This window comes from Vombatus ursinus, unplaced genomic scaffold (assembly GCF_900497805.2).
Source record: "Vombatus ursinus unplaced genomic scaffold, bare-nosed wombat genome assembly UNPS02000580.1, whole genome shotgun sequence".
Classification (NCBI taxonomy): Eukaryota; Metazoa; Chordata; class Mammalia; order Diprotodontia; family Vombatidae; genus Vombatus; species Vombatus ursinus.
In genome coordinates, this window is record NW_020940358.1 from 12,689,950 (window position 1) to 12,762,038 (window position 72,089).

At 39.0% G+C, this 72,089-nt stretch overlaps 1 protein-coding gene across 2 annotated transcripts; it reads right to left on the minus strand.

Annotated features, from left to right (window-relative positions):
* Positions 1 to 17,677: 17,677 nt before the first annotated feature.
* On the minus strand, positions 17,678 to 56,910 carry EDN3 (endothelin 3). Of its 2 annotated transcripts, none has more exons than XM_027850018.1 (5): positions 56,590 to 56,910; positions 55,382 to 55,694; positions 24,968 to 25,144; positions 23,023 to 23,111; positions 17,678 to 19,336 (listed from the first exon to the last, which is right to left on the minus strand). In XM_027850018.1, exons 1-4 carry the CDS (start codon positions 56,639 to 56,641, stop codon positions 23,045 to 23,047), a joined length of 609 nt encoding a protein of 202 aa, XP_027705819.1. In that variant the 5' UTR covers positions 56,642 to 56,910; the 3' UTR covers positions 17,678 to 19,336; positions 23,023 to 23,044. The 2 variants fall into 2 exon arrangements, with proteins under 2 accessions (XP_027705819.1, XP_027705810.1); XM_027850009.1 differs by having other exon boundaries at positions 17,678 to 19,341.
* Between the last annotated feature and the right edge of the window lie 15,179 nt (positions 56,911 to 72,089).

A 72,089-nucleotide genomic window follows, 5' to 3' on the forward strand; every position in this document is an offset into this window, starting at 1 on the left:
AAAATGTGAAAGTTCCTAGAGGAGCTCAGATCCCTAACAGACACACCAGCTAAGATTTAAAAAGTCACCAGATGAAATAATGTTTGGTGAGACCAAAGGGAGACATTCATAACCACCTGCATCCTGTGTAAGACTATACAAGAAAATGGCCAAAGGCATGTAGCCACTCTGAGAAGTGACACAGAAAGTTATATACTAACCAAAACAACTCACCTGAAAAATAGGTTGAGAGATAATTTGTTCAATAGAGAATGAAAGGAAGAAAGAAAGAAGAAAAGAAAAAATAAAATAGCTAAAAGAAAAGCTAGCAAATTATGTTTGGGTTAGAGGAACTATAGATAATGAAATTGTTTCATGCGTGTATGTATGTATACATATATGTGTGTACATACAGATATGCATATATATGTATGTAGGCATGCATGTATATATGTATTGCAAATGGCATGTTATCTAAGTATTTGAAGAAAAAGCTAATCTCATTATAGGGAGAAACCAAAAGTATAATAATTAAGGACCTCAATGTATCCCTTTCAGATCTAGAAAAATCTTATAAGAAGACAAAGAATGGAATTTTAGGAAAGTTAGATGTGACAATTCTCTGTTTATTACTAAGTGGGAATCAAAAGGAGCATACATATTTCTTGGCTTTTTAGAGCACCTTTCCAAAAATTAACTATTTGCTAAATTATTAAAAACTCATAAGTAAATGAATGAAGAAAAATGATATTAACACAGCCTTCTCCTGATTACAATGCATTAAAAATTATAATCAATATTATATGTTATATGTGTACTATATATTATGTATCAATATATAATCAATAAAAGATATTTGAAGAAAGGATTCAAATTTAAATGAAGTCTAAACAATATAATACCAATTAACATAGTAAATGTGTCATTAAGTAAATTAAAAAATTTAAGAAATAACAGATAATTTCAAGCATACCAAAACTTGATGATACAACCAAAGTAGTTAGTAGGGCAAATTTTGTTTTTCTAAATCCATTATCAACAGAAGATAAAGAACAGATCAATGAACTAAACATCAATTTAAAAAATAGTCAGAATTACCATATTCAAAACTGGGGGGATGGTAATTCATAACCGATAAAAGAGAAATTTTCAGAAAATTTTTCCCAAATCATGTGCCAATAAATTGATAAATGAAATAGATGAATATTTATAAAATTATAAATACCTATATTAACAGAGGAAAATAGAGAATTTAAATAATTCAATTTCAAGAAAAAGAATTACACAAACTATAAATAAATTCCCAAAGAGAAAAAAACAACCAAACCCAGAGAGATCTACAAATTAAGTATATCAAAAATTCAAAGAGCAATTAGCTCCAAAATTACATAAACTGTTTTCCAAAAAAAAAAGGAAGGCATTTTACCAAACTCCTTCTATGAAACAGTCCTGAAAACTAAACCAGCTAGAAATAAAGTAGGAAAGGAAAACTATAAACCAACCTCTCCAATAGATGCAAAAATATTAAATAAAACATTAACAAAGATGCTACTACAGTATAGTAAAAAGATTAAACACCACAAATGGTTAGATTTTTATCAGGAATCTATTATGAAAACAATATTATAAAAATTATAAACATATTATTTGTCCTTCATTTTCAAGAGGACCAATGACATCCCAAGGTGACATCTTGACCCATGAATTCGATTTAAGTGAGGCAGAGTTGCACAAAGTCATCAGCCCCACTCTCTCTTCCGGAGTCATCAAAGTCCAGTGGCAGAATAAAAGTCAGAATGACTGCTGATGGCCCAGGATACAGTAGATGACCTTGGCATCTTTGGTGTCTGACCAAGCTCTAAGCACTCCATAGTTCCTGCTTCATGGCCATTGGAATAAAGTGTTCTCATCCGCCCATTCTGCTTGAGGCCAGTCAGTTACCCTCAACTTGATTTAGTCTCTCTGCCAAGATAGTTTTACCAGGGTGTGGCCTCTGCACATGCTGTTTCTTCTTGGAGCCACAGGTGAAAGTTGGGTGAAAGTGGATACCAAAAGTGAAGAGCAGACCTGAAAAGGGCTGGGTAAGCCTTCACACCAGAGGTACTAGTCATCCCTGAACACCCCATACACCCCAATGTTGTTGAGTTATTTCAGTCATGTCTGCTCTTTGTGACCCTACTTGAGATTTTCTTGGCAAAGATACTAGAGTAGTTTTATGTTTTCTTTCTACAGCTCATTTTACAGATGAAGAAACTGAGGCAAACAAGGGTAAATGACTTGCCCCAGGACACACAGAAACCAGATTTGAACCCATTTGAACTCATTCGGGAAGATGAATCTTCCTGATTTCCAGCCCTGTGCTCTATCCACAGTGCCACCTAGCTGCCCACTATAAACATAAGAGACATATCAATGACCAAAAAACAATTAGAATCATATGATATTTTAAACATATGAAGAAAGAGATTTTAACAAAATATAATATCCATTGGTACTTGAAACATTAAAAGCATAGAATTGGTCCTTTCTTTAATATGTTAAATAGGATCTAGTGAGCTATGATTATAAATAAACACTTGTTCTCTAATTATAATTGGCTGAAATTCCCAAGAATCACACCATGGATTTTGGTTTCTTAGAGATCACCTAGTCCAAATTCAATTTCAAAGAAAAAGAAATAAAAGGTCAAAATTTTCTAATCTATAATGTGAACAAATCAGAGGAAATCATCTGCAAGGTCCCTTCCATTTTAAAATTCTGTACTGTATGTTCTAAGGTACTTCGCAATTTGAATGTTCCAAGGCCCCTTTTAGATCTTACAGTCTGTGTCCTACCGTGCCTTCCATTTAGGCACCCAGCCCAACAATGTGCAATCTGTGACTGACACAAAGAACGCACCCTTGACTTTGTCCCCAGATCTTTATTAGCATTGCCCTCTTGTCAACCAAGTCAAATTTATCCCCCCCAAAAAATCTCCAGTTCACTATGATTATGTTTCCCTTAAGATTATAGCCACAATTTCTCTATTCCTATTCCCCTATTCTGACCCTTTGTATGAGAGGTCAGTAAACTTCTCCCAGGACGTTGATTACATCCTGGGTTTGCCATCTATATTTTCCAAGGCCCCCTTCAGACTATTAAGGGCCCCGTGAGGAAGGGTAGACTGCAGAGAGGCAGCCAGGTGACTCACAATAATACTACTTCCTGAAGCACTTTATATGCTACCAATGAGTTATTTGAGCACCAGGAGAGACTAAGCATATTAAAGGAGGTTTGTTTTATTTCTTTACAAACACTCAGGCTATTTTCAAAGATGCCAATTGGAAATTTTACTCTGTCGGAAAGAGGCAAACTTCACCTAGACAAGAAGATAAGGGCTCCAACTGATAAGGGGTTGACAAAGCAAGTGCAGTATACAGGGTCTCCCTTCCCTGACCATGCATGTTGGGAAGTTTTAGGGGATGAATGAACTGGTCCTTTGCAGAACTTTTAAAGCATTAGACAATTTGACCTGCGTATGACCCGTGACTTGATAAAGTGACACATGAAGGTGTTGAAGGCTTGTTTAAACCCTATGAAGTTCACATATTCTCTGTTTGAGGTCGAGCCAGTGAAACAAAATACAGATTAGAAAGGCATGTTAAAGTTTGAGTTTCTGGGTGAACTTTGCCTCCTGCCTGTCTGAGGCACACGCACCCAGCCCAGCAATTGATAAGCTATGTGAATTAGCTTCCACAGAGCTGGGAAGGAGTGAAGCGGGGGAGTGGAGGGCAGGAAATTCTAGACGTTCAAAGGGCATCGAGGAACCCTGAGAACCGATCTCAGCTCCTCCCCCAAAAAAATGCACATTGACCCCAGGCCCTTCTGTCAGGACTGAACCATATCTCCATGAGTCCTATATATGTCAGTCTCAAATAAGACCATGCAGGGTTCTGAAGCTTTTGGTAAAAGTGACCACTCAAAGCATCTGTACCAATTAATTCCTAATTATTCCTAATTAAGAAAACACCTTGCTTTCATTTTGGTAGAGCAAAAAGGAATGTTGCATTTGGAGTCAGGAGACCTGAACAACTTGATTTTTCTGGACCTCAACTTCTTTATCTGAAAAATAAAATAGACCAGATGGACTGTGAGGTCTCCTTCTCTCTGGATCTAGGATCCCTTGATCTTGGCTCTGCTCTCTGTAACTTCTGCGATCTTGGACAGGTCCCTTTCCTTTTCTGGACCTCAGTTTCCTCATCTCCATAGTGATAATTGAACCAAAGGCACTCTAAGGTGCCTTCCAGCTCCAAATCTGTGAACTCTATAGGAGGAAAGTGAAAGTGAATACTCTTAACTCTATGTGACTCTGTATCAACCGCTAGGAAAGTGGTCTCCAAACTTTGATTATGTAACTATGTATTTTTGATAAAAATTTACATATTCAATATAATAATTTATACATTTAATAAATTTTAAAGAAAAAATTTAGCATGATCACAATATAATAATAAATTGGATAACAATAGTAATAGTAAATGGATAACATTTACATAGTGCCTACTATGTGACAGGCACTGTGCTTTACAAATATTCTCTGATTTGACCTTCACAACAACCTGGGAGTTAGGTGCTGTTATTATCCCCATTTTACAGATGAGGAAACTGAGGGAAACAGACATTATGACTTGCTCAGGATCACAAAGCTAGTAATATTTGAGACCAAATTAGAACTCAAGTCTTCCTAAGTCCAGACATGGCACTCTATCCATTGTGTCACTTAGCTGCCCCAATATGTGTCTATTTACCCAATTACATATACATACTACTGTACTAATAATTACGTATGTAGCTGGTATGTTCTGTCCTCACTCTCCCAGAGCCAGGAAGGCTGTCTCTGTCTCTTAGGGTTTACCCTAATAGGTTTGGGAGCATCTTGTCAAATGCCATTGGTTTGAGTCCTTACTATGTTTCTCCCACTGTTTAGTGCCAGTGACTATCACTGCAGTTCCATTTAACCACTTCATGTTCATGAGCCTTTATGAAGGGGTATTTACTTAGAAGACACAACAATAACAAAAATTCAAAAAATTTTTCTCAGTATCTCATAACATATTTCCCTGACTCATTTTGGTCTCCGGGGAGAGTTCATACATAGCTTTGGTCCCATCAAGTTCAAGTCCAAATGTAGCTTCTCAAGGTGACTTAGCTACCATTAAGGGCTGAAGGTCACTCCTTGATCTTCTGAGCACCAGTGCTGAGCCAGCTGCAAAACTTAGACGCAAGGATGCCTAGACACTCGGTGCCTGACCTTTCAAAATTCACACAATCAGAGGCTCCAGTCCTTTCACCCAGAAGTGAAAAAAACAAATGCAGAGGCCAAAGACCAAGCTTTAATTACCAGGCCACATGGTCTCAGGAGAGAAGGCCCCAAAGCATCTCTGCTCAGGATGTTGCCTCTCCTCGGATGCTATCAGCAAGCAGGCAAACTAAGAGCAGATTATCCAAGACCAAAATGACTATGGTCCTTATTACTAGTCCCTTTCGAATTCCTCCCCCACCCAAAAGGCTTCTAATTACATGACTGCTATTGTTAAGTCATTTCATTTATGTCTCATTCTTTGTGACCCCATTTGAGGTTTTCTTGGCAAAAATACTGGAGTGGTTTACCATATCCTTCTTCAGCTCATTTTACAAATGAGGAAACTGAGGCAAAGAGAGTTAAGTGACTTGCCCAAGGTCAGACAGCTAGTGAATGTCTGAGGCCAGATTTGAAATCAGGTCTTTCTGACTCCAGCTCTGGCATTCGATCTACTGTGCCACCTAGCTGCCACATTTACATGATAAGCAGACGAGAAACACTAACAGAATACTATATATGCTCCATTATTTTCTCCAAAGCCTTTTTATTATACATCATCATAATTCTTCTGGGGGCCTGTATTCCAGCCTCTCCCATGTGGAGGAGTCTATATCAGCTGGGCACACTGGGCATGCACCAGTCCCCCATTACATGTACATTATAAAATCTATACAAAAATAATAGGAATGAAGCAGGATGAATTAAAATTAAAATAACGTTTGGTCCTAGAGTCACTAGGGAGTCACTGGAGTTTTGTGAGTAGGGGGTTGATGTGGTCAGACCTGTGTTTTAGGAAAATCACTTTGGCAACTGTGTAGAAAATATATCAGAACTCTTCCTAGATCCTAATTCTGCTACTCTCTTTCCTGTGTTCGTCCCAGAGGGTAAAAATCCCAGTTCACCCACTGCAAGGATTATCATGAACTGAACAGGTGATGGGGGAAGGACTTCCTTTCCTGTTCATTCTCTTCTACCTCGACTCAGAGAAATGGGCCTGAGGGTGTCTGTTTCTGTTCTCTGTTGTTTTTCCTCCTCGGTTTCAAGGTGTCACCATGGGTGTTTGAGCCATGACAACTTTGGAGTCAAGATTACAGGAGGGAGGGTGTAGGAAGCCAATTCAGCATGAAAGCTCTGAGGAGAGAGGGTGGTCAAGCCTTGAGCATGAGGGGATTTTGGACTTGAAAGCGGGAAGGTGGTCTATAGAAAAGATGCTAAACTGCGAACTTAATCCTCTTTCCCTCCTCAGAGCAAAGCAGAGTGGGGGGGGGGGAGACGGGGGACTATGCCTCCCACATTTATATTTGTGATTATATATTTTGAGTAACTATTTCCTTATAAAAGCAAAAAAAAAATGTAAAGGAGATGGGAAGGAGACTTGAAGTTAGAGGCCCAATTAGAAGGCTATTGTAATAGGCCACTTGATGGAGTGATATAGTCCTGAATTAGGGTGTGACTATGTGAGGGGGGGGGGATACATTTGAAGCATAATAAAGGTAGAAATGACCAGATTTGACAGCTGATTGGATTTGTGGGGTGACAGTAAAGAGTCAACATCAAAAACAACATCAAGATTGTGAACCTGAGTAACTAGAAGGATGATGAACAGAAACAGGAAAGTTTAAAAGAGTAGGTTTATGGAGAACAGACAGTAACAAGATCTAAGTTGTAGACCACAACTCATCTATGCCTGCTCCTTCTGTGAGGTTCACTCTGAACCACCCACAACATAAAAAGGAAGAGAGATGGGTCTCTCACTCATCACCTCCCAAGAACACAGCGTCCTACCTGGTGCAGTCACAAAGTGATCTGGAGGACAGGAAGTGGATATGCTGGAAGGAAGAGGAATTTTCCTAACAATATCTGCACAGCTGCTTCTGTGGGTGCCCAGGTAGCAGTCAGGTTTAAATTGCTTGGAAGGATTGATATCAGGATCAGAATGGGGTAGTATGAGAGCATGCACAACAGAGAAAAGAAGGAGGAGTGGAAGACTATGAAGGGAGTAAGAGTAAGATGTGTTGTGTTGGAGAGGAGTTCTGTTACTGGTTGTTAGGGGGAGTGTGAGGTGTGACCTGTCTTCCCACTATGATTAGCTGATCATACCCACTAGCGACTAGGTAGCGCCTTAGTGTACCTGAAGTCAGGAAAACTCATCTTCCTGAGTTCAAATCTGGCTTCAGACACTACCAGGGTGATCCTTGGAAAATCATTTAACCTTGTTTGCCTCTGTTTCCTCATCGGTAAAATGAACTGGAAAAGGAAATGGCAAGCCACTCTGGTATCTTTGCCAAGAAAATCCCAAATGGGGTCATGAAGAGTTGGACATGTTAGAAATACCTGAACAAAAATAACCACATGGACCTCAGAGAGCCCCAGCCCTCACTTTAGAGACCATTGTGATGGAATAGAGGACTACTTTTCCTGAATTGAGGGAAAAGGTATGACCATTATCAAGAAAATAGAGAGAGCATTTATTCAGTGCTTATTGTTTGCCAGGTATTGTGCTAAGTGCTGGTGATGTAAATACAAGCAAGTGAGAGAGTCCCTAGCTTAAAGGAGTTTACCTTCTAACAAAGGAAGACAACACCTAAAGGGAAGCTGGAAAGATTGGAGGAAGGCAGGGCATTCACATTGTGATCCAGTATAGAAATGTCACAGAATTATCCCTGAGGCCAAGTTCTGGGCAAGAGAAGGCAAGAGTATGCCTATCAGAGCCTAGGGTGGTTCCAGGGGTAGATACACAAAAATGACTCAGAAATAAGTTTTGGTTAGAGGTTTTTGACTGAAGCTAACTAGTACCTCCTCTCTGGAAAGTAGCTCTGGAATCTTCAAGAATCAGAATTCCTTTTACACCTAGGAATAGTTATAGCCAATACTACCTAGGCAGTTAGATTCATCTTCATTTAGATATTACAGGAATCTGTTTCCATTCTATACTTAATGGTTCAGAATGCAGCTCCTCCACACCCTGTGCTATTCTTCCCACCAAATTCCATAAATCTTCCCAAAAGTCCTTTGTGGAAGATCTGCTCCATATTCTGGAAACTTTTTTTTATATCTCAGAGGTACTCATGTAATAATAACTAATATTTGTATATGTTTTAAGATATGTTAAGTGTTTTACACATATTGTTTTATTTAATAATCACAACATCCCTTTGAGGTAGGTACTGTCATCCTCAGAAAACTAAGACCAAGAGAAGTTAAGTTACTTGCCCAGGGTAATAAAACTAGTAAATATCTGAAGCAAAATTGAAACTGATGTCATCTAGACTCCAAATCCAGTTTCTCAATCAATGACTTTGATTGATTCAAGAAGGTATACTGGCCCTGTTCACTCTGTTCTGATCATTTGATTTGATCAAAAAGTGTTCTGTCTAATAAAGGCATCAGAGTCAAATGATGTGATTTCATCTCTACCCTCGGACTAGCATTTTCACTACATCAATCAAGAAGCATTTATTAAACACTTATTATTTACCAAGCATCATGCTAAGTGCTGGGAATACAAAGGAAAGGCAAGAACTGACTGCTATCAAGAAGCTTATGTTTTTTAATAATATTTTATTTTTCCCCAATGATATATTAAAACCAATTTCTTCACATTTGGAGTTTTTTAAGTTTTGAATTCCAAATTCTATCCCTTTCTCTCTCCCTCCCTCTTTCCCTCCCTGAGATGGTAAACAATCCTGATATAGGTTATATGTGTACAATCATGTAAAACATTAAGGATGTTCTAATGTGAGAATGTTGTAATGGGCTGGTGCCCGTAGCCTTTTCCATGTGTTTTATGGAATAGCACAGGAACCATTGTTGGTATAGACAACCAGCTTAAGTTCAATGCATTCTCCATAGTCCATAAGGTGACTTTATAATTTAGCTTCATATTTATGAAGAAGTCTCTTCAAGAATAATGAACAAATTAAGTATTAAAATTGCTTTACTGTATTTTTTCATTATCTTCCAAGTCAAATGCTATATTTGTTGCATATGTTTTTCCTTATTTGTACTTACTTTAAGACTTCAAGAAACCTTGTTTTCATTGGTGTGGATACTCCCTCCACCAGTGGAAATCACAACACCTTTATAACTTAATACATGAATAAAAAAAAAGAATTTCTTAAGTACTTTATGAGTTGTTATAACCAAAAGAATTCAAAGGCTGGTGGCCAGCATTCTGATAATGAGCATCTCTGAATCAGCTAGGTTGGTCTTCAGATAACAGATACATGATCTGTTGCCAGCCCTATTTTCAAATCCTTTCCAGCTTAGCAGACCTGCCAAAGCATGCATTCTCCTGGCATAAACTTTGAAAACTCAGGGTTGCTTCCATATCACAATTATCAGACTCCTGCAACCTTTGGCACAGACTTGCTTAAGAAAATAGGTAAGGGCTCCAATGGTGTGGCCAAAGATTAATAGCCCAATTCATAATGTAATGGAAGTCTGACACAAGTGTAGATGGCATATCAGCTTGCTCAGCTGATGCAACTTTTTGCATTGAAAGAGATCAGAATGAACACCACAGGATGAACAGGCATGGATGGGTTGTGGTCTGCATCTCAGATATTATTACTTTCTTTTCCCCCTAAACCCACCCTGGTTTTCTAGTTCTGTCCAGAGTTACTACCCCCTTCATTTAGTCATTCAAATTCACAACCTTGATGTCATTTTGACTCTTCACTCTCACTTAGCCTACATATCTAACTGGCAGCCAAATGAGATATTTCTACCTCCAAGAAAACTGTGAGGATGCATTGCAATAATGAATGTAAAGTATTTTTTTTATTTTAAAGCGATATGTGTGTGAGCTATCATCATCATCATCATCATCATCATCATCAATCATCCTTGTTGTTGTTGTCATCTTTACTACCTCTTAAAAGGAAGTCTTGGGAGTCCTTATTTTTACCAACATTTTTCCTTCCACTGTCTTACCCCAGACTCCTCTCCAGTAAATTTGCTGTGTCTAGGCATGTTGAGTACAGATGTTGTCTTGCTCCAAGGTATATTTCCTCCACACATAAATGAACCCAAAGACCCTATTCATTAACATTCTTCTTAAGATTTCTTTCAGCACAAGGAATTCAATGAACACTGTTCTGAGATATTTAGACTATGACACAATTTAGGCCAAAATTCTTGTTCTACTAACCTTAAAATTCTTCTCCAGCTCTATCTCATATCTTCAGAGACCTTTGGTTAATCTCCAAGATTTTCTTCACTATATTCAATATTGATTCAATACAAGTTGAACTTTGTCATACTTGTTGTATGACTAGAACATGAAAAGAATTTAAAAATTAGATGTCTGTCAATCAGTGTCCTGTGTATGTTTTGAATTTTTTAAAAACCAGTAGATCACAAATTATTTTCAAAATGTAAATGTGCCATTTCTTACACCTTACTCCTGATCACATATTCTTGATTAAGTGACACTGGCTATGCTGTTCTTAAACATGACACTCCATCTTTTGGCTCAAGGAATTTTCTTTAGCTGACCCCAAGCCTGGAGTATGCTCCATCCTCATCTCTGCCTACTAGTTTCCCTGTTTCCCCTTAAGTCTCAACTAAAATCCCATCTTCTTCAGGAAACCTTTTTCAACCTATCTTAATTCTTCCTCAATTATTTCCATTTTCCTCACGTACAGTTTGATTGTATATAGTTGTTTGCTTGGTGTCTACTCCATTAAGTTACAAGCTCCATAGTTGTTTGTTTAATCATTAGGTTTTGAGTTCCATGAGGTAAAGAATTGGCTTTTGCCTTTTTTTGTATCCCCAGCACTAAGCACAATTCCTGGAACATAGTAGGCATTTAATAAATGTTTATGAATGGCCTCCCTCATACTTGGAATTCACTATCTCTTTACTTCCACTTTAAAAATGCTTCCTTTTCTTTTAAGATACAGTACAAATATCATCTTTCTGTTAAACCCCACTGCTAGTGCCATCCCTCCCAAACCACCTTATATTCAGCTACTGGGTGTATATATGTGTGTGTATTATGTATTTATTAACTTTAAATTATATGTACTTATTATTATATTGTTATATGTTATTACATATATTATACAATATATATTATGTATTATAATTATATCATTCTGTTACATTACATGCACTCCCCCATTGCTCACCGTAATTAAGAATTCTTTAACATTCCATACTGGTATTCCCAATGCCTAGTGCAATGCCTGGCACCTAGTGGATACTTAATAAATACTTTTTGATTGGTTGCCATTCAAAAACAGCTAGCATTAATTAAGTTTAACTAGAGGTTAACTCTAGTTAGTAAATAGACTAAATAAGAGAATTTTATATATTAATTTCTTTCAAATATATTTTGTTAAGTAGCAGTGTTTCCAGCTGAAGGGTTTGCTTCAATGAATATGTAGGAATCATCTTTAGCTAGCATATTTGTTTATTTTGTTATGCCATTAGCTACTGTTGACTTGTTTTGAAAGTGGTTGTTCTGCTCTAAGTTAAGCATCCCTCATTCACTATATTTGCATTATTCATATGCTTTTACACAGACCAAAGATAAAATATATACCAACTTCTAGCATAAATTAGAATTAGGCCATTTTAAAATTCTCTGAGTTGGGAGTATATAAAATACATCCTTAGGGGGGAGTTGTAATTGGGAGTATGAGACTCTAGGAGAAAGTTTAAAGCCTATTAGACCCATATTTGCTAAATCCTTTTAACAAATATGCCCTGGTAATTCTTATTTCACTTTCCCCTATAGCATCTTTGAAAGAGAAATTGACTAGCCTTGAAACAAAGTAAGAATTTGGTGAATGGAACAGGTGGGACCACCTGTGGTTGATTCTGCTGCCATTCCCACAGCTGCTTCCCAGCTGCAGGCACCCAAACCCACACTTTTCAGAGAATTTTCCCACCATCTGGACCATGAGTACCACTGCCTAGAGGTTTCTTTATGAGCATCATTTCCATTTCCATTTCCAATGTACCGAATGGAATTCATTTTAAAGTGCCTGCTTTCCTAAGATGTTGTAGGCTATTCCATCTCATCAACTCTTAGGTCCTATCCATCATCTATTGCTGAACTGATCTAAGAAGAGAGACGGCACCAGGTAAGACTTTGTTCATGGCAATGCAGTTTGAAAAGAGCTTAGACCCACTCCTCATATTCAGAAATACTGTCTGTCATCACAGACTTCTCATTTATAGAGGAAAATGAAGCACATCATAATTCTCCATAGAAAGTCTTGTCTACATGTATAATTTTTCCCAGGCCCTTAGCTCATTTTTTAGCTATATAACAACTCTACCAACATACTACATGAGTGAGGGGGGCAGAAAGAAATTTTATATCCTCAAAAGCAGATCACAAGATTCTGGCCAAATTTTCCTGTCCCCATCGCCTCTCAAAAACCTAATTATGCCTTTGCTTTCCATAAAAGTTGTGAGAATTTACCTGCAAAATTGACAATATCTGAACAGCTCAAGTTAGTTGGAGGTAGGACTTCTTTAATTATATACCCATTTAATTTGCTAATTCATATCAATTTGACAACTTTTCAATTACTTTTAAATGAGGCTAACATTCATAACTTACAAAGTGTATGTGATACCCATTCTCTTACATCCAAATTAAAGAGAAAACACTAATACCTCAAAACTCTAGGGAAAGAGATGTAGCAAACCATTCATCAATAGTTACCTGTTATCTGTGATTTCAATGTGGGAGAAATTCCCTCCATCAATGTTCAAATTACAAGCTGGCTTTATTACTCACGGTATTAATTAATTATGGCTCATTCCTTTCCAAGCTGAATTCTGGACTTCCCTATTATATATAACCCCAAACCTCTTGATCTTGAAGCTCATTACAGCCCTGGAACTCATACATTGAAAGTACCCCTTATCCCTGCAGTCTCTCCCTCTGATTGGATAACTCCTTCCAGAGCATCCTTCTAGACCATCCCAGACCAGCTATTTCTTCTTTCTTGTCCAGGCTATGATTCCTGAATTTCACTACTGGACTTCTATGCACAGGCCACCTTCATTCCTCTCCTCACTCTTTCATCTTCCTTTCATGTATTGTGTTCCCCCGTTAGAATGTAAGCTCCTTTAGTACAGGGATTGTTTTTCTTTAGGTTTGTATTTATATTCTCAGTGTTTAACACAATACCTGGCTCATAGTAAGTGCTTAATAAATGCATGTTGGACAACTATTAGAAAGTTGCCTCTGGTTCAAAGGATAAGTGACCTCCTCATGGTCATTTGGTTAAAAGTGGTTCTGTTTCCAGCACTTGCACTATACCATGCAGTCTCTTAGAGTTATGGGCAATATATGGTCAATTTGATACTCAATTTATTATTAATATATTAACCTTAAATAGCAAATGGATTTCATGCTGAGGCAACAAAACAAGCAATTTTACTTTATTGAGTAATAAAGATGATAATGACAATATTTAATAACAACATAGGTTGTATTTACATAGTATTTGCTTGACCCAGGATGGCAAGTAATAAGGCTGAGAAAAATTATTAGATGGTAAACCTCCCAATGCTGGGGGACAAGGTGAGGCCCAGACAGGCTGTACATTTCCCTCAGCAGACAGAGTAATAGAATGAAGATTTGGAATAGACTCAAGCTTGGAAAATCAGGAAAGGCTTTTTGAAGGAGATGGCTGAACCTTCGAGGGGGCTAGGGGTTCCCTTCTTTCAGGAGGCAAAGATGAGGAAAGAGCACATTCTAGGCAAAGGAGTCATCTTGTGCAAAGGCAGGAAAGTGAGAGATCAGATGCCATGTACAAAGTGGTGGTAAAATTAAAACTTGGAAATTTTTTGAGTTCAGGACTGGTGATGTATGGTAGCTATTATTTGAAGATCACCTCAGCTAAATTCAGGCAGGGTCATCACCAGAATGTTGGCCAAGTGATGAATGTTTTGACTACAGCAACTCGTGAAGACGATGTGCTACCATGCAATGGGGTTGTGATAAGTGAAAAGAGTATCCACATTAATAAAATCAGCAAAGTATTTTAATATATAGTATAAGTTATATCCCTACTTAGACAATAAGTTCCACATAGGGCAGGGAATTTTTCTAATACTTTTTCCTTTATCTTCCTTAGGTTAAACACTAGGTTTGACATATGCTTGATTATTAGTTAATTAGTTGATTGTCAGACAAATTAGAAAGCTTTCATCAAAAAGCTTGCTTAATATCACTCTTCCCTAGATTCATAGTTTATAAAACAACCTTCTAGATAGAATTATTTGCTTTTTCCTCCAAATTCTGTGACTAATTGAAAAAAATTCTGGGAAGCTCTGAAGCCTCAAAAATATTTACTTCAATACCATTTTGGATTACTTTATACATATATATATATGCTTTATATTTACTTATCTAAGTATATTTCATATCCTACTCCCACACCCCATAGAATATAAGCTCCTAAAGGGTATAATACAGAGCCAAGCACATGGTTGTGGTTGTTAGTCTATCAGCACTGTTTCACTCTTTGTGACCTCATAGACCATACTGTTCAAGAGGTTTTCTTGGAAAAGATATTAGAGTGGCTTGTTATTTCCTTCTCCAGTCCAGTACATGGTAGGTACTTAATAAATGTCTGTTAAATTGAAAGTTCAGTAGGAATCAATAATGCTACAAATTAGTGTTATGTATTCTATATTTAATTTTTATGGTATATATGTGGAAGCCTCTGCCTTTAAAGGCTTACCTAAGGAGTATAGATTTTTTTTTAAATCTTCAATATAAGAGACACTGCTTTTACCCCTCGTTTGCTTAAAACTCCAATTGTTTTAATCCTACATATATGTTTTACCTTGAAACATTATAGAATTATGAATTATTATTATTGTTCCTATGATGCCCTTTTCCCAATACTTGTTTTCCCCAGGACCTCCAGTTTGAAGAAGAGCCCAGATCAGCTATCCTTTGTTCTCCAGACTTTGCCGCCATGTTCCTTCTCTAGGTACCTTCTTTCACCAACTCCACCCCTTCATCTCTCATTTATATATTGTCTTCCCCGAGTATAATGTAAGCACCTTGAGGGCAATCACTGTCTTTTTGCTCATATTTGCCTCCCCAGTGCTTAGTACAGTACCTGGTACATAGTAACATGATTTTAAAACATATTTGTTAACTTATCTGTTTTTATTCTTAAAAAAAATTTCTTGATTGCATCTGGCCCCAATATTCAGGCACAAAAGGTGTTAATTGTCCTTCTCCTTTTATCCCTAATCCTAACTTTTACAGAAAGGAAGTCCTCTAGAACACTATGGTGAGAACAGAACCCAGAAGAAGGTTTGTGCCCAAACTCTTATCTGTATATTTCCTTCTCCATTTTTAATTTCACATTCACAGTACCTGGGTTTTAAGCTCTCTTTTTAACATTTGGATATCTAATAATGTCTAAAACAGAGAAGTCATAATTGGGCTTTTCCATGCTGTGTCATCATTTAATATAGGAATTAGTTCAACCTGAACATTCACAAGACCAGAGATTAAGATATGAAAGGAACCTTAGCAGTTTTCTAGTCAAACAGTCTCATTCTTGCCAGAGTGCAATGCTCAAGTCAGTAGTAGAGCTGAGATTCAAATCCAGATCCTCTCTCTCAAAAGCCTACTTTCCATCCACTACACCATACAGCCTCCTTTAAAGCTTTTAAAATATAGTTTGTCTTGGGTGATTTTGATCCACCAGCCTCTGGATTATGGGCCTTGCATGTTCTCATTGGACTATCCTTACTAGATTCCCAAAATTCAAGCCTTTCACATTTTCTAAAATGAATCAGTACCCTAATTTATCAATTTTGTAAAATTTTTATTAGAACAAGGGATAGTTTTTTATTATCTTAAATAATAATCAAACCACCTTAGAATGTTAGATTTTCATTTTCTCATCTGATGACTTGATTCTCTACTTGGCATAAATAAGTTGGAGGGGAGGAAATTAAAGAGACTAAATTCCTTCCTGATACACATAGATACTTCACACAAAGTCAGAGAATGGTAGAGTCAAAATGAACCTTGGAACACTGAACACTAGAGCTAGAAAGACCTTTAAAACATAGAATGTCATTAGCTACATAAAATGGCAAAGTCAGGAGGGAACTTAGAACATAGAATGTTGGAGCAAGATGGTACCTTGAAGGTGATGTAGTGCAACCTCTCAATTTCTCAGATAAGGGAACTGAAACTCAAAAAGATAGTGACTTGCCTAAGGTCACACAGCAAGCAAGTAGTTTTAAAAAAATATAAACATTAAAATCCAGCCCCAGACACATAACACTCACTGGTTGTGTGACTCTAGGCAAGTCACTTAATCCCAATTGCCTCACACAAAAAAAAGAAATAACAAATATTATAATTGATGGGAAAGAAAAGTGCCACCTAAAGTTTACTAATTCCAGAGAGCTACGATAGAGCTCCACACTCCACATTTGAAAATGAAGCAGTATAGGGAGAATGTCAATGTATGTAGAAGGAGAGCTCATTCAAAAAGTAAATACAGTTATCCCTTCTACATTGTGCCTTTCCCCATTGCCAATATATTGCAGGTCAGCATAGGAAATTAAGTGGGAATTTGGGGAGAAATTTTGTGGAAGCTTCAGACAACATGCAAAGACTAGCAGATGACACAGAGTTCATGACCAAATACTTAACCCAAATTGTAGAGTAAGATACTGTAAAAACACCCCATTTAAAAAAAGAAAAATTGGGGCAACACTGGCCCTGGAGTCAGGAAGACCTGAGTTCAAATCTAGTCTCAGATCAGACACTTGGCACTTACTAACTGTGTGACCCTGAGAAAGTCACTTAACCCCAATTGCCTCGCAAAAAAAAAAATCAGACTTCTTCTCTGGTATGGAGGGCTAAAAAATTTTATGTGGATTTTCTAGGTCATGGGGGCTTTGTGCTCCTAACCCCTGAGATGTAGAAGGGATAACCAGTATTACAGCAGTTAGAAGAGGCTGCACCTCCTGATATGGTTCTTAAGACATACTATAGGTCTGGACATGATCCCTATGGCTTCTTTTAGCTCTAAATGCTATGATCTAGTTGACTATAATTCTAGAGAAAGATGTTTTGCCTGGTTGTGAAGAACGATATACAACATCACAAGGAAAAGGTCCTCCCTGCAGAATCCCTTCTCAAACTTAACTCATGAATGCCTTAGCTGTTTTAACTCCTTTCCTGTGATGGTCACAACCCTTGACTTCTTCTCCACTATCCAAACAATTCCACATCTTGGTCTGCAATTGGGTCTTGATCAGAAATGTTGCCTTGCCACTTCCTCTCTGCAGTGAAATATATGAATGATTACATGTTAACTTATAATGATCAAAATAGCAAGGTGATGTATGGAGAATTTATTGTGCATTTGATTATGCCCACGTTCCAAGTGTTGATAGTACTAAGGATTTCTTCCAAAGACAGCACATAGCCAAATGGCACATATGCATTTTTAAAATAATTTGTGGTCTACTGGGTTTTTTTTATTCAAAACACATTCTGTTTTAAAAATATATATACAGTGACTTTACTTTAAAAAAATCCACCCAAAGAAATAGTTGAAGTAAATAGTTTTCACAATAAATAATCTGCTTTTCTAAAATGTACAAAATCTGCTATGAAATCAGAAACTTACCATTTACTTGTAATAAAGATATTTACTTTTACAACTACAATAACTTACATAATATTCATATGGAATATAACATTTTAGCCAAGACCTACCCTCCTTTGCTCAATACATTAGCTGTCTCCACTCTAACTACTTCAGCACCAACTCCAAAGTCAGTACTATGTAGTAGGGATTCAATCTCCTCCACAACACATCTTCTCATAGAGTAAAAGTTACATTTTAAGATGCTTGGAGAGAAAGAAGCTTACAGCAAGATCCAGAGGGAACAGAACAGACAAAGCCACAAGTTACAATTCCAAGTTGCTTTTCTTTTCAATTATATAGTTAAATATGAATTTACATAATTTACAAAGAAGGGGTAGGGTAGGGTGGGGAAGTTTATTTTGAAATCATCCCCAGAAGATCCTTTAAAAAAATATTGAACTTGAACACTGTGGGTCAATACCCCTTTCCCCCCCATAGTCAGATTTCTTAAGAACAACTCATGCTGGAAATTTAAATTAATCCTCCAATGGGCCACCTTTGTATTGGGAAAGATGAAAATGGAAAGGCCAGTTAAATATGAATGAGCTACATGTGGAGCTTAGCATAGTTGAAAGATTGCATGTATTAATTTACTTATCTTAATGTCCCCCAAAATGCAATTTCAACTTTGAGATACACTCTTTTGATGAGTAACACTGTTTCCAGATTTCTTTACATTAAGTACTATGAGCTTCAGAACCATAACCACCAAGGTAGATCTGATTTGTGTCTAATGTGGATAACTTACTAAGTGGCTAATTTCATGGAATGCTAGCCTGCTATATTTTCAGATACAAGTTATCAGCTGTGATTTTTCTGCATAGATATTTGGCATTTATTATAGTAAGGGCATTTGTTTACATTTGTAAATAGTTTGCTATCTACTTGTTTAGGATGTGAATCTGTGTATAAATGCAAGTAAGTATTTTTCTGACTTGCCATATTTCTCCAAAAGCAACTTCCTGCATGAAACCAGAGTTGTTGGATGCCATGACCCCCAGAGCACATCTGGGAGTATTTTATCCATTAAAGAAACTTGACTAGTTTTATTTTGCTACTCTTTGGATTGGGGCATGTCATTTTGATGAGGAAACTGGCTAGTTTTCTGAGTAAAACTCATTCCTTTGGCAGAGAAGAATGGAAATTTGAATCCTATGTGTCCCAGTGGTCAGAGCAATTGGAGAACAAGGTGTCACAGAATGCAAAATACTTCAGCAGCTTTCTCTTTTTTGGAATAGCACAAATGCAGGGATACCACATGGTGAGATCTGGTGTCTGCCTGAAGCATTCATTTGTTTCTCTCATTGCAGATACAGTCTTCTTGGTTTTTTTTTCCTGCCTTCAACTAATCTTGGAGACACAAGAAAAAAAAAAGAATACATTATTTTTTAATTGAAAGATTCAATTTAATAAACAATTATTTAGTATATGTGATGCACAAGTTATGTTACAGGAAACTTTTCCTGATCCCTATTAACAACTCTACATTCCCTCTTTTAATCATTTCCTATTTGTACTGCATATATCTTATTTGGACAGAGTTGTTGGCAGGTTGTCTCCCTCTATAGACTGTGAGCTCTTTGAGAGCAAGACAGTATTTTACCTTCCTTTATATTCCCAAGGCTTGGCACAGTGCCTGGCACATAGTAGGTGCTTAATAAGTGTTTATTGACTGAGGGACTGACCATATGTGTATGTGTTTGATCTTCCGCCTTTTCCAATCCAGTCCCAACTGATACATATTACCTCCTCTATGAGATTCACACTCACTCAAAAGGTATCCACCTAAGCAAAATCAAGTGGATAAAGAATGCATATTTTCCAGATGGTTACATGCAGCTGGATGGGCAGACTATCAAGTTAGTCCACTAGGATAAATGTCTGGGACAGGCATCTTCTGATGGGTGACAAGCTGGGCCCAAAATTGTTATAGGAAAACAAGAATGGGCTGGATCATGCTTAGAAAATGCCATAGTGCTTTCAATTATCTTAAGTGGATCCTTGATTAAAAGCCTATCTTTTATGCCAAAATTCTCCTGGCAATGCTATATGGCTACATATAATGGATCATAATGATCACAGAGATATCAAAATTGCAAGAGATACAAAAGTCAATAGAAAGATATGTTGAGTATAAATAATCTACAGCATATCACCAAAGAGGACTTACGTAAAAGAAGTGCCCTCCCCCCAAAAAACAATCAAGGTAATATATGGCTAATCACATAGTAAGAGTAAGAGCTAAATGATAAAAGATCTTGAAGGCTACATTGGTGTCCATGCTTATTTAAAGATTGTATGTCAGGTAGATCCTCTAAAGAGAATTTATGTGAATACATGAATTCAATTAGTCAATAGGCATTTGCTAAGTGCTTATCAAGTGCCAGGACTGCAAGGGGCTGAGTATACAAGAGAAAAGGTTTTTTAAGGAAAAAAAGGCCCTGCCCTCAAGGAACTCAACATTCTAATTGGAGAGACAACATGTAAATAACTAGTACATATAAGATATGTAAAAGTAGATAGTAATCTCAGGGGAAAAGGTAGCTAAGAAGACCAGAACAAGCTTCCTGTAGAAGGCTGGATTTGAGCTAAGTGTTGAAATGAGCCAGGGAAACTAAGATGCAGAGGCGAGGATGGAAAACATTCCTGGCATTGGGGATAGCCAATGCAAAGGCAGAGAGATAGGAGATGGAGTATCAAGTGTGAAGAATGGGCCACTATAGCAGGATCACAGAATGAATTGGGGGGGGAGGTGATGTAAAAAGGAACAAGGTTGTGAAGAGCTTTAAATCCCAAAGAAAGGATTTTATATTTGATCCTGGAAGTAATAGGGAGCCATGGAAATTTATTGAGTAGGGGAGTGCTAAGTGGAAGATGAATTGGAGTTGAGAGAGACTTGAAGCAGGAACACCAACTAAAGACTATTGCAGTAAGCCATGGGAGAAATTATGATGAGTGTTCAAACTAGGGTGGTAACTGTATGAACCAGAACAGTATAGAATGTGAAGGTATAGTTGAATTGCAATGTTTTCTATGGAAGGAATCATCATAGAAATAAAATCACATGCACATGCACATGCATATCTACAGGAACAGTTAACTAAATTTTAGACAATTCAACAAACATTTGGGTACCAGCAAAGGGACGGCTAAGTGGCTCAGTAGATAGAGTACCAGCCCCAGAGTCAGGAAGACTCATCTCCCTGAGTTCAAATCTGTACTCACATACTTAACTATCTATGTGACACTGGGCTAGTCACTTACCCCTGTTTGCTTCAGTTCCCTCAACTGTAAAATGAGCTGGAGAAGGAAATGGTAAACCACTCTATTATCTTTGCCAATAAAACCCCAAATGAGGTCACAAAGAGTAGGACAGCACTGAAATGACTGAACAATAATAATTTTCAAAGCACCATTATTTGTGCAATGAATACATAGACTAAACAGGACACAGTGCCTGCCCTTAAGAACTTACAGTCAAATCAGGGGGTTAAGAACAAATGGTAGGATATAAGTTATAAAATTATTCTTACATAAGAGAGATCCAGAGCGGTTTGAAAGATTCAAGAAGGTGGGGATCACATAGCTAAGGGGATCAAGGAAGGCTTCATAAATGAGGTAGCACATGAGTAATGTCTAGAGGAAAGGGAAGGATTTTAACAAGTAGAAATGGGCAGGGAGGACACCATCACAGCTATGGAGGATCATGTGTGCAAAATAAAGGGGTCTGGACAGGACAAAATGAGACAGGGGAACAGTTAGCATCCTGATTTGGCCAGAATGAAGGGAGGATATACCAAAAAGCTGGATGCTTCATCTCTTGTCTCCATGCCTTGGCACAGACTTCATGCCTACATTCCTCCATTCCTGGAATGTACTCCCTCTTCACTTCTACTTTGTAGAACCACTAGTTCCCTTTTGATCTTCCCTCCAACTAATACCCTCTCTCCCAAAATCTGTATTCATTTTGCATGTATTCAGTAATATGTATTTAAATGTTGTCTCCCCCGTTAGAAAGTAACCTCCTGAAGGGCAAGGGCTATTTTATCTTTATATTCCCAGCTTATCCCAGGGCCTAGCACATAGTGAGTGTTTACTAAGTGCTTATTCATTAATTGACTAGAGCCACATCCTGGTAGACCTGGGAGCCAGGTTAGATAATGCAGATAGCTTCCAAGGGTACAACATAAAAAAAAAGACAGAGATTTTTCATATTATTTTTTGTCATAAATTCACATATTTTACTGGCAGGAAATCCTACTTTCCATGATATGTAGGTATTTATTTTGTGATAAGGCAACTCACAAATTCTACCAAAGGCTCAAAATCTCCAGTAGACAACCCATAAGAGATACAATTTTCAAAGCTGGGCAGGGAGAAGAGAAACAAATACTTTGTAGCAAATATACTTTGGGATTCCAACTTTCTCCATTAAGTCAGCCCCAGCTTTCCAACTTCTACATTTACATTTAACTAATCAATTAATCCCTTTATTTCATTTAATTGACTCGTTTGACTCATCTGAAGTTTCATACAATGAATGAATGAATATGAAAGGAATGAACAGGTGGTGACCAAGTTATGAAAGACTACAAAAAATGAACTTTGAAACTAATGATTCCCAAATGAGTTGGTCTTCTGACACTCTGTCTTGTTTTTGAGGCAATGTGATATAACGGGAAGAAGACTAGACTGAGAGTCAAAGGGAAGAGATTCAAATTCTGGCTCTGCTACTTATGTGACCTTCAGCCATTCACTTTATTTCCTTGAGCCTTCCAATATCAAATGAAGCCATAATCTCTAAGGAAACTTTCACTTATAAATATATGGTCTTGTAACAAAGAAAATCAAAATTATTTATACTGATTCCAAGAATCCAACTGGCAAAAAAAAGTCCCCTCTAATCTTTCTTAGGTTTGTAACTCTGTCTGGGATCAGACTATATCCATTGACTAGAGAGATGTTCAAGACTTCCATTCAAATGTTCCTAGTAGCTATGTAATAAATGATATGCCTAGTCATACAACTCACCTCTGTTCATGCATTTGTGCTGTCAGGGCCACTTTTCTGGAGGCTGTTCCACATCTCTGTCTTGATGTTTTTCTACTGTCCTTGAATTACTATAAAGAGAAGGTTGGTTTCAATAATCAACCCAAATTGTAGCACTCTAAATTTGTCTTCTAGAAAATGCTTAAGATTTTTAGGAATGCAATAATGACTGACTCATCTTTACTCTCATGCATGAAGTCGACATTGGTGCATTCTAGAATGCAAACATACTCAGATCCCTTTCTACTATTTAAATACTTAGTCAAGAAGGATTCTAATATTATACTTCTATACAATATCATGTTTCTGTATGCTAACTATTAGGTCATCTGGGAGAGGAGGGGAAGATATATAGTCAACATTGAATTTTCATAGTCGTACAAAATTTGAAACTGGTTTCCACAAGTAGTTTTCATTCATTATTAATCAATAGAAGAAAAGACTGTGGTTTTGAAGTCACAGGACCTGAATTCTAATCCAGTGCTTAGCTCAGTGTCTGGGATATAGTAAGTGCTTAATAAATTCTGGTTGAGTGACTGATGTATCTCTGCTCTGTTACTAACTAGCTGTGAGATCTTGAGCAAGAATCAACCTGTCTGGACCTCATTATATACCTTAAAGCTCTTTATAAAGATTAGCTATTACTCTCAGTAAAACAAAAGGGTTCGACTAGATTGTCTCTGGGGCACCTTCCAATTCTGATACTCTATGTTCCCACCTTCAGGTTTGCTTACAGAAACTATTCTAAGTAACTATTTCTCAGTTGACAATTCATGTTCTACTTAATTTTATTTTTTAGGTATCAAGAAAGTTCTTATAATTGCTCTTTCAAAGTAGTCTTTTTGTTGGAACACAACCAACGCCAGTTGTCCCTTGGACTTTTTTTTTTAGAAGTACATTCAAGATCAAGAACAAGACCAATGGAACCTGGGGAATACTTGGTAGTCTTCTCAGCCTTCAGCCAGATACCTGGCCCACTAAATTTCCATGGTATGTTAGTAACTCTAAGGGTGGAAAAGCCCAGGGCATACCAAAGGCATTATTGATATGTGACTGGTAAAAGAAGTGGGCCAGTCATGGAATGGAATGGCACATAACCAATGCACAATGGATAACCTAAGCCGGAAATACTAAAAGAACCAGAGGAAGGCCATGAACAAGATGAGTTGATTCTCTATGAAGGATGGATGAATGAATGAATGAAAAAGCAATTATTAAGCACCTTACCAGAAATATGAATAAAGAAGAAAGACAATCCCTGTTCCCAAGACACTAATATTTTAATAGATGAAGACAAATATAGATGGTTTCAGTTGTAAGTCCAATGGAAAGACCCCATGGTGCATAGGATGCAGCAGCAAAGCAGATGGCAATAAATCTTCTTTAATGTCATTTCCATTAATAAAATCCTATCCTTTTATGATGCTGAATTATGTGTGAATTTATGAGAAAATACGGACAAAATTGCACAGGAAGGCCCAGTTGGTTGCCATCTGGACTGGCAGAGGAAGCATCCACATTGATGAAATCACAGACCCATTAGAGGACCACAGTAACCACTTTTGTTTATGTTCTATAACAAGCAGCTAGGTAGTACAATGGATAGAGTGCGAGGCCTGGAGTCAGGAAGACCCAAGTTAAAATCTAGCCTCAGGTACTTACTAGTTGTGTGACCCTGGGCAAGTCACTTAACCTCTGTTTGCCTTAGTTTCCTCATCTGTAAAAGGCAGATAGAAATAGCATCTACCTCCCAGGCTACTTGTGAGGCTCAAATGAGATGTGTAAAGTGCTTGGCACATAGCAGGTGCTATATAAATGTTAACTATTATTATTATATATTACAGTCATTTAGTGTCTTACTGAAGTAGGCTGCTACCAAAGAATCACTTTTCGTTGAATGATTAAAATTTCCTAGAGGGCCATTTACCTTCTGTTGTCCTCAGTTCTGGTGCAAAAATGAATGCAGTCACCATCATCTTGTTCTGTGCAAGAACATCGGTTCCGAGGCCCTTCAAATGGTGGCGAAGTCCTGAGGGTAGGATCTGCAGATCTCTTGTCCCGGAAGCTGCCTCTGTAATTGGAGAGCCCATATGGTACAGTCCGTCTGTAAAGGATTGGGAGACAAATAGAACGTGTGTATCATTTCACTGTGTGTATTAATGACTCAACATACATGAGTGCTACACCAAGGAAAAAAGAAAGAAAAGACAAGAGATGTTGCCTGGTGTATATTTAAGTGGGGGTTGACAACTACCACAAGGGAACTGCTGCCAGGATTTACCCAATAACAAAGAAGTGCCAGGGATGAGCTGATCCGTCTCTACCATCACATCACAAGATAGCATTTTCTGATAACAAAGAGCTCTATATCCATTGTCTCATTTGAGCCTTGTGAAGAAGATGGTATAAAGATTATTATCCCCAATTCTTGGGGTTTTGTTTTTTCAGGTAGGGAAACAAAGGCTCAAAAAAGTAAAACAGCATACCTGAGGCCAAACAGCAAGTAGAAGGTGGTCTCAAACCCATATCTCCTGCCTCCAAATCCAGTACTCTTTCCAAAGCAGTACATTGAAGAATCAGGGGAGTTGGTTTTGAATCTTAGCTCTGTAACTAAAAACCTGTGTGACCTTGGGTCAGGGGTGAAGAACCTGAGGCCTTGGGACCCCATGTGGCCTTCAAGGTCCTTGGGTGCAGCGTTTTGACTGAGTCCCGGTTTCAGAGAACAAATCCTGTTAGTTTGAACTATCTATGAGTCTTCCACATCCATCAGAATATAAATTCCTTGAGGCTAAGGTCTATCATTTTTGTCCTTGTATCCCCCATATGGGAGACTCTTTTCCCCTCTAAGGGGTTTACCCTTTGTGGGCTATCATTCAAGCTAAAAGGGATCAAACAAACCCAATTGCAGTCATTCAAAAATTGGAGTTCCATGAAAAGGGAAAGCATCTCCCCATAGGATGCGCTTAGAATATATTAGGGAGGAAATTGGACGCAAGGGGCCTCTTTTGCAAAGCTGACCCAGAACTGGGATAATCTCTACTCTGAGCAATTCTGACTGAACACTACTGGGTGTGGGCTTCGGCATTCAATATACTTATCTTCAATATTCTTGGCCTAATGGCTTGGCTTCCTGTGCCTGGGACTAGGGAGGAGGTAAGTGCTTCAGCATGCAAAAGGTCTCAACATTCTCACACCATCTGCACCAGGAAACTTCTCTGTTTACATTTCTAATTATTTCAGGCCAGAGTTAAGACAACTATGAGAAAACCTAGATGTGATTCTACTAAGTCTTCCTTCCTTTCCCACCTCCATCCCCAACATCTCAAGTCAATTTTCTCTGCAGACTTCTATTGCTTCCTTCTGTAAGTTTTGCCTGGGGCGTTTCCCTCCTCTCCCCCTGGAAATAGGAGGAGTAATTACCAGTAACTGGAGCTGGCTGTCCAGAGGTTAATATTCCTGAGTTAGTTCAGAGGGAGGGAGTGAGGGGCAGCCCAAAACGTGTCACAAGGACATTTCAATTGACAGGCCTGCTAATCCCAGAAAGGTTACATGCCCCCGAAACGCCTGTGAAATGGCCAAGCTATACAGGCAAAATTCCTTACTAATTCCAGAAGCTGGCAGACATCTGTGGTTTTTGCCATATGGGTGACTTTTTTTCCCCTCTAAGGGGTTTACGCTTTGTGGGCTATCATTCAAGCTAAAGGGGATTAAACAAACCCAATTTCAGTCATTAAGAAAAAAAAAAGAATTTGGCCTCCAGGCCAACCTATCTCACACTAGAATTCATCAGATCTTGCTTTATCTTTATTTTTGAGGTTATTGACTGGTGGGTGATAGCGCATTGCTCAACGAGGAAATTGGTCTTAAGAAAAGGTTTGTCACCCAAAACCCTGACCTACTTACTGATCCAGCTGATGATACATGTTGGTACATAGATGCTGGTGTTATGAAATGCAGTAAGACAGTTAATGGCAGTTTCTAGCTATTATAGTCTATGCCCAAGCCACAAAAGATTTATACAAGAGAAAAGACTGCCAAATTATTTGGTGGAGAAATATTTAAATCATATGCTGCTTAATTGAAGTTAGCTTTGAAAGGCTGTGACTTGATTTCATGACAAATTGCTAATAATTTGGAGGGCTGTGCAGTCATAAATGGCTCTTCCAAAAATATTTTGGCATTTCTTTACCAGGGATTCCTATCCCTGACTTTGTGACACTCCAGATTATCTCAGATTATCTCAAGGAGTTTCATGAAATTCTCCAAATGTTCTCAAGGTGTTAAGAGATAGGGGACAGGGATTAAACCTATGATTTCATTGCTACAGGAAAGGCCCAGATGAGGGAACTTCCTTTACCAGTGCAGGTTGGCATCTTCTCTACAACTTACACAGTCTTAGAAGCTTGCTTAGGGCACTGGGACATTGTGTCTTGCCCAGAGTCACACAGCCAATATGTGTCAGAAGCATGGCAAATGCTGGTCTTCCTGGCGTTTAGATTGACCTAATACCTGTATTCAACACAAGACACTGCCTCTTAAAATAAAATAAAGTCTGGTGTAGTGAGATACACACCTGTGATTCCTACTACTAGGGGAGGCTGAGGCTGGTGGATTGTTTGAGTTTGAGACTTCTGCACTACAGTAGAGCTAAAGATGATGTCCACATTGAGTCTGGTACCAATATAGTGAGTCCCCAGGGGAACACAGGTCCACCAGACTGCTTAAGGAGAAGCCAACCCTCTCAAGTTGGTAAAACAGATCAGGTTAAAGCTCCATTCTGATCAGGACTGGGATCAGTTCATGAGTAGCTACCAAACTTCCAGCCTGGGCAAGATATGAAAACTCAGTGTTAAAAAGAGAGAGAGAGAGAGAGAGAGAGAGAAAGAAAGAGGAGAAAAAAGTAAAGATTAAACTGAATTCACAGAATCATAGAATCTCAGAGTTGGGAAGGACCTCAGAGTTCATTTTGTTCAACCTGTATCTGGGTAGGAAGCACCTATATCATATTCTTCCACTTTCATTTTATAATAATAGCTCACTTTTATATTATACTTCAAGGTTTACAAAGTATTTTTTCTCATAGCTTTGTGAGGTCGGCCATGCAAGTTTTAATACTCCTGGTTTACAGATGAGAAAACTGAAGTACAAAGAGATGACATGATTTATTTCCCAGGGAAGTGAAGCAAAAGCCCCAGGCAAAGCTTTATAGAAGGAAGTCACAGAGCTAGTGGTTGAAATAGATCTCCAAACCAAGACTTCTAACTCTGATTCCAGTACTTTCTATTCTACTGTGCTGGGGGTGTGTGTACATGTGTGTGTGTGCACATGTGTATCTATGTGTGTGTGTGTGTAGTTTGGGAAATAGATCATCTTTGGTGTCATAAAGATCTGGGTTCAAGTCATGGAATGAAGGCAACTTTACACTTTTTCCCCCTTCCTCCCACTCTATTCATGGAGAGCTAGGGCTATACTGGGTGAACTTCTGACCTAGGCAGCCTCCAGATGTTTAGCATCTTGGGATCATAAAATGGAGACCGAAAGCAGAACATGGGTCCTGTTCAGCCCCAACCTTTGCTAAGAAACTCAACTTTTCCCTATGAAAAGGCTAAGCAGGGTAGGGAAGGATGGAACAATGAAGACATTGTGGTGAGTCAGGGTTTGGCTAAACATATGTTTTCCCAGTAATAGAGTCATATTAAATCTCTAAGTGTTGACATTAAACCTAGTCCCCCCATTTCCACATGAAAATCTCACAAAGGGAATAACAATGCACCCATTTTTTCAATCAGCAGAGAGACCTACAATTTTGAAAACATTAGCCTAGAGCTGATCAACTTGAATAAAACTTTTTCATATGTTTCAAAGGAAAAAACAAGAAATATGCTATTAATTAATATAGACATTTTTTAGCATTTTCTCATTCACACAAATGAACTATATTCAAATGAGTAGCTGGACATAAATCATACTGGAAAAAATCATGACGTGATGGAAAGAGCAATGGGTTTAAAACTGGAGGCCTTATATTTTAATCCCAGCTTGGCTACTATGTAGCCTTGGGAAAATTACTTCTCTCTTGGCTTCCTGGCCTCGGTTTCTCATCTATGAAAGAAAGGAGTTAAACTAAATATTCTCTAATGTGCCTTCTAGCTCCAAAGTCTATAAAAATAATCCCTTTTATTCCTGATAGCTTCAAAAAATAAAACATACACTATTCCTGTGACCTGTTTCATTTATTCACTCAACACACATCTAATATGAAGCACCTACTAGGTGCACAGCACTATTCTAGGCCTAGTTGGGAACTAATAAGAAAAGAGAAGAAAAAATATTGGCCTAAAGAGACAGTCAAGATTACAAGTTTCTCAAGGACAAAGGACGACCATGATGTCTTCAATTCCATCCGTAGCTTCCACAGTACTTACCACAGAACTGAGATTATAATAGGTGGTCAACAGATAATTGTTGGCTGACTGCCAACTCGGAATATTTAAACCAATAAATGGTTTCCTGTGGACTCAAATGCATCTTAGGTGTGCATGAGCTTCTTTTGGATTCAGCTGTCACACTACTATATAGAAACAATGACCAAAGGAAGGATATTACTGGAAATTCCAATTCTGTCATTCTTAGTCCATTGCAACATCTTTAAAAAGTAGCTAGCACTTTGAAGGTGTGAGAATTATACCAATTGTGTATATTATTATCATTATTATTATTATTATTATTAACCAGCGTTTATAGAACACTTTAAGGTCTGCAAAGCACTTTACAAATGATATTTCATTGTAAAACAACTCTATGAAGCCGGTGCTATCAACCCCATTTTAAAATGAGGAAAATGAGGCTGAGAGAGGTTATATGACTTGCCTATGGTCACACAGACAAGAAGTGTCTGAGGTAGGATCTGATTTCTGCTCTTCCTAATTCCACATCTAGCACTCTATCCACTCAACAATTGAATAACAAAAAAAAAGGCTGAGAAAATAGATCAGACACACAATCTGACATATAAATGTCCCTACTCTCCACCACTTTTTCATTTTCCTGATCCCCAAAAGCTACCTTTACTAACTGAACAGCCACAACCACCAATGCCAACACTATTTCCCCTTACCAAGGTGCAATCACCACCTAGTGGTCAAACAGGTAACTGCAAGCATATACCAGCCATTTAAAGAAGCTAGACATTCCCACTTTGGGGACATGGGATTAAATAGAACTAAAGCTGCAAAGCACCTCAGAAGGCATATGGACCAACCCCCTAATTTTACACAAGAGGAAACAGGGACAGAGATTTACTAGACAGTTAGATGATCTTTATGAGTTATTGGTCAGCCCTCTGATGATGAACCGCTCTGACCTTACTGAGTCTGGTCTTTGGATGACAGAAACATGTTCAGGTACTAGGCCTGGAAACACTTGAAGTGTTTGGATATAGCAGAACTAGCATTCTGCTGGTGCAGCCCTTGAGAGCCCAAGGTCACTTTGACACCACAAGAAGGCATCAGAGCAAGATATTAGTGAAGGTGAAAAATATTTGATAATTGACAGTGAAAGATGTCTGTTACTTATAAATACCTACTAGTAATTTACCCAAAGTCACACAGCTAGTAAGTGGCAGAGTAGTAATTTAAACTCCTAATAAATCGTCTTCTTACTACACTATCTGCCATATCATATCAGTCCTAGGAATGTGTACAGATTGAAAAATCTTGGATCATCTGTATCTGTTCAAATATGGGATCACTTGTGTCTGGGATATAACAGCACAAAAAAGAGAAATGAGCAAAAAAAAAAAGGTCAAACAAAAGACCTTTGTGTAAAATAAATGCCTTTCAATAGACAGGGGAGAAGAGACAGAGAGAGAGAGAGAGAGAGAGAGAGAGAGGAGACAGAGATGATATAGATATAGAGACAGAAATGATACAGATATAGCAAGAGAAATAGATATATATATAACTATATGTGTGTATAATGTGTGTGTATATAAGTAATAGATACCTTTCATTGTCAATTAACTGTCTAATAATTATTAGATGTCTTTCACTACTAATATATTGCCCTGAATTTTCCTCATGGTATCAAGGTGATTGTGGGTTCTCAAGGATTATACCAGCAGAACACTAGCTCTGCCACATCCAAACACTTGCCAGACCTAGTAACTGAATACGTTTCTGTCATCCAAAGATCAAGCTCACTATGGTCAGAAGGGTTCATCATCAGAGGGTTGCCTAATAACTCACAAAGATGATCAGACTGTCTAGTAAAGCAGAAGGATTATGAAGGAGGTGCCCAGATGGACAACTCTAGGCCTTCATTTGATATACTAGGTCATAAATTAAGAGTTGAAAGAGACTTTCAAGATCATCTTGTCCAATGCCCTCACTTTAAAGTGGTAACTGAAGCCAAGAGAAATTAAGTAGCTAGCCCAAGGTCTTATAAGCATCAAATAGTAAAGTCAGAATTTATACCTAGATCTTCTGGATTCAAATCCAATGCTTTCCCCCACTACATCATGTTGTCTTTGATCTAATTTATTTAATTCATGAAGATGGTGATATTTCCTATTATTGAATTTTCCTAAAATAGACCACCCAGTCAAACAAAAATATTATTAAACACACATGGTAAATTTTCGTGGCCAAATCACTCAAGTATATTTTTTTTCCTAAGCTAGGGGAGGCATGAATAGACAATAGTTTATCTGAGAAAAGATCTGGAGGTTTTAGTAGGCTACAAGTTCAGCATGTCAATAGTGTGATATGGCTGCCAAGACAGCTAACTGAATCTTAGGCAGCATCAAGAAAAGCACAGGGCCTCAAGACCAGGAAAATGATAGACCCATCAGACTCTGCCCTGGTCAGGCCACATCTGGAGTGTTGTTTTCAATTCTGGGTGCCATATTTTAGGAAGAATATTGATAAAGTAGAGAGGAGCTAGTAGAGGACAGCTGGGATGGTGAAGGGCCTGAAGAGCACGCCGCATAAGGATGTTTGAAAAAAAGTGGAGATGCTTAAACTGTAGAAAAGAAAACTTGAGAATGGGGGAGGTGGCATGCTAGCTGTCTTCAAGAATTTGAAGAGTTGTCATGTGGAAGAGAGATGTAGGTTTGTTCTACTTGGCCCCAGGGAGTGAACTGGTAGTAACAGTTAAATATTGTGAAGAGATAGATTTAGGCTTGATGTAAGGAAAACTTCCTAGCAATTAGAGTTATCTAGACTGGGCTGGACCGCCTCAGGAGACAGAAGCTTCCCTCTTATTAGAAGTCTTGGGGGACAGCTAGGTGGTGCAGTGGATAAAGTACCAGCTCTGGAGTCAGGAGGACCTGTGTTCAAATCCAGCCTCAGACACTTGACACTTACTAGCTTGGGCAAGTCACTTAATCCAATTGCCTTAAAAAAAAAAAAGAGGAAGTCTTGAAGCAAAGGCTGGATGACCATTTCTCAAGTACGTGTTATAGAGGTGAATTCTTTTCCAGACACAAGTTGAACTAAACAATCTCTAAAGTCCCTTCCAACTCTAAGATTTTGTAAATTATTCTTAAAAGTGTATTTTTTTAAATGACTCAATTTTACAGGGTACTTCATTCACAGGAACTTTGTGAAATATAGAATATATTATTATCCTCATTTTATAGATGAAAAAACTGAGGCTCTTAAAAGTGAAGTGGCTTGTGCTTGATCACCCAGCTAGAAAGAGACAGAATCAGGATTTGATTCCAGGTCTTAGGATCCCAAATCTCATATTCTTTCCTCTACACTACAGAATAATATAGAGATCTTTTTCTTTCTTTCTACAAAGAAATTTGTAATCGTGGAGGTTGGGAGAAAGGAAAAGGGCAAACTTTTTTTCTGATCCCCTGCCAGGGTACCTCAGCCTCTGACTGCCTGAGCCTAGTGACCTCTGGCACAGGTGAGTCCTTAGGGGAGGGGAGTGGTTCAGATAATGTCCTTAGGGACTTGTCAATATCTTTTATCACAACCCAGCCCCTAAGAGAAAATGTTCAGGGAATCTAGTGCAGCAAACAGCATGGTGACACAATGCCCTACAGACACATACCTCCACTCCTCTGACTGCCATTCCCCAGGGAGGTGATCAACAGAGCCCAAAAATGCACAGGAGAGTAAAATGTCCAAAGACCTAATCCAAGGAGACCATGTTACTAAGGCACACCCATGAGCCTTACCCAACTCCTGCCTTGGCTCTATAATAAAACACTATCTCTCTGCAAACAGCAGTTTCATATCATCCGCCAGCTTTCTCCAGACACCAGCCCCCTTCATTCTGCTTTCTTTCCTTAAATACTTGTCAGCTGCAGCTTGGTACACAGGCATCCAAACAATCAGCCAGCATCCTCCCACCCACAAGCCCAAGCTGCTTTTTTCAGTTGCCCTGAAGTCAACAGAAACTTCTGAACCATTTCCTACAGACAACAACAACAACCAAGTAGTATCTACATAGCACTTTGAGGTTTGCAAAGCACTTTACAAATATTACCTCATTTTACCCTCCCAAAACACCTGGGAGGTAGATGCTGTTACTATCCCCATTTTACAAATGAGTAAAATGAGGCAAGCAGAGTTTAAGTGACTTGTCCACGGTCACACAGCTAGTAAGCGTCTGAGGCAGAATTTGAACTCAGGTCTTTCTGACTCTAGGTCCAGGAGTCTCTCCACTGCCCCACCTAGCTACCTGGGTAGTGCCAGCCAAGGTATCCCACTGCCATACCCTGCTGAGCGTCCTCCCATGATGTTCACAGGACACAGGAGTAGATCTGGAAAGTCCCACAGTAGGCATGTTATCCAACTTCCTCATTTCACAAATGAGTTAGTGGAGGCCCAAGACAGTTTAATGAGTTCTCCAAGGTCATACAGGCACGAAGCATCAGGGATGAGATCTAAACCCAGGTCCTCTGATCTACATGGTCCCCTGTACCATGGGTGGGGAACCTGTGGCCTCAAGGCCACATGTGGCCTTCTAGGTCCTCAAGTACTGCCCTTTGACTGCATTTTGGATTCAGTCAAAGGGCCTTGATGCCACAGTTTCCCCACCCTTGCCCATGCTGCCCCACTAAGGACAACCTTCTAGGATGCTCAGGGCTCATTTTTGAGATATTGAGCAAACGACATGCACTATACCTAGAGTGCTGAAGAGAAACTCAGTCATCTCTAAGCAGATGATGCCGGAAAACTGAAGAGAGGACTTAACTGGCTTTCTCCCACATCCTCAAAATACTATGTCCCAGCCACTCCCTCAAAAACCAGATTTTCCTTTTCTTCATCCCATAAACCAAATTCAAACAAGTCGTGCTCCTCCTTCACAAAATTGGAACCTCTTATTATTTTGCTGTTTACACAAAACCACTACTTTTATTTTTTTTGCTGAGGCAATCAGGGTTAAGTGACTTGCCCAAGGTCACACAGCTAGTAAGTGTTATGTGTCTAAGGCTGGATTTGAACTCAGGTCCTCCTGACTCTAAGGCCAGACCTCTGTTCACTGTACCACCTAGCTGGCCCCAAAACCACTACTTTTAAAATGGTTTTCTACCAAAGTTCACCTGTATCTGTTACTGTTAGTCTGAAAAAAAAAATAGGTAGGATTGATTTGAAGAATGGAGAAAACACAAGATGTTTTTCTTAAAAAGGTATGTGAATCAGAAATTGCACTCTCTGTAAAGTAGAGAAAGCTTTATTGCTGGCACCTTGGACTTGGAGAATACCCTGCTGTTTGTGTCCTTGACCACTCAATCCCAGAAGGAATTGCTAGAGTGTTCCATCGGTGCATGGGAACAAAATGCTAATTTTTCTCATCCTCATATGAAATTGTCCAAATGTACAGGTTCTGATAGTAGCTGAAAGAGTTACTAATTTCTTAACATTCACCTGCTTTCCAAGAGGCTGTCTGAAATGAATGGCCTCAATATAGCTTTGAATAGAAGTATGTTTACTTAATGACTCTTGACAGAAGCAGCGTGATGATAGTATTCCAGACCAGTAAGTTGTAGGTACAAAAAAATCTTCATTGGCCAAGTTCTAACTAGAAGGAATTAGACTCAAGTATTGTCATTCTAGAACCTTCCACTGACAGAACCTTCACAGAAGGGACTGCCCCTAAATCTTTCTGGCACCAAAGGCTGTGACTGAGTAAGGCTATGCTGCTTTTCTAACCCACTCCTATGGATAGCCACCACAGAAACCTCACTCCTATATTTGGAGATTTTAACCTCTATTGTCTACACTGTCATATTACCAAAGACCTCAGTGGCTGAATGTGAAAATATCTCAAAGCCACAGAATTTAATATCCTATCAACTCCCTGGTGCCCAGGGATAGGAACACTGAGACCACACAAGGACAACTAGGAGATGCATCAGGTATACTCCACAAGAGAAATAAACAATATTAAAATGTTTCTATTTCATCCTATACTATGAAATTATTTGAGAATTTACAACTTAAAAAGAAAAGTTTAACACATACATGCAAGCACACATACACAAATAGTTACAGCTAGGGGGGAAGCAATTCTAAAATTGCCCTCAAACTGAATTCTACAGACTAATTGACTTTTCCTTACATCTGCTGGGACATAAATGCAGTCCAGTGAGTTAAGCTAAAGTTTCTCTACCCAGCCCTTCCCCCTCCCCATGACCCTTAAGAATTTCAGGTCGAACATAAGCACGTACATTCATTCCTATCTGGTATGGTCTCATTATAACTTTATGCAAAGCTGCAGACAGATGCAGCTCAAAATAGTTCCCAGTAATGGAAACAAAGGATAATATGGAGATCAGGTATTTTTTAGAGGATGAGTATGAAACCATGTGCGCATTATTTTATGGGATACATATGTACTACTATACTGCCACACTTTAAAGACTGCAAAAGATAAAAAAAACTTTTTTAAAAAATTAGTCAGGGAACTCATGTTTAAAAAAAATCACTCAAATGGAAAGTAAAAATCAAATAGAAGCCAAAAATCCTACTTTTTTTCTCTCTCTTAAGACAGATACATTTCAAAGCTTCAGGATCCTGATTTAGTATGTAAGCAATACAGTGGGAACAGCACTGGATTAAAGTCAAAAATCTAGGTTCAAATCCTGACTCAAATCACATTCATTGTGTGACCCTGGGCAACCCACTTGACCTCTTTGGGACACAGTTTCTTCCTTTGTAAAATGAAGAGATTGGATGACATTTAAAATCTCTTCCAATTCTAAAATCCTATAAAGTTCTTGTCCTTTTGTCATTTATGTTTGGCATTCTAATCAATCAATCAATCAACAAGTATTTATTAAGCACCACTTTATGCTAGACACTATATGCAGAATTGAACACAAAAGTAGAAAAGTCCCTGCCCTCAAGGAGCTTACAATCTAGCAACATGCATATACATATATACAAAACAGATACAAAGTAGCTTTGAAGAGAAGGTACTAGCAACTGAGGAAGGGGGAGTGCAAAAAGGCTTCATGTTGAAGGTGGGTTTTAAGCTGAGCATTGATGAAAACTAGGGATAGTAAGAGGTTGAGATAAAGGAAATTCATCACTCAGCCACATTCAATTCATATGCAAAACATGTCCATATGGAAGAATTAGGCTTCATGCCAAGCCACAAAGAAACAAACAAAAAAAAATAGAATTCCCAAAATGAGTCATTAAAATTATTTCTTTTACTCCTTTTTTTGGATGCTTGATAAAGTGACGATATCTCATTCTCACACTTGCAGGTCTGAATAGATTGCAGCATTGACTCACTCGCAAAGAGAGAACAGTCATACTTGGAGTACAGCCTTTGTAAGCTAAGCAAAAGGATATAACAAAAAATAAAAGGACTTTAATAAGTGACTTCTTACTCTCTTGGCTTTTTTCACAATGAAATACATCTTTTTCCATGGCAAAAATTGTCCCATTTTGTTGTTGTACTCACAGCACCTAACACAATGAATGGTGCATAGTAAGCATTAATAACAGCTTGTTGGTTGATTAATTTCTGTTTGATATTGGGTCTGGCAGAGGTGGAACTAGGGTGGGATGAATTAGGCTTTGTCCCAAGGTGCTAAATTTAGAGGGCACCCACAGCATAGGTAGTTCTTCAGCAGGCTAGAAACAATAGAGCTGAGCATTTAGTTAGGGAGAAAAAAAATAATTCGAGTAGAAAACTATAAGATGGCAGGCTGGAGTTAGGTCTCTAGAATCCTATGCTAGTGCCCCAAGATCTCTACATCCCCTATTATTGGGTGATATCCTGCCCCTCCCCCCAGTGGAGTATATGATTCATGCTCCAAGTGTGGTCTGTACTTTCCCAGGTACACAAATCACTAGTTACAGCTCTGTGTTCTCTTTACCCCTTCTTCCGGAGTTATTATTAATTGGGCATTTACTACTAATTCTGCCCCAAGTACATCAATGAAGAAGAAACTCATCTTAGTTTCTAGGCTTTTCAAGCCACAAAGTTGTCTATAACTAGTGTAAGGCTCAAAGCGTATCGGAACAGTTGTAAACATTAGAGGTTTTGGGAGCTGAAAGAGAACCTAAAGATCACCTAGTCCAACCCCACTCATTCCATGCATAACGAAGCCACTGAAGCTAAGTAATCTGCCCAAAGTCACATAACTCATAGGTTCCAGAGCTCAGATTCAAACCTAGGAAAAAGAAAAGAAAAATACTGGCACAGAATTAGTGTGGCTCCCTCTTTTGAATTAAATTAAGCCCATTAATCAAATATGGCTTAGAAAGCTGAGCCCTAGTGTTAAATCAGCTTGCTTGGTTCCACAGCTGAGCCCTTCACATGGCAGGACGTAATACAACATAAAGGAAAGCAGTTGCCTAGTACCAGCAAGAACTCTAAGACTATTTAATAGGAAGCTTTGTTTCCCTTGTCTTAAAATTTTGATGGCTGGAACAAAGCACACAAGAGCTATGAGAATCTTCTATTTGACCTCAGACGTAAGGCCAAGTTTACTCCCTGCCAATTTTTTTTGGTACTAAGAGAGAGCCAAAGTCTCCTTTGGAGGTCATGCTCAGTCCTAACCTCTGTGGCCAGGTTTTCCTCAAATTCATGAAATTGCTTTGCTGCCTAATTTAGAAGATCATCTGAAATCAGAGGGCCTGGGCTTGAATTCTGGGTCTGCAACTGATTTGTTGTGTGACCACGAGCAAGTCCCTTCACTTATCTGAGCATCAGTTTCCTCTTCCATGTTTGTTTTGAGGATCAAACAAAATAATAACTTATGTAAAGCTCTTCGTAAGTCGTAATGTGTTATATAAATGACAGTTACTATTATGCAATGTTGAATTTGTTGTATTGGAGCCAAGCTTCATATTTGCTCCTGAGCATTTCCAGATCTAATTATGGGGAACTGAGAGTAAAGAAAAGAATTGGGTTTTAAGTCTATGTTATCCAAAACAGAAATGTGTAGCCTCATTAGGAAGCCTTCCCACGAACTCTGAAGTCTCGTCACCTCTAAGTTGCAATTATAGCCACCAACAATGCCTGTCATTTCAGGAAATAGAACTTCATGATAGGTAGTATGTAATATTGACTAAAACCCATATTTCTATAGCACTTTTATTATCCTCATTATGTAGACAAGGAAAGTAAGGCATACGGAGCCTTCAGTGGCTTTGCCAAGGTCACACAGCAAGCAATTATAAATAAATGTTAGAACCAGGATGTAAACCTACTGATTTCATTCTCTTTTCTCTGCACCACAGTGCCTTGAATTCCAAACCACAGACTAAATTCTGCATTCTTAAGCAAGAAAGGGTGGTCATGTAGGGTATAGGAGTAAGACTCACTACGATTTACACCAAAACTTCAATTAAGCAAAGTCTGCAATTATCCAGGATCTATTCAAGGTTCATATCAGGAATTTGTTTTACAAAGCATCTTGAAGTCAATATATATTAAGTCCAATTTCCTGTGTCTACATCTATCAAAGAATCACAGAAGCTCTGAGTCTGAAAGGACCTCAGAGGTCTTCTGGTCCAAACTGCAGCTAAATAAAAAACAATACGATATCCTTCAATATGACTCCTACAATACCCCAAACCTGCTTCTGTAATTTTTTCCTATTTGTACTTATTTTTGCACTCTGGAACCCACATGCAAATCAAATAACTATTTGTTCTCCATGACAGATATTTAAATACTTGAAGACAGTGCTATCATGCCTTCTGTCCCAAGTTTGCTCTCTTCAAGGCTAATTTTTTTTAAAATCCCATTTTCTTCAAACAGTTATTGTATAGCAGGATTTCTATTCTTCTCGACATCTTAAACACCTTTCCATGGACTCCCTCTAATTTGCCAATGACAAAGCAATAATCCTTTCGCCCACCATGTTATACTGTTGACTCATATTGACTTTGCAGTTCACCAAATTCCTTGGAAAATTTTCATAGAAACTACAGTTTCTAATGACACATTTCCCCATCCTGTAGTTGTATAGTCGGTTTTTGAACCCACATAGGATTTTACTTTTGTATCTATCCCCATTAAAAGTTATCTTAATAGATGAATGAATAAGTAAAAAGTATGTATTAAGCACTTATTATGTGCAATGTATCTATAGATACAGCCAAACTATAATTCCCAGCTGTAAAGATTTTTAGAGTCTTGTTATTTAAATGAAAGCTACACCTTCTAGGTACATATCAACTGCAAATTTAATAACTATGCTTTCATCAAAAACATTAATTAAAATGCTGACCAGCATGAGATCAAACCAAATTCCTAGGCTACTCCACTAGAGACCTTTTACCAAACATTGGTTAATATCAATCCAATAAATATTCTTCTTTGCAACTGGCTGTTCAATCAATGACAAATCCATCTACCTGTATTATCATCTAGCCCAAATTTTTCAATCTGGTCTGAAGGGATATTATGAGAGATTTTTAAATCTTTTCATAAAATCCAAATATTCTGTTTTAGGCCTTCTCCTGATTTTTCAAGTTAATCACCTATTCTCCCCAAAAAGGAAATTAAGTCTGATATGACCTGTTCCTGATAAAACCATATTGGCTTTTAGTGATGGCCACTTCCATTTCTATATTCTCACAATCCATCCCTTTAATAAGTTACATCTACATCCCCTTGCTCATTAATGTTCAGAATTCTTAGCCTGGGATCTTTCAAAAAGCTCAATCACAAAAGAAGTAAAGAATGTTTCATAACATGTTGTTTTACTCTTGTTTTCTCACAACGATCCTAGAAGGGGAGTAATATGAGTTGTTTTATTTTTCAGGTGAAGAAACAGAGGCCCAGAGAAGACAGGTGACTTGCCCAAAATCTTGTTAGTTATTTAATTAGTAAATTGGAGAGTCATAGTTCAAATCCAGGTCTCCTTATTCTAGGGCTAGTATTGTTTCCAATAAAGGACTGCTGCCTTCATTTTCTTATGTCCTAAGATTTTATTTTAACCACTCTATTATACTTTCTCAGTGAAAAATCAAAATCATATATTGTAGAATGAGTTTTAAAAACAAAAGAAGACATCATAAGACTTTCCAGCTAGCCAGACAAAATCAACTAAAACATTCCATTCCCCAAATGTTTTGCTTAAGTAAGTCTAGCTTCTACAGCTATGAGTGAAGGAATAGGAGCAGGCAAAGAATGGAGAATGGATAAATAGTAAAGGAGCCTTGCACATTACAAATTATTAATAGCCACAATATGTGAATAACGGGTCACAATTATCTTTATCTTAGTATATTATAGAAGAGAAAGAGGTCAGCAAAGGTGAAGGACAATAGGTTGTAGCTAATGGAAAAAACACTGGATTTAAAATGGTTAGAGAGCTAGACTTGGAATCAGAGAGATCTCAGTTCAAATCCTTCCACGAAGACATCTTTTAGCTGTGAGACAAGCAAATCTCTCTTGGCCTCAACTTCCTTATCTGTAAAATTAAGGGATTCAACTTGGCCTCTAAGGTCCCTTTCAGATCTAAATATATGAACCTATGATCCTACAATTTCAGAGTTAGAAGGAACCTTAAAAGTCCAACTCATGAATCCAACTCATACGCAAAAAGAGATTATTTCTACAATGTACCAGACCAGTGGTCCCCTAGCCTCTGCTTGAAGACCTCCTGGAAAGCTCTCCAGGCAGCCCATTGGACTTTGGAGCAGGCTTAATTGTTAAGAAGTTTTATTGTTGTTGTTTTCCCTGATGTCAAGCCTAAATAGGTCCCTTTCCAACATTTGGGGCCAAACCAAAGTCTAATCCCTTTTCTATGTAGCAGATCTTCAAATACTTGAAACTGTTCTCAGGTCCTCACTGAGTTGTCTCTTCTCCAGATTAAGCATACCTGCTTCCTTTAAATGATCCTCACCTGTCATGAACTTCACGGTCTCTTCAATTTTAGTTGCCTTCCTCTGAATGTTTACCCACAAGAACTGTCCAACAATGGAACAAAGTGCTTTTTTAGATCATGAGCTTCCTCTCTCTGAAAATATTCAAGCAGAGGTCAGAAGACCTGGCAAGGGTGCTATAGAGATGATTCCTACATGGAGTGAAAGGCCAGACTAAAGGACTTCTAAATCCCTTACCACAAAGAGATTCTGTGATGCTGAGGACAAAGATGACACTACCAACCTACCACTAGCAGAGTATTTTTGTTGTTGTTGTTCATTTGCTTGCAGTAGGTGTAAATTTGAACTTATCTACCTGCAATCTCCTGCCTAGACCCTTGAGAACAAAAACTTGGATTTACAAGGATGGTGGGGATTATAATCTTTGTCCCAAGTCCTCCTTCACCCTCTGCTCTAAGAAATCATAATACCTCCCAAGGTTGTTGTGACCCTCAAATAAAGATAATATATGTAAAATACCATGCAAATCTTAATATTATAAATGCTATAATGCTATAAATGTTAGATTTTACTGTTGTTATTAATAGCAATCCCAGAAATAGCACCATGAACATTAGTCATATCTAGCCATATACAATATACATTGTGTGGGCAGATACTATACTAGTTTTTTTGTGGGGCTTTTTTTTCCTGTGGGACTAGTCTACGTGAAAGCACACAACATTTTATATAATCACAGAACAAAATTGATAATCCCTTTCTTATTCCCATGTAAAAAAAAATCAATTAGATATCAAGTATCTACCAAGTACCTGCCAAGATTTCAGTAAATTCCAGGATCTTAAAATTGGAAGGAACCTCAGAAGAAATAAGGTCCAACTCATACCTAGGCAGCAATGGTCTCTATAATTTTCTTGACAAAAGATCATCCAGCATCCACTCTCTAGTGGTGGGGAAGGTGGGCTGTACTTCCTGAGACAATCCATTCCTCTTCTGAACAGCTGTTATAGTTGGGAAGCTGTTTTCCTTACATCCAGCAGAATCTGCCCTCCTTTCTGCCTTTGTTTCTAGGTCTGCCCATTGGAACAATGAACAGCTATAATGCCTCTTCCATGAGACAGCCCTCTAAATAACATGGTACAGTGGAAAGAGCATTGCTTCTGAAGTCAGAGGACTTGGGTTCAAATTCTGCCTCTGATGCTTTTTTTTTCCCCCTGTGGTACCTTAGGCAAGTCATTTAACCATTCCAGGTTTTAGTTCCCTAATCTGCAAAATGAAGAAGTTGGATGAGACAATCTCAGAGATTCCTTCCAGTTCAGAACCATGATCCTAGACTTTAAAGACAGCTATGTCTCCCCTGAATCTTCTTTTCTACAGGCTAAACATCCCCTGCTCCTTCAATTAATGTTCATATGCCACGTACTCCATTTCCCTTACTGTCCTGTGGCCTTCCTCTAGATTTACTCTAGTTAATTAATGTACTTCCTGAAATGGTGGTGCCAGAACCAATCATAATACTCCAGGTACAGCCTTATCAGGGCAGAGTACAACAGGACTATCTTTTTTTTTTCTAGACACTGTGCAGACACCACTAGTTGTAGCCTTTGGTCTCATTAGCTTTTGGGGGGATATCACACTATACAGCTGACTCATGTGGAGCTACAGCCCACTAAACCTCCAGATCTTTTTCATATCAACTGTTGCAAATGATTTTTTGAACTCAAGGGCAGGACTTTACATTTATCCCAACTAAATTCCATCTATTATATTCAATTCATTGCTTTAGTTGTTGAGACATTTTTGAGGTTTATTTTGAGATATGTATCTTTCAACTTCATATCTTCTGCAAATATGATACATATGCTATCTATACCTAGCAAGGTACCCTGTATGTTTCCTAGCAACCTACAATAATAACTCTCATTTCTGTAGCATTTTGTAATTTAACAAATTGCTTTTGTTAATAAAGATACTAAAATAGGTAGTATAAATCTTTTGGGGCCTACATTACAGTTGAGAAAAAGGGGACTCAGAGTGGCTAAATGACTTGCCTGTGATGACATACCTATAATTACCAGAGCCAGAAAGTAGATTTTTCTAACACTAAGTCTCTTCCCATTACCACACTACACTTAGAAACAAAGCTGGCCTGAAATGATACTTTGAAGTCAGTGAAATTTGTCTTTAGTATATGGTACCCCACTTCTTAATTTTTTACTAGACTATATTTCTCTAAGTTAGCTCTTATCCCTTCTCTTCTCTGACAGCCTCTTAGCAGTTTCAAGTGTTATCTCTTTTTAGGGTAATTTTGTCATAACAGTATTATGTATTATAATTGTGTTTGAGTCTTACCCCTCACTAAACTGCAAGGTTCATGTCCTTATGGAGCTCACTCTGTATCTTTGATTGACACATTTGGTACCAATCAACAAGCATTTATAAAGCACTAGGCATTGTGCTAAGCATGAAGATATAAAGACAAATATGAAACAGTTCTGCCCTCAAGGAGTTTACATTCTATCAGGAGAAATGTCATGTACATATGTAAGTATATCCAAAATATTATAAATATACATATAAATATATACATGTGTATATTATATACACATGTTTATGGAGAGAGAGACAGACAGACAGACAGACAGAGACAGAGAGACAGAGAGAGAATAGGGAAAACACAAGCAGCTATACTTCATATAGAAAGTAGTACCAGAGTTGAGATTTTAAGAAAACTAGGATTTCTAAAAGGGGAGGTGAAGAAAGTGTACATTCAAGGTATGGGGAATAGTCAATGAAAAGGAACCGGGACCAGAGATAGAAGGTTATATGCAAGGAACAGCAAGACCAGTTTGGCTTGGCCAAAGAGTTTGTGGAGGGTTGTAACATATCATAAGGCTAGAAGTTGTAAAGAGCTTTGAATGCCATAGGAGTTTTTGTTTATTTGTTTTATCCTACAGGTAAAAGTAAGCCACTAGGGTATGCTGAGTAGAGGAATAATGTTGTCAAACCTATGCTTTAGGAAAATTGCCATGGCAGATATGTCGAATGTGAATTGAGAGAAGAGAGACTAGAGTCTGGGAGACCAATTAGAAGGCTACTACAACAGTCAAGAGGTGAAAAGGGCCCAGATCGTATCTGTTTGAGAGGTGAGGACAAATAGTGTGGAGGTAGAATCTCAAAGACTAGGCAACTGATTGAATATGTGAGATAAGAGAGGGCGAGAAGTCAAAGATGATTCCAAGGAGGCAGTCCTGGAGGACTGAAAGGATGGTGGTGACCTCAACGAAAATAGGGAAGTTTGGAAGAGGGATGGGTTTGCGGATGGGGGCAAGAGGAATAATAAGTTCTGTTTTAGACATGTTGAGTTTGGGTTGACAATGGAACATCCAGTTGGAAATGTCCAATAGGCAGTCAGCAACGTGGATCTATAGCTCAGGAGAGAAATTAGAATTGGATATATACATTCTGGCATTCATTGGAAGAGAGATGATAATTAGACCTATGTGAGCTGATAAGGTCTCCAAGAGAGATTGTGTAAAGAGAGAAAAGAACCCAAGATAAAGACTTAGAGTACATTCATAGTTAGGAGTCACAATATGAATGATGGTACAATAAAGGAAACTAAGAAGGAAAGGTCAAACATATAGGAAGAGAACCAAGAAAGCAGTGTGACAGAAACCCAAAAAGGAGAGAGTATCCACTAGAGTCGAATCTACCTCCCCCAGCAGCTATGGTCTAATCCCTGTAGCAATGGAGTTAGTTTGTTTAATTAACAAGGTAATTAATTAGCAGAAGAGTCTAGTCTTTATTCTCAAAGGAATGAGTTTAAGAGTGAAATTTCAGAGCTGAGCTGATCAGCTGGGAAAAGAGTTTGAGGAGAGGGACCTGTCTATGGCTCTGTCATCCTTGCTATTTAAACTAGAAATTAGCCCAGCATCTAAACACACTGCCAGAAAGGACACCTTTGTTTTCTTACTCCTCATCACTGCCTTCAGATCTGGGCAGGACAGCACAGCATGGAAAAGACACTAAGGCAAGAAGTCATTTTGTGGGAGAATATTTTAAAATAAAAACTAAACATGTTTTACTAGGTAGTTTCTTCTTTTTCTGTTGAAAAAGGCAAAATGTCTTTCCTGCTGGCTAAGTTAAACACAGAGCACCCTACACCTGCTATCCTCCTTGTTCACTAGATCATGGACTGACAGAGCCAGAAGGGACCTAGACCATCCCTCTCATCTTATAGACTGTAAATGGAGGCCCAAAAGAGGGAAAGGACTTGTCCAGCGTCTTAGCAGCGAGTTGTTGGCTGAGCCATGATATAAGTCAATTGAAAAAAGAGAAATATGCCAAAGTGAGAGAAAAGGAAATGGTCAGAAAATCAGAAGGGGATAGAGGGGATAGAGAGGGAGAGAGGGGGTATGGAAAGGAGACTGAAAAGGAAGAGGGAAAATTAACAAGATCTCATAAGACAGGAGTTCTTAATCTTTCTTTGTGTGTATCTTGAAGCTCTTGGGCAGACTGGTAAAGTTTATGGATCCCTTCTCAGAATAAATACATAAAATAAAATAAAGTTTTCCCTTCTACATCATGACTTTCCCCATCACAGTTCCAATATATCACAGCTCGGCATAAGAAATTAAATGGGAATTTTTTGAAAGTTTTGTGGGAGCCACAGACAACATATGACACAGACAACATGTGACACAGAAAAAGTGTAGAAACTCAGAAATGCATAAACTATATGTACAATATTTTTACTTAACATTGACCTACATATAGCCTATGACCAAACACTTAACCCAAATTTTACAATAAGGTACTATAAATACCCCAGAAAAGAAAAAGGGAAAAATTTAGACTTCTTCTCTGGTATGAAGAGAGGGCCAAAAAATTTTACATGGATTTTCCAGATTGTGGGGGCACTGTGCCCCTAACTCCCTTCATGTGGAAGGTATAAGTATATATAAGTTTAAAAAAGAAACCAATTATATTGAAAATTAACAAAATATTTTTTAAAAAGTTGATAGACCCCAGGTTAAGAACTCCTGTGTAAAAGAATGCACCCCAGTTGATAGATTGGTAAACACCCTGTCCAAAAGTTAGCACATTACCAAAGCAAATGACCAGGAATAAATGAATATCTGACAAAGGGTGAGGGGCTGTTGGGAAAGGGAAGAAACTGGCTCCCTAATCAATTCATCAATCTTTCACTGACACTCCACGTTTTCTGTCCATCCCTTTATGTATCTCTGAGTCCTGCTGACAACAGTGACTTCTCTAGTAACTGATGTTAAGGATAGGGCTAGATCCTTACCTACTTCAGAGAACTACCCATTGAGAATGAGGGCTTTTGATGGAAGTGACTTTATCTCATTTCAAAAAACTGAGTTGAAACCACTATGGTTCTATTGCCCAAGAAGCCCATTCACTAATGGTGACTTTTTTTTTTTTATCATTTTCTAGGTGTTATAGTAAAGAGAGTTCAGTTCAAATCTTGCCTCAAATGCTTACTAGCTATGTAACACTGGGCAAGTCACTTAGCCTCTTGGTCTCAGTCTCCTCCTCTGTAAAATGGGGATAATAATATCTGCAGTACCTACCTCACAGGAATATTGTGAAAATCAAATAAGATAATACGCCAAGCACTTTGCAAACCTTAAATCTCTATATAAATGATGTCTGTTATTATTGTAGTTACCCAATATTTAAAATGGAAGGAGAGAGAGGGGCAGAGGTAACACAAATTTTAAAAAAGTTATTGAATTTTCCCTTATAAACCAACTCCCCAGTGCCTATTACAGTGCCTGCCACAGAGTAGTTGTCTAATAAATGTGTGTTAATTAATTGATTGACTGATGATTTTATTTCAGGCAAAGAAGATACCTTGAAATGATAAAAACAAGATTTCAAATACACCACCGGATATTTGTTTAGTCTCTTTGACCTTATTAAAATGATTGATTTCTCTGTAGGTGAGTTCTAGAAAAGCAGGGGACATAAAGACCAATAAAGAATTCAGATGAATACAGATTACTTTAATTCCTTACCTAGCCTTAGGATTGCTCTTCCAAACACCTAGCTCCTAACTCTACCCGTATATAGAAGTGCTCAGTAACAAGTATTGACTAATGTTAGATTGATTATCTGTGTCCCTTGGGAAAGGAAGGTATTTCTCTTAAGGAAGGACAGGACAGTCTAGGATAACTCCACCCAAGCCCCAACATTTTTATGCTGGTAATCAGATTCCTCCACTAAAATTATTCTCCAGTTGTGGATTAGGGGTAACCCAGGTCTCTTGAAGACTATACTCATTAAAAATTCAAGCAGGACCTACCAAGTGAGTACACATCTGAGAACCAGTCTATCTTAGGGAGGAGAGGCTCAACACCCAACACTCAACAAGCTCAGAGACTTGGCAATTGAGTAAAATGAAAAAAATCAGCTATAGCAACATCCCATGAGAAACTGGTGGCACATGCTGTGGTAGTACAAGCAACCGATGTGTACCAGCCTACTATATATGCGTTATCACCTTTAAATCTCACACAAACACTATGAGATAAATATCACCAACCCTGTTTTAGGTATAAGCCAAAGTGGTTTGCCAATGGTCATGGGACTGTCACCAACACCTGGAGAGAAAATTTGTTGTCGTTTGTTGTTGTTCTTTTGCCAACTCTTTATGACCCTATTTGAGTTTTCTTGGCAAAAATACCAGAGTGGTTTGCCATTTCCTTCTCTGGCTCATTTTACAGTTGAAGAAACTGAGGCAGACAGGATTAAGTGACTTGCCCAGGGTCACACAGCTAGTAAGTGTCTAAGGCCATATTTGAGCTCAGGTCTTCCTGACTCCAGGAGCAGTGTTCTGTCCACTGCCCACATACATGAAATCATCAGTCCTTGAAAATGCAGTAAAATCAGGTTAAAATGAAAATCAAAGGGAACCTTTAAGGAGAAAAAGAAGCCAGGAGGAAAATTTAGTCTGTGTTTGAAAGAAGAATTATAAGCATAGCAGACTTGGGCCATTTTAAGGGGCTAGGAGGTAGGGAGAGAGTACCAAAGAGACTCGTTCTCTTCCCCTCCCTTCCAGTAGGTCAAGGACCTTTCTTGGTCCCTAAGCGATAAGTAATAAGGTTCACCCAAATCATTATAACCTTGAATGTCACTAGACATTCAACCATATACACATATTATGCAAATGAGTATCTACCTTAAAGGCCCAGCTCAAATCCCAATTCATTGAGGAAGCCTTCCCTAACCCATGCATGGGCCTGCCTCTGCCCAAGTCAATAACAACCTTTCCCCTCAACTTGTGTCATTTTGTATTATAGTTATTTGTATATGTCAACTTCCCTCCTGGATCATAAGCCCCATTAAGGCAGGGACTATGTCGTATTGAAATTTTGTATTTTTCCCAGCAGGTAAGTAGGTGGCCCCAGTGGATAGAGTGCTAGACCTGGAGTCAGGAAGACCTGAGTTCAAATCCATCCTGAGGCAATTACTGGCTATGTGACCCTGGGCAAGTCATTTAACCTCTGTTTTCCTTAATCCACTGGAGAAGGAAATGGCAAACCATTCCTAAAAAGTACCATGGACAGTATTGGCATGATATGGGATCACAAAGAATCAGACAAGACCAAACAACAACAATCTCTAACAGCACTCAGCACGCAATAGGCACGTGATCAATGTTTGTCAGAACTGAAATATAATATTAGTCCTTTTAGCTATTTTGTCTATAAGAATATTTTATTGCACTCTGTAAAGCTATAGCAATGCAAAACACTGCAACATCAGGAGTTCCTAGAAATCAGGATTTCAGGTGACCCAGAGGGCAATGGAAATATTCCCAGTGGGTGTAACAGACTGTACCAGTGCAAGGAGGGGCTGGAGATGTATGATTTCCTGAAAATCAAACCAGATATCACTGCCAATGATTTTATTGCCCAGTACTTGAAAAAATAGATAAGTTCCTCTTTCCAGACCTAGAACCTAGAGCTTTTCTGTCTATATGCCTTTTTCACAATACATGATACAATGTAGAGTGTGAACACAGAGGAGAGGTAGACAAAATAGAGTGTGAACACAGAGGAGAGGTAGACAAAACAGAGCGTGAACACAGAGGAGAGGTAGACAAAAGGGCTTTGAGAGTGGAAGGGGGAGGCAGGGCAGGACCACTGTTTACTGAGGTCATCAGCGAAGGCTTCACAGATGAAGCAAAATAATGTACATGAGTTGGGTGATATAGTGATATTTAAGAGACTTCCTTCACTCAGAAAAAAAAGGGGCGGCGGGTTTCAAGTTGGATTGAAACACTAGACCTTTCCCTCCATTTAAGATTATTTCTCATACTATTGGATGCAAGTTCATACTTACTTACTAAAGTTCAAATTGACATGCTAAATGAGAAGGCCCCGGTTGAGACTCTTGGAAAGGTAGGGTGATATAGTGGGCAAAGGACTGGATTTGAGATCAAAGCACCATTGTTTCACTAGCTGTGTGACCCTGGGCAAGTAATTTCATTTGAGACTCAGTTTCCTTATCTAGAAAAGGAGAATTCAAGTTAGGTCAATATAACAAACACAAATGAATCACCTGCTATCTGTTAGGCACTGTGGAAGGCATTGAGGGCAAGACCCCAACCCTCAAGGGCTAATGTTCAACTAGGAGGATAAAATATGTACTCACATAAGTAAAATGAAGGTAAATTGAAGCATGAAAGAGCAGAGGTTCAAACACAACATTTCTGAGGCCAGATCTAAATTAAAATGTAATTGGGAAATATTTAACAAAATGAATAAAAATATAATAAAACATAGATGATGTTAATATGTGGTTTTCCAAGTCAATCTGTAGCCCACAGAGTTCTGTGTATACAGCTTACTGACCCCCATACTACTGGGAAAGAGCACTCACAATTTGGAGGTATGAGGGAAGGCTTCATGAAGAAGGCGGCACCTGAGTTGAGCCTTGAACAAAAAGGAGACTTTAGACTCATCAACAATCAATAAGCATTTGTTAAGTTCTTACCTATGTGCTAGGCACTGTACTGGGAATAAAAATACAAGTAGAAAGACAGTCCCTGCCCTCAAGGAGCTTAAGTTCTAACAGAGAAAGACAACACATAAAAGGAAGCTGATAAGCTGGAGGAGAAAAAAGTCTGGAAGGTACTTGGAGAGAAACAAAACCTGGCCTGCCTGGATGCCCTCCTTAAATAGGGGCTCTGGGAAGAGTCATTCAATCAGTAGGAGAGGCCACAGAGCCAGAGGGTACCTCCAACATGTGAATTCCAGTGCTGACTGAGATTCCAGGACAAAGAGGATTCTGGGGCATAGTGGAAGAAGTCTGGAGTACATACAGTCAAATGGAAAATTCTCAGAAGTCTCTGGACTAGTAAGGTGGCCTGCCTAGTAAGTCTGGTAGAGAAGAGAAGGATGTATTCTAGGTGCATTTGGCTAGAAAGTAGAATTCACAAAAGGGAAACATATAAAAATGGCTACAAAGAGAAATGGAAGCCAAATTCTGGAGGCCTTTAGATATCATGCTTGGGAGAATGCATCTTATTCTATTGGAAATGGGAAGCTACTGAGGCTTTTTGAGTAAAGGTAATGATGTTATCAAATCTGTGCCTAGAAAGATAATTTTGGCAATTAAGTAGAGGATGGATTAGAAAAGAAGAGATTGAAAATAGGAAAATCAATTAGGAAGCTACTTCAGTCATATAAACAAAAGGTGATAGGTGCCTGAACTAGGGTAGTAGTTATGCGACTGGAGAAAAAAAAAAGGGATATATGCAAGAAATATAATGGAAAAAGAATTGACCAGACTTATCAACTTATTGAATATGGGTAATGAGGAAGACAGATTTTCTAGGGTCATTAAACTGGGTGACTGGGTGGTTCCCTCAATCAAAATAGGGAAGTATGAAAGAGGAATAGGTTTGCAGGGAAAGATAGTGCCATTTTAAATAAGTTGAGTCTAAGATGCTATTGGGATGTCCAGGAAGAGATACTGAGAAAGTATTCTATGATGCATGACTAGAGTTCAAGAGAGAGTTGCAGGCTAGATTAGATTTAGGAGTCATCTGCAAAAAGATGATACTTGAACTCATGGGAGTTTGTATGTACAGAGAGGGAAGAGAAGACAGTGGAAGCCAGAGCCCTGTGGAGCACTTGTGCTAAGAAGGCAGGGGTTAAATGAAAACTCAGCAAGGGAGGCTGAGAAAAAGGAGGAGAACTAAGAGAAAGTAGTGTCACAGAAACCAAGGGAAGAGATTGCCCAGGAAGAAAGGGTTAGGATAAAAATATTGCACTTTCTGCCTCACAAAGATCGCCTTTTGTAAATTGTAAAGCACTATACAAATGTGGCAGCTGGATTGACTCATCTTCCTGAGTTCAAATCTGGTCTCAGACACTTACTAGCTGTGTGACCCTGGGCAAGTCACAAACTAGTTTGAAATCCTTCATCTGCAAAATGAGTTGGAAAAAAAATGGCAAACCACTCCAATATCTTTGCCAAGAAAACCCCAAATGGGGTCACAAAGTCATATATAACTGAAATGACTGAACAAAAAAAAAAAACATACAAATGTGAGCTTTAAGGATCTCTGATTTGTATCAACTCTGGGTCCTCCCTCTACTAAATTGGATGGAACTCTCTCTCTCCCTCTTTATAAGGTCTTAATGAGTCTACGACAGAAGAAAAAAAAATCTCCCTAATGTCCAGCCTCCTGGTAATGAGCCTCTTGTCACTTTTTGGACAAAAGATACAAAGTCCATTATTAGGCCCATACTTCAGCTTGGTAGAACTTGTAAGAACTTATGCTCCACTAACATAGACTCAAGAGAATCACCTTCACGGGGGCAGCTAGGTGGCGCAGTGGATAGAGCGCCAGCCCTGAAGTCAGGAGAACCTGAGTTCAAATCCAGCCTCAGACACATAACACGCACTAGCTGTGTGACCCTGAGCAAGTCACTTAACCCCATTGCCTAGCAAAAAAAAAGAAAAAAAAAAAAGAGAATCACCTTCACACCACAGTGAGAATATTGGGAGTGTTTGGTGGGGATGGTGTTCTAGACCTTTGATTTCATCATGTAGGGAATCCTAGCTATAGAATTATACTGATATAAATTGGCAACTTGTCTATAAGTTCAGTTGCATGGACCACTTGGTCACATAACTTGCCCATGGTCACACAACTCAAATGTATCATATACAAGACTTGAACTCAGGTCTTTCTGACTCCAAATCTAGCCCTTTAATCATTCTGCCATTTTGCCCTCATAGTAGTAGTAATAGTAGTAGTAGTAGTAGTAGTAGTAGTAGTAGTAGTAGTAGTAGTAGTAGTACCAGTAGTAGTAGTAGTAGTATAATCATTAAGTCTTTAATAATAAGCATTTATTAAGTTCCTCCTATGTGCCAGTCACTGTGCTAAGCACTGGGAATACAAAAAAAAGGTAAAAACAATCTCTAATTACAGGTAAAGAGTTCCACTGTTAGGGATCAACAACTTAGCTATCACTTACAGTATCTGAGAGTTGCATGAGGCATTTGCCCATGATCATACAGCTTAAAGTTATAATAGGCAGGACTTGAATCCCAGGTCCTTTTGACTCACAATCCTGTCTTCTATGCATTATGCCATTCTGCCATAGGAGTAGGAGTAGGAGTATCATTAAGTCAAGTCCATAGCAAACATTTATTAAGTTTCTATTATGTACCAGGTACTGTGCTATATATTGGCCTACAAAGAAACATAAAAACAATCCCTGATTGCCTTCAAGGAGCTTATAATCTAACGAGGGAGATGATTGCAAACAAATATATATGGATGATGTGCAAATAACTATGTTCGAATCAGATAGATACAGCATGAATTGGAGATAATCTTAGAGGGAAGGCACTGGAATTAAGAGGGAACAGGAATGGTTTCTTGCAGAAGGTGGGATTCCAAAGATAATTAGCTGTACAGAGGGAAAAAAAAAAGTCCCAAGGAGACTCAGGTAAACCCTCTTGTATTCAGGCAAGCATATTTTGCAAAACTGAACTTGAATGCTAGGTACTTCCATCCCCACCAATACACACACACACACACACACACACACACAAACACACACATTAAGAGGAGAGCCAGTGAGGTGAAGGCATTAGACTCACGACTGCCCCTTTTCCCATAGCTTTTACATAGAGAAGATAGTGTAGCATAGTAGTTACTCTCAAAGCTAGAGAACGAACAGGAAGACTAGGCCACCTGCGAATCTTCATGCCTTAGTTTTCTTATCTACAAAATGAGCTGATTAATAATGCTTGTGGCCTGGTATATTATATTATGAACAATAAGCAAATATGAATTGTAGAACAATAAACAGGGTTTCCCAGACATAAAATCTCCCCATGCTAAACATGAAAGACATATAGGAGGCAATCCAGCTAGCTCTTCAATAGCCAGGGACTCTAAGAAAACGCAATGAATGTTGAAGAGAAAAACAGAATCATAAAATGTTAGTGCTTGGCAAAATCTCGGAGTTAATCAGTTCTAACCTCCTCATTTTACAGAAGAGGACTCTAAAACCCAGAGAAGTCAAAAGATTTACCAATCACACAGAGCTGGGGCTTAAAGCCAAGACTTCTGATTCTAAAAACAGTTTTCTTCAACTACAACACCAAGAAAAGAAAGACTGAGACAAACCCTTAGATTCCACCATTGGCAACTTCCAACTTCTGTATATTAGTCATAGTATGCCTCTCCCCAGGCCCTAGTGGCTTTCTCCTGGAAATTACATTATATCTATTTTGCATTTAATTTTCTAAGTATATGGTGTTTCTCCCCAATAGCGTATAAGCTCCTTAAAAACAAAATATTTTTTTCACCTTTGTCTTTGTATCTGCAGTACCTGGCACATAGGCACTTAATAGATGATTGTTGAATGAATGAACCATATGGGAACTGCCTTGTTTGGTGACTTATTTGGGACTGAAAGATAGAATGGGGAAGGACTATATGCATTCATAGGACATGGTTTTGAATCCAGACTCTGCTACTTACTATTTGTGTGACCTGGGACAAGTCAATTAACCTCTCTGGGCCTCAATTTCTTTTATCTATAAAATTAAGTTGAAGTAGATGACTTCTAAAGTCTCTAAACTCTAAATCAATTATCTTATTATATATAAGCAAAAGCATTCTTGAAGAAAGGTGGCTAGCCTGGATATCAGGCAGTCCAGATGCTCTAATGGAATTATATTTGGATTGTGTAACACACACTTAGAGATCCAGAATGCTTGCTGGCTAACTCAGATTCATTCCCTGGCTTTCAGGCCACCAGCCCTGATTGTGCTCCATGCACTGGATGGCAGGCTGCCTTTCAAAGAATTCAAAAACCATTTGAGCTTCCCCAGGGTCAAGAGTGGTGAAGGCACCACTTGCCCTCTGGGACAGGAGATAGCTTTCAGGACTTCCTCTTTCTCAGAAAAGAGGCTTAGATGGACTTATCAGGTATCTAACCCCCTCCTGCTCAGTCTCATTTCACTTGAAGGCAGGTCTCACCCTTCCACTGGACCAGAAACTTGGAGATTGAATTTCTCTTCCACTACCCCGGGCCTCCCAAATGAATAAGGGAAGGGACTAAGCTTCAAACTATAGCAAGGAGGTATTTTCTGGGCCCCCAGTGAGCCTGCCAGACAGCTAAGGACTATTGGGAGGGCACAACACGTGGGACCTGAGGTGAGACAGACTTCAGGGTAGGTGTTTCAGGTCCTGGAAAGAGATCCCATATAGAAGAGAGTGAAGGGCTTCTGGTGAGATCTAGGCAAGGGGAAAGATGCAAGCAGTTGTTTGTTTCTGTGTTTCAAACTATTTTTGGTAGGGTTTTGGGAGAGGCGTGCACAGGGACATGAATATCGGAACTTGAAGTATAGGCCCTCAGTCTATGCCCCCAAACCTTCAAAAGTTGCCCACTTCGTCCTCCAAACCCGGTCCCCCGTCCCTGCCTCCCCTCCAGCCCCACCTGGGGCAACTTGCTTACTCGGGTGTATTGATCCAGATGATGTCCAGGTGACAATAGTACACGCACTCTTTGTCCTTGTAAGTGTAGCAAGTGCAGCGCTTTTCTCTCTTGCGTGCAGCGCTTTCTCCTGCTCCAACTGATGCCTTCCTGGGCTCCCTGGGCCGGTGCGAGCCCTTGTCCTGCCCGGCCCCAGTCGGGCTCAGCTCCGTGACCACCACGGCCACTGCTTCATTCTCTTCTCCATCGCTTTCCTGGGCTGCGGGAACGCTAGGGCCCCCGCCCCCTCCAGCTGCCTCTGGCTCCAGGCGAGACACTGTCGGAGGCAAGAACCCTGCAGGACAGAAAGAAAGCTTCAGAGCCGCTCTCAGAATGAACCTTTTACTACCACCGAGGAGAATGCCACTCTACTACGACCTGCTCTCTCCCAGAAACATCTTCGTCCTCGACCGGGGATTCCACCCTATGTTCTACACTCTCTTCTATCTCTCATCCCCTGAGGATCCTCCCTCTCTCTCTGTCTCTGTCTCTGTCTCTGTCTCTCTCCCTCTCTCTCCCCCCCTGTTCCTTCTCCCCAAAACCCATCCCAGACTACTACCTTCTCTCTCTCCCCTCACCTTATCCCCCTAGGGGTTCCTACCCTATGACCTCCTCTTTCTCCCAGCAGCCTCTCCCCCTCCTAGGGGTCTCACCTCACCCCCTGCTCCAGGAAGTGCTCTGCCCCCACCTGCCTGGCAGGGAACAAGCCCACCCCAGTCCTCAAGTACCCCGACCCAGAGTGGGGACAGCTCCCAGAACCTGGCCAATTTGCCCGCTGGGCCTCAGACTTTTTGACAAGTTTCCCATGTTTGGCCGCACGGGGGAGGGGTTCTCTCCAGGAGATCTCAGGGAGTCCCGCTGCAGAGTAGGTGGGAAAGCAGTTGTGCATGTATCCCCTTCCCTTTCGATCTTCCGCTCCCACCCAAAGAAAAGTTTCTGTAGGGTTGCACTAGCCTAATAGACTGAAACCGAACAAAATCGTTTTCGGCGCCACTCGGGGAACCGAAAAGAATCCTTCTCTACACGGGGTCCGCTCTCCCAGCCTCCCTGCAGCCAGGTTCCATTCCCAGCAATGAACCCGGGCTACCCGAGGTGATTGGGGAGTTGGGGGTTGCTGGCCCTGCATATGCACTGGAGGGAGGGAGGGAGGGAAGGAGGAAAGGAGAGTAAGCTGCCCTAAGTCCAGTTACCTGCGGTGGAGGTCACTGTAAGTCCAAAAAGGAACCACAACCCGAGCTCCATGAACCCAAATCAGCCGATGGGCACAAAGTCAGAGGAAGCGGGGAAAGTGCCCCGGACTGCAAGAATTTGCCCCTCGCAGGAGGCTGCGGAGCTCCAGGGGGCTCCGCTGTGCACCAATGCCCTTGGGATCCAGATGTGATTAGAGCCAGTCCAGAGAAGACGGCTATGTGCCGACTCTCTAAGTCCAGAATCAACCCAGGAGGGCGCTGAAGTCGTCATATGAAATCTTCAGAAGAAGTTGTTCATTTCTTCGCCGCTCTGCAAATATTCCTTTTCTTCCCTCTCTCCCCACCCCCCTCTCTCTGTCCCTCCCTACCCAACCCCACCACAAACACACACCCTTTCCACCCTCACCTCCCCCTCCCGAAAAGATGGGTTGAAGCCTCAGCCAGTCTTAAAGTCAGGGGCACCCGCGGCCGCCTCCCAGCTTGCCAGGACAGCTGCCTCCGGGACTAGGCGGGCTTGCACGGACTAGGGCAACAGAGTTGGGAGAGTGGGAGGGCGAACACTGGTAACTGGAGGCCCGGTGCTTCTCCTGCACAGTGAGCCTGGGAAAGGGGGCGGGGGCTCCGGGGGGTCTGAGCAAAGACAGCTGCCGGAAGCACACACACACACACACACACACACACACACACACACCCCGAGAGTCAGCTGGTTACACTGTTCATAGCAACTTTTGCTATCATTTAATCCAACCTCTCTTTAAAGGTAAGGAAACTGAGGCCCAGATAGTTGACGTGATGAGATTCAGATCCAGGTCTTCTGGATCCAGGTCCAATACTCTGTCCTCCACGCCATGCTGATCCCCAAGTTTAGAGAATTCAGTCATTGAACCTGCACTCTTCCTTGCTAACATGATGCTCTGGTATTTAACCTAAGGTAAAGCCTCTTTTGTTTGAAATTTTGGAGCATAGTGTCATAGATAGAATTCCAGAGCTAAGAAAAGCAGATTTCTTTGTTCACCTATTTCTCCCAGGACATACCTTGTGCTTCCATAAGGCACTGACAATTTCAAAAGGCTCTTGAAACCTTTAAGGTTAGTCATCTAACAGGTTCAGCTAGGGATAAAGCAGGTAACAGGTAACAGGTTCAGCTAGGGATAAAGCAGAGGCACAGACTATGGTTAGTGCAGGAGTTCTTAATCATCCTCGTGTCATGAACTCCTCTGGCAGTCTAGGGAAGCCTATAGACTCCTCCAGATAATGTTTTTAAATGCATAAGATAAAGTACATAGGATCACAAAGAAAACCAGTGGAAATAAAATTATCAAGATATTAAAAGGTCATAGTTCAATCAGAAATGTTTCCACTGGCTCCTTAGGAGTCTCTGAACCCAGGTTAAGAACCTCTGTGTTAGAGGGCGCGAGGTGGCACAGTGGGTACAGCACCTGCCTTGAAGTCAGGAGGACCTGAGTTCAAATCCACTGTCAGACCAAACACTTGACACTTACTAGCTGTGTGACCCTGAGCAAGTAATTTAACCCCAATTGCCTAAAAATAAAAAATTGAAAAAAAGAATCTCTGTGTTAAGGGTTCTCTATATTTCTAAGGAAGTTATAGATTCTGTCCAGATGATTATTGAGTTAATCCAAAATGCAAGAGTGAAATATGCCCAGCTTTTGGTGCTCTGCCCTGTGCCTGTACCCTCTCTTCAGTTTATTCAACAATCATTTATTAAGAGCATAATATATGAGAAACACTATGCTAGGCCTTTTCCCACACTTATCCAAACAAGCACAAAACTAGTTTTCCATTTTAACAACATGTGAACAAAATAATGACAACATAGTAATCTCCATTTTGATAATATTTGAAGGTTTACAAAACACTTTCTTCCAAATTCTCAGAAGTAGTTCAAGAATTATATATCATAATATGCTTATAATCAAGGTAAGGCAAGAAGCATTTATTAAGTACTTATTATGTACCACTCACTGCGCTAATCAGGTAAATGGTTCTGATTTTTCTGGGATTTTACGTAATTTTTTTTTCATTCTCACCACAGTAGTGGCAGCTGTTATACAAAACTCAGAAGAACTGCACCTCTGTCTGTTTCAGATGGGTCTCGTGCAGTGTAAGCCCTGCTGTGAATCAACGTTTTCACACATGGCAAGAACAAAGCATGCCTCTGATGACTGAGAAGACCAGTTGAAGCTGAAGACAACAGAACTGAAACAACTGCTCTGTCTGTTGATTCTTAAGTCACAATAAGCAATAAGCAATTAAGTCATAAACATGCAGTCATTAAATTCCACTGGCTTTTTTGCAATTTTTTAAAAAGTTGGAAAGTGTAAAGGAATGAAAGTTGTTTTTTTTTCCTGATCACTTCTAAATATATGTGCTAATAGGAAAAGGGACTTCCATTTTTTCTTTTTAACCTGGTATAGTGGGGTAAGGATACTGGATTTAGTGTCAAAGAGTAGAGGTATTTAAACTCCGTCTCTTACATTTACTAGCATTCTTCAAGTTAAGCCCCGCCCCCCCAAAAAGTAGTTCCAAGAAATGCATTTATCTGGTTATAGACAAGTATGTGATAAAATGGAATTTATATAATAATAGTCATCCAGTCAATAAACTTTTATTAAGTATCTACTATTTTCCAGGAACTATGCTAAGTTTTAGGGATATAAAGAAAGGCAAAAGACAGTCCATGTTCTTAAGGAGTTAACAGTCTAATAGTGGAGACAACATGCAAACAACTATGTACAAACAAGACATATATATATTATATATAAACATATATATGTATGTATATATATATGATAAATTGCAAATATTCAACCGAAGAGAGGCACTAGAATTACAGGGAATTAAAAAAGGCTTCCTGGAGAAGGTGGGATTTTAGCTGGGACTTGAAGGAATCTAGAGAAGCCAAGAGGCAGGGATGAGGAGGGAGAGCATTACAGGCATGGGGGACAGCCAGTGAAAACATATCCAGTTGGGAAATGGAGTTTCTTGTTTGAGAAACAGCAAAGGGACCAGTGTCATTGGACTGAAAAGTACATTGGAGGTGAGGGGAGATAGGGCTAAGATGTAAGAAGACTGGAAAGGTGGGGGTGGCCAGGTTATGAAGGGTTTTGAATGCCAAACAGATGATTTTATATTTGAACCTAGGGGTGATGGGTAGCAACTGAAGTTTTTTTAATGGGGAGGGTGACATGGTCAGATCTATCCTTTAAGAGAATCACTAATAATAAATGAGTGAGGGAAGTGAACAAGCATTCATTAAGTGCTTTACAAATATTTTCTCATTTGATTCTCATAACAACCCTCTGAGGTAGGTGCTATATTATTACCCCCATTTTACAGTTAAGGAAACTGAGGCAGAGAGAAGTTAAGTGACTTGGCCAGGTTACACAGTTAGTATCTACAGCTGGATTTGAATTCAAGTCTTTCTGACTTCAAATTGAGTACTCTATTGTGCCACCTAGGGGGCACATGACAATTGTTATATGGAATAATTTACAATTTGCGAAGTTTTACAAACATTATTTTATTGATCGTCACAACTACTCTTTGAAGTACTTTGAAAGTAGATACTACTTTGAAATAAGAAATAATGCTATTATTTGTAATTTAGACAGTTAAGGAAACTGAGGCCCAAATTAAATATCTTACTGGCCATATAACCAGTTAGTGGCAGGGCTAGGATTTGGGCCTATATTTAGTACCAAGTCTAGTGCTCTTTCTGCTGTGAGTCCCTAAAGGAGGAAAATATACTCTGAGAAACATTTCTTTGAGAAATTCATTCAGAAATATTGAAAGTTTTAAGTGGTATTTCCCCATGGCCCTGCCTACTTGGACTGCTTGCTTGGCTACCTATAGATATAATCTCTAATCTAATAGGCATAATCTAATCTCATCTCATATAATCTCTGTCAATACTAATAGGACCTGGAACAAGTTGTTTAACCTCTCTGGGCCTGTCTTCAGCTGTAAAATGGGGGGAGGGGAGGTTGTACTAAATGAAGTCTAAGGTCTCTTCTAACTCTATGACTCACTCTATCACTCCTCCTAGTCTCCTATCTCCCAACCTTTTCTAGAAGGAGGAGGAGGAGGAAGAGAAGCTGGAATCCAAATAGACTGAAGAACCGCGTGTCCAGAAAACACTTGCTCATATAAGGAATATATACACAAAACAATTCATCTTGACAGTCTTTTCAGTGGGTCTGTGACATTGTAGGACCAAGAACTAGGCTACCTCTTCATCCCTGATGTGTCTAGAATTCAATTTTTATAATTTTATTGACTCTAGTAATATTCCCATTAGGTAACAGGCAGAAGTTTATCAGTAGGGAATGAATCGGGGCTTTGCCCCAGAGCTTGAAAACGGGAGGAGGGGAGGAAAAGAGAAGGTGCTGAGGAAAATGGTGTTTCCTTTATTGGCCATATCACTCATTTGGCAATTGAAACACATGAAAAAATTGGCCACATCCCTCATAACTTCTGCAGTTAGCTCTCTTTTCATTCATTATGCCTCTGGGAAGAACATTTGATCTCTACACCTTAGTTTCATCTATAAAATGGACATGATAATACCTTCAATTTCCACATCATGGAATTGTTAAGAACAGCAGATGAGATAGTGCATGTGAAGCGATTTGATTTGCAAACTCTTAAAAGCTGTACGAAAGCCAAGTTGATTATTTGATTATCAACCACTGTCACTTTCTCTGTCTCTTCCTTCCTCTTTTTTTTTCTTCCATCTCCTCTTCAATTCCTGCAACCCAAAGTTATTCCTTCACATTAGTCACTGGAAGGGGACCTTTCCAAAAAAATGGATCTCATTCAGAATCAGACCTGGTTTGCCTTTAAGCAATTAGCCTTCCTCAATTCTCCTATAGCCTCCCCACTCCCAGCCCCAGTATGAAGCTTCCAGTTCTGTCACTGCACCTTTCTTGGTCTGTTTCTTCAATTTTAAAATGAAGGTGCTGAACTCTAAATTTTAAGACAAAATCAAATTGGAGCTCTCCATGTACAGATCAAACTAAATCACTTTCACTATTATCATTTTAAACCTAAATTATCTAGATGATTTTAGCCACGGGAGGCAAAATAACATTCAATTCTATTTCAACATCATTATGTGTTTGCATTTAAGGAAGACAGCATAGTTTTCGGGGGAAAAAACATGACATTCAGAATTAAGAGATCAAAGCCCTATTCCCCCAAAACAATACGATTTCAGGCAAGTTGCTTTATCTTGCTATACCTGTCTACCTACCATGAAGTATCATTATAAGAACTAAGTAAGATAATGTTTTTTTCAAATACCTTGAAAAGTATGGTTATAATGAATTATTACATTCACTGCAACAATAAAGGACAGCCCAAGTGCTATTTTTCAATAAATAAGTAGTCAGAGATACAAGAAATTCTCCAAAGAGAAATTTCAAACTGTTAACCATAGGAAATATTGCTCCAAATCACCAACAATAAGAGAAATGCAAATTAAAACCACTCTGATGTTTCACTTCACACCTAGGAAATAGGCAAAAATGTCAAGAGAGGGAATCAGTATTGGAGGGGCTATGGAAAGACAGAAATGCTTACTGAGGAGTCAGTTCAACCATTCTGAAAACAATTTGGAATTACGAGAAGAGCTGGAGGCATCTGGAGAAAGCCCATTGTTAAATATTCAGTGTGAGTATTTATACCTCAGCAGATGCTTCAGATCAGGATTTAATCTATTGTTTTCTTGACCATCTGGACCTGAGAAAGTGATGGAGAAAATGTAATAATGCAGATTAAACTTAAAAGTGTGTCCTGATCACATTCTCTGCCCCTACCCCCACCACAATCCCCTTGGAGAGTTGATTATTAAACATCTACAAGCATGGGGAGTGAGGCGGAGAATACACATAAACTTTGCATATACTTACATGTGTAAATATACTTTAGAACGTGGGCTTCTTAAGGACAAGGACTATTTCATTTTTGTCTTTGGATCCTCGACCTGCAGCACAGTGCCTAGCATAACAGTGTTTAATAAATACTTGCTTTATTGAATGTTAATAATACAAAACAAATGCATAATAAAGGTCATAGTAAAATGCTCTGTGAGGTCCAAGATGGAGAACACATAATTGCCAGCCATTTTTCTCTCCTTCATATTGAAGAAGAACAATTATCTTCTTAATCTACTAACTTCCCTCATTCCCATAATCATTGGTGAAAGGTCACACTGAGAAATGATAGTACACATTTTTTAAATATGATTTTTAAAAAGGTTTTAATCTTTCCAAATCCTGTAATATGTAACTTACCTCTCCTCCAGGCAGAAATCCTATACGACTTCTGAATTTAACCATAGACACTCAAAGAAGACCCATGAGTACGTATGACACATTACTATATATTCAATTAAAGCATCATGATTGTTGCATCTCTAAATTCTTCTGTCAGATTAGACAGCTCCACAAGACAGCAATGCCCTCTTTTGCCTTGAATCCTCAGTCTCAAGAATTTTTTTTCAATTTTGTTGCCCTGTTTTGTTTTTCTGAAGTTATTTTCATACACACATACACACACACACACACACACACACACACACATATCACTGAATCCCCTTCTTGTAGTAAGATAAATAATTATAAGGGGCAACTAGGTGGTGCAGTGGATAGAGCATTGGCCCTGAATTCAAATCCGGCCTCAGACCAAACACTTGACACTTACTAGCTGTGTGACCCTGGGCAAGTCACTTAACCCTAATTGCCTTTTAAAAAAATAATTAAATAAATAAATAAATATGCACAACCAACTGACACAGTAGACCATATCTGACCATATATGTGACATTTTGCATCCATAATGCTCCACCTCTCTAGCATGAGAAAGAAAATATGTTTAATCATTTGGCCTCTGGATGTGAGATTTCTCATTGTATCTAATCTTCATTCAGTTGTCTCTTAGTGTTATTTTCAGCTATACTAATGTAGTAATTATATTATGCAGTATATATATTATATATATATAATTCTCCTAGTTTGTCTTATTGTACTTTGTATCAATTCATACAAGTCTTCCCAAGTTTCTCTGTACTTATGTCATTTATTATAGTAAATACTATTCCACCAAATTCTCTTCCAAAAATTGTTGTTATTCCCCAATGATGGTCATTCACTTTGTTTCTAGTTTTTTGCTACCACAAAAAGTTCTGCTATGTATATTTCAGCATATATAGGACATTTCTTTATGTCTTTGACATTTTGGAGCTATGTGCCCAGCATTGAGATCCACAGGTCAAGGGGTATGACTATTTTAATGACTGTTCTCAAAGTTCCAAATTGTTTTCCAGGATAGCTAGACCAATTCACAGCATCTCCAACAGGCTATTAGTGTGCTATCCTACAACAGCCTTCCAATACTGATTATGTGTCCATAGGCATATCCTTTCTACATATGTGATTTATGTAATTCATTGTGGTTTTTATACCTCTAAAATGAAAATAAATTAATCCTCACCTACTTCTGCCACCCATGCACTTAAGAAAAGAATTGTTTACAGCAATTTCTATTTTTAACAAGAGGCAAATGTTTCAGTCTGTTTATTTTTCATCTGTTTCAGTAGAGACCAAAGTGTTGGGTTTGGTAGGTCTCAGGAGACTCCTAAGTTGTAATATCATCTCTACTATCATTTTGTGTGACTTTGAGCACATTCCTTCCTTTCTCTTGGCCTCAGTTTCCCCATCTGTAAAATGACAGTGTTAAAGTGGGTGGTCCTTAAACTTCCTTCAAGCCTTAACTTATCCATACTCTATAGATAAGACTCTCTCTCTCACCTTAAGTCAACAAGTGTTACTTTGTGAAAGATACTTTCGTATACTTTGACTAGAAACAACTTTCTTAAAAATGTTTCCTGAATTTTACCTTCAGTGAACATCCCTTGCTCAAAGTCCTTGTCTAAGGTCTCATCTTGACACAGTGGTGACCCTAGAGTTCTGTAAGGCTATGGCAGCAGAGCTGAAGCCATGGCCAACTGTACCAAGCTGAAAAGGATCCAAATGCAGGCCTAGCTATGTATCTCATACCCGCATGGAGAGACTCAGCACCAGAAGGTTGACCACTAGAAAGTGAATTTTTAGGGTCACATCAGCTCATGAACATCATTTGCTAATGTATCCAGGGTGGGAAGTTGAAATCTGAATAGGAGATAGGAGCATTGACACTGATAAAGTCACAGATCTTTCAAAAATATGAAAGTAAATTACCTTTAAAGTTTTCTCTTCATGTTCACTATGACTCCCTTGCAGAGTTGTTTTATGGTGTGTGTGTGTGTGTGTGTGTGTGTGTGTGTGTTTTAATTTAATGACCCTAAGCAAGAGTAAAGTAATACATTCTGTAGTTTTCCACTATCCCTAAGTTTCAGTCCCCACAAATGGAATGTCTGGGTTTCTTTGATATGTTGGCTAATCACCAGCAGTAGTGTATTTCCATGTTATTCAAATCAGACATGTTCCCTCAAAAGCCAACATCAAATTAATGCTTAGTAAATGCAGAGGGTACAAAGAGAGAATGGGAGAAATACAGGGTGGAGTTTCGTGTCCATGCAATTAGACAAGGCTCTTTGAAGCCAGGAATTGGACCCTAAAGTTTGGGTATCCCAACTTTCTATTCCTTATCTCAAGATTAATGCAGCATAACTCTTTCTGGGACTTATACAGGTCACCATAACCTCATATAATTTTGAACTTGATGTGCAATGGACAAACTCATTTGACTTCAGCCTTTTCAATTAATCAGGAGCTCAGAGTAATTGAAACCTGAAAGAAATCAGGCTAAACTTAAAGAAAATCTAGCAGTGGGTCTGGCAAAACAGGTGAGCTAGTTCCCAGAAACCTTCAATATACTTTCCCCCTAACTTCCTCTGACTTTTTTGTTGAAGTTTTCACGAAAATCCCCGTATTTGGGAGAGATTGTGAGTATATTTGCTGGTGAACATCCAGGAAGTAGCAACATCAGAAGAAATTGAAATCAAACTGTATCATGGAATTTTAGGCCTGAAAGACCTAAGCAGGGAATAGCACAGGTGTATTTTAATAAAGGAAGGGTTTAAGAAAGGCACCATCCAGGAAATGTATTTGTGGGATTTCTGCAATTTCGGTTTGCTTCAGTCCTTCCCCTTTCCCTTGTTCCCCAAATCCAATCAGTTGCTATCATGTCTGTTCTACCTCAGTAAAGTATGTCAAATTGGGCCCTTCTGTCTATTCATATGGCCACCCTCCTAGTTCCAGCCCTTGTCACCTCTTGTCTGTATCATTGCAATGGCTTCCTAATTAGTTTCCCTAACTGGAGCCTTTTGCTCTTTCCAATCCATTTTTCACATAGCTGTCAAATTGATATTCCTGTCACCTTGCTTGACCATGTGTAACTCCCCTGCTCAAGAAGCCAGTGGCTCCCTCTTGTCTCTAGGAAAAAACAAAACTCTGCTGTTTGATTATTAAAGTCCTTCACAGTCAGGTTCCAGTCTACCTTCACAGGTTCATTTCGTATGAATTTCCTTTACTCTGCTCAATATGCCAGCCAAATTGGCCTGCTTACTATTCTTAGCACATGACGTTCCATTCCCCCACCTCTTGCACAAACTATTCCCTGTGTCTGGAATGCACTACTTCCTCCCCATCTTGTTTAGATAGAGTCCCAAGCTACCTCCAAATTTTATCTTAAGTGCCGTCTCCTACACAATGCTTATCTTGTTCATTCTGGTTAATGGTTCCCTCCCCAGAAAATATTTTGTACCTAATTTGTAATTATTTTTAATTTAATTTTCTATGTAAATGTTGTTTCTTCCTAGTGAAGTATAAGTTCCTTGCGGGCAAAGAAGGTTTTGTTTTTGCCTTTGTATCTTTAGCATGCGGCACATGGAAGAAACAATAAATATTTATTGGGGCAGCTAGGTGGTGCAATGGATAGAGCACCGTCCCTGAAGTCAGGAGGACCTGAGTTCAAATCCAGCCTCTGATCAAACACTTGACACTTACTAGCTGTGTGACCTTGGGCAAGTCACTTAACCCCAATTGCCTTTAAAAACAAATAAAAAAAAATGTTTATTGAATGAATGAAAGACAAAATTAGAAAGGCACTTATAACAGAGAATGCCAGAGTAGAAACAGATTTAGAGCGGGAAAGACTCTTCAAGATGCACTAGTTCAACCCCGTTATTTTATAATAAGGAAACTGAGGCTCATACATGCCCAAGATTACACAACTAATAAGTAGAAAAGCTAGCATTTATGTCCGGGTCTTCTGAATGGGGCAGTTAGGGACAGCTAGGATATAGTGCTGGGCCTAAAGTCATGAAGACTCATCTTCCTGAATTCGAATCCAACCTCAAACACTTACTAGTTGTGTGACCCTGAGCAAGTGACTTAACCCTGTTTGCCTCAGTTTCCTCATCTGTAAAATTAGCTGGAAAAGAAAATGGCAAACAATAAAGAAACTCCAGTATCTTTACCAAGAAAATTTCAAATGGGATCACAAAGAGTGAGAGACAACTTAATAGCTTCTGACTCTAAATACAATACTCTTTACTCCATAGCATGTTATCACATGGGGCATACAATATTGAACATCAGACCTAGAAGGGACTTTGGAAATTGTGTGATAAAAATCTTTCATTTTAAAAAATTATTTAATTTCATTTTTTTTTAGGTCTCCCTATCTCACCCAGGCTGGAAGTATAACATTCATTCCCAGGCCCTAGCTCACTACTAATCAGCACAGAAGCTTCTGACTTGTTCCATTTCTAATCTAGACCACTTTGCCCCCTCCTTTGGCCACCTGGTGGACTCCTCTTCCTGGGGGCTCACCATATTGGTGCCAGACATTGAGATACTTGATCCATTTCATCCCTATCATAGCTCAGAATTCCCTAATTCACATAATCCACCAACCACAACCTCAGACAATTCCTGAGATCCCTTCTCGCTCTGATATTCAATGTTGTATGTTCTATGTGGCAACATGCTTCAGAGTAAGGAGTACCGGATTTAGATTCAGAAGTTTGTTGGTCAGTTGTTTCAGTCATGTCCTACTCTTCACAACCCCATTTGGGGTTTTCTTGGCAAAGATACTGGAGTGGTTTGCCATTTCCTTCTCCAGCTCATTTTACAGATGAGGAAACTGAGATAAACATGGTTACGTGACTTGCCCAGTGTTACACAACTATTAAGTATCTAAAGCCAGATTTGAACTCAGGAAGTTGAGTCAAGCCTAGCACTCTATTCTAGAAAACCACCTATCTGCTCTGATTCAGAAGACCTGAGCATAAATGCTAGCCTTTCTACTTATTAGTTGTGTGATCTTGGAAATCTCACTTTTTCTCTGTGGGCCTCAGTTTCCTCATCTATAAAATAATGAGGTTGTGCTAGTGTACCTCTAAGATTCCTTCCAGCTCAACCAAGATTAGGAGGGAAGCAGAAAACTGGGAAAGAATTTTTACAACCAATGTCTCTGATAAGGCCTCATTTGTAAAATATATGGAGAACTAAGTCAAATTTATAAGAGTACAAGCCATTCCCCAATTGATAAATGTCAAAGGATATGAACAGGAAGTTCTCAGATGAAGAAATTAAAACCATCTATAGTCATATGAAAAAATGCTCTAAATCACTATTGATTAGAGAAATGCAAATTAAAACAATTCTGAGGTATCACATTACACCTATCAGATTGGCCAACATGACAAAACAAGTAAATGATAAATGTTGGAGAAGATGTGGGAAAATTGGAACCCTAATGCATTGTTGGTGGAGTTTTGAAATGATCCAACTATTTTGGAGAGCAATTTGGAACTATGCCCAAAGGGCTGTAAAAATGTGCATTACCCTCTGACCCAGCAATAGAACTTCTAGGGCTGTATCTCAGAGAGAACATAAAAATGGGAAAAGGACCCACATGTACAAAAATATTTATTGTAGCTCTGTTTGTGGTGGTGGCCAAGAATTGGAAATTAAGGGGATGCCCATCAACTGGGGAATGGCTGAACAAGTTGTGGTATATGAATGTAATGGAATACTATTGTGCTATAAGAAATAGCAGACTTCAGAAAAACCTGGAAAGACTTGTATGGACTGATGCTGAGTGAAGTGAGCAGAACCAGGAGAAAGTTGTATACAGTAACAGCCACGTTGTGCAATGACTAACTTTAATAGTCTTAGCCCTTCTCAGCAATGCAAGGATCTAAGACATCTCCAAAAGTCTCATGATGGAAAATGCTACCCACATCCAAAGAAAGAACTATGGAGTTTGAATGCAGACCGAAACATACTGTTTGCTATTTTTTTCCTTCTGCTGTTTTTTGTTTCTTCTTTCTTGTGGTTGCTCCTATTGGTTCTAATTCTTCCTTACAATATGACTAATGTGAAAATATGCTTAATAGGAATGTATATGTATAGCCTATATCAGATTGAGTGCTGTCTTGGGGAGGGAACATGGGAGGGAGGGGGAGAAAAATTTAAAACTCAAAAGCTTATGGAAGTGATTGTTGATAAATCAAAATAAATTAATAAAAAACTTTTAAAAGATTCCTTCCAGCTCTACAAATTGTTTCTAGCTCTGACCTGCTCTGTTATAAGAGACTTCCCACTTTTGTCATTTATTCATTTATTCAGTAAGCATTCTTCAGTAGCAGAATTTATGGGAGTGGACTATGATGCTTTTAGCAGTTCCTTCATTTGGCAGATGAGTAAACTAAAACTCATTAACTTACCCATGTTTGCACAGCTAATAAGGAGCAGAGCCATAACTGGAACCCAAGGCTCCTGACTCTCCATGCAGCATAATTTCCACTACATTATTCTGCCTCCCAGATAGTTAGGAAACTGAAGATTTTATTTTTGAAAACCTTCCATAAGGCTTTCATTCTGTACTTTCAGTTTTTTTGATGAGATATTTTTAGATATCAAAACAACCTACTTTATAGTTCTCTTTGTGACCATAAAGCATGTCTCCTTTGGTTGGGTTGGCCCTAGTAACATTCGTGAATTGGGCAGAATTTATTTACAGAGCCCTCATCTCCACTTTAGAAAATTCTCTACCCCAGGAGACCAGTGCCTTCATGGAGAATATAGAAAGAACACTGCACTAGGATTGAGGAGACCAGGATTCTAGTCCTGGTTCTGTTATTAATTAGCTGAATGGCTTTGGGCAAGTTACTCTCTCTCCCTGGGTTTCAATTTTTCCATCTCTAAAATGAGGAGGTTGAAGTAGGTAATCTCTAAGGTATTTTCCAGCAATCTATGTTACTCAGATTATACTTCCTGAACAGTGCACCATTCTCTGTGTTGCCCCCAAAACTTCTCCCTTTCTTAAAAATCTACCTGGTGAGTTCTTCCAGTTCTTTGTGAGTATTTGCAGCTAGGAAAAGAATTCCCAACTAAGCTATTAAGAATGTATATGGCTTAATATGTTATCTCTCCTAGACTCTAGATTTGCCTTTTAGCCATATCCAACACCAAGTAGTTACTCTAAACAGATCATCTCTCCAGGGAAATGCATCAAGTTTTTACCGTGTTTTGAGATTCACATCCATCCCTTAATTGAGTCAGTGGGTGAAATAATTTTAAGTAGGAGAGTCTTTCAATGACCCTCAAATGACAATTTAAAAGATAATAGTCGGGACAGGTAGGTGGCACAGTGGATAGAGCACCAGCCCTGGAGTCAGGAGGACCTGAATTCAAATCTGGCCTCAGACATTTAATACTCTCTAACTGTGTGACTCTGGGCAAGTCACTTAACCCCAATTGCCTCACCAAAAAAAAAAAAAAAAGGTAACAGTCTATTCTTCCAAAGCATAGATCCAATTCTGTCTCTATGTGGTATTTTTTTTCCATAAAATTCATCATTATCACATTTTAAACTAAACCATGTGTCCTTTTTGTGAAATGAGCACCATTACCCTGTTCATAATTTATTTCTCGAAGCTGCTTACTGCAGTTATCTGTTTATGTAATGAATGAGATGACCTTAGAAGCCCTATAAGGAATTTGGGCACTGATTTAAGTGACCCACTTTGAAAATCAAAATTAATAGTTAAAATATATAGGCATTTACAAAGTCCAGGTAACCTATTGTTGCCTTTTCTAAGCTTGTTTCTTTCATGGCAATATTTAAGCTTCTGACCTAATCATAATCATATTTTCTCTGGGTCAACAGAAAGATCATCATTTAAAAGACTTCATGTCTCCTCTTCAGATATTTGTAAGAACACTGTTTTGGGGATCACAAGACCAGAACTCGAATCTGAACCCTGACTCCTATTGGTTGTGGGAGAGAACCTGGGAAAGACTCTTAACCTCTCTGAGCCTCACTTTTCTCATCCGCAAAATGAGGATAATGACATTTGCAGAACTTACCTCACACGGTTATTCTAAAGATTATTGTAAATTTAAGATCATAGAAATAGGAGCAATTGTCAGTTGTTCATTCAACAAACACTAAAGTACTTTCTAAGCTCAATTCACAGAGAAAGAGATAAAGGTAGATAAGGCATGGTCACGGCCTGTGGTGTCCCACAGGCTTGAAGGAAGGGCAAGGACATGATATAGTGAGTCCAGTAAGGAGGAATGTGAAAGGAAGGAGAAGAAAAGGTTGGAGGAGAGAGGACAAATGGGCTCCTGATTTCTGGGATTTCTCAGTCTTTCAAATTTGAAACAAAATCCATCACAAGCCCTAGAAGAGTCACGGTTCCCTACATTGGAGCAATTTCACAATATCTTTTAATTAGCTCCACATTTTCTTATGCAAAATTATTTCACTTTCTGAGACAAGTGGCGCTGCCTCAGCAGAATGCAAATTAAACAAAAGAGTAACACAATATACCCTGGAAGCTGTAATTCAAGCTGAGAAATTCAGAAAGGGCAGGCTTTTGACCTCATACCTTCAGTAACATGCAGAAGCAGTAAAATAATGTAGTTGGAGCTTGCTGCCCAGAGGGGGGAGAGAAGTTATGCTCAGCCACTGTGAAGAATCAGAGCTAGAGATAAAGGAGAATCTTCTTATGTTTTCTCCTACCATGCAAAGTTACCTTTTCAAACTGAGATGATTTCCAATCAGCCTGGGCTTGCTCAGAATCAATGTTTGGCTCATCCTTCACAACTCTGTGAGGTCAGTGGGATCCAGGAGGAAATGAGACTCAGTGTGGGTGGAGAGTTCATTAGAACTTACAGTCAATTTGTTGGAAGGTGAGTCTTAGACCATTTGACTTTGGTGGTTGGATGGTCCTCAAACTTCCCAAGTCCTCGAAACACTTCAACTTTTCCAGAGAAAAAGACACTGTCTCTAGAATCAGGAGACCCAAGCTTGAATCCCAGTTCTGCCTTGAACTATCTGTGTGACCTTGGGCAAGTTGTTTAATCCCCTGGGCCTCAGTTCCTTCATCTTTTGGGTGAGAGGACCACTAAAGTCCCTTCCTGATCTCATTTACCACAAAATAAGACATCATCAAAAGT

Bases quoted from the DNA above. Each gene is read 5' to 3' on its own strand.
- EDN3 (XM_027850018.1), bottom strand. From the start codon at position 56,641: ATGGAGCTCGGGTTGTGGTTCCTTTTTGGACTTACAGTGACCTCCACC. The intron at 25,145-55,381 runs GTAAGCAAGTTG...AATCCTTTACAG, and splicing joins ATCTGGATCAATACACCCGA to ACGGACTGTACCATATGGGC. The intron at 23,112-24,967 runs GTAAATGGCCCT...TTCTCTTTATAG, and splicing joins AGAACTGAGGACAACAGAAG to TAATTCAAGGACAGTAGAAA.